The sequence below is a fragment of the Balaenoptera acutorostrata genome, chromosome 5, assembly GCF_949987535.1.
Source record: "Balaenoptera acutorostrata chromosome 5, mBalAcu1.1, whole genome shotgun sequence".
Classification (NCBI taxonomy): domain Eukaryota; kingdom Metazoa; phylum Chordata; class Mammalia; order Artiodactyla; family Balaenopteridae; genus Balaenoptera; species Balaenoptera acutorostrata.
The window spans coordinates 67,448,647-67,520,735 of NC_080068.1; the positions used below are offsets into that span (position 1 = coordinate 67,448,647).

Genomic DNA, 72,089 nt, shown 5'->3' on the forward strand with positions numbered 1-72,089 from the left:
CTAGAGAAAGCCCGTGCGCAGCAAGGAAGACTCAACGCAGCCAAAAATAAATAAATAAATAAATTTATTTATTTTAAAAAATTAGGTATGGTAAGACATGCAGACAGAAATGATTTTCATGCAGGAGGAAATTTATACTCATAGATGTCTGGAAACAGGAGGCACAACATTCCATGCAGGACTGCATAGGGAAGCACCAGGGTGGGTCAGGAGACAGAAGGAAGAGGAGAAAGCATGAGCACAAGCTTTACTGTGATCTCTTCAGGAAAGGCAAAGCAGGGCACATTAAACAGTTTAGGATTAAGTAGTTTGAATAATTTCTTCAGGTTCTGGGCTATAGTAGTGGTTCCTAGCTATCTAGTACCTGGCTCTGGAGTGATTTAGGGCAGGGGGAATATTGGCTTGGTGTGTGAGAGTTTGATAAAAGAGGTGGTTGGAGTATGGGCTCTGGACTGGTTGATTTGCATATAAAGGCATGCTCATGGCAAGTTGTTTCCATCTCTAGAAATTAGCCAACCCTGGGAGGGGCAGCCCTCCAGGGTCTGCAAGGCCCCTACAATGTCAAAGTATCATAAAATATAGAAAATAAAAACCATGATTAATAGAGCTGGGCTGGTGTTTCTAAGTTCCGAGGGCTGCGACCTGCTTTCCTAGGCCTTTCTTCCCATAAATTAAACCTCCTCCCTCCTTCAGGATCCGAGAGGGTAGCTAACATATACCTTTCAAAGGGAAGAGAGTTTCTGCCCAAATCATTGAACTTAATGGCAATTCAAAGAGCCTATACTAGAAGTGATTACCTAAGTATTCTAGATATCCTAGAAGAATATACACACCCATCTCCTCACCTCACTTGAAGACTTTCTCTTCTAGATTCTATGTTCATTACTAAACATCAAATATCTGCAGATAGCAGTGATGTTAAACTGCTTTTTAAACTGGAGACAAAAGTGGGGGCCTGTGATGAACATTATGTTACCTTCTATCTCTTCTGTGCTTCCTCCTGTGTGTCCCATCTCCCCATTACCAGGACTCAGGAGATCTCAGGGAAAAAAAAAATTTTTTTTTCTAAAATAATTGCCAGCTGAGTTTGTGAAAGGATATTTTTAATTTGTAAGAATTTTATTTCTCCAAAATTGACACTTTTATGGTATGAGTTGACTGAAAAACAGAGCCCAAGACAAAGCCTTCATGTGAATGTTTTATTGGGGGATGCAATCCCAGGACAGCAAGAGTGAGGAGGAAGGGAGTGTGAGGCAGAGAAGGGTGGACCATTCCTGCACTGGCCACAGCTTCAAAAGGAAATACAGCTGGAAATTTGCTCACACAAGATGTCTCCAGATAGGCCATAAGGAACCACTGCATGTTGAAGGAGTTCATTGCGGGAAAGAAACGAAATGAATTTACCTGTTGGTTCCCTCCTTATGACTCTCATCGGTCAAAATTTGCCCCATTTTTGTTGTGTTACTTGACACCTTTGGACATCTGATGGGAAATTCATATCCCATGCTTCGCAGCCCAGAGCCTCTGTGGGTCTGTAAGAGCTGCCATGGCTTCTGCTATGGTGGGCATGATGGAGGCCATGCCAGCCTCCAGTCCTCCCCCGGTAGAAGGAGACTTCAACAGTGTTCGGTGGAGCGGCAATGGTGGCAGTAGCCAGAGCTCTCAAGTTGCAAGTGGCAAAGAGTCCATGTGAGGATGCACATAAATTGCATCTAATATAGATAGTAATGGGTAAGGAGTAAATCGGAGGTTGGAAATATTTGTAAATACAAATGAAATTAATTGGAGAGATGAAAAGTCCCAGAACGATATGTCTGGAATATGGGTTTACAGAACATGGGAGCCAGAGGTCTCTATCAACGCATGGAACCAGCGCGTGTGTGGGGGTGGGGCAGCCCTGCCTCAGGAGGGCAGGAGACCTCGTCCCAGTTCCCTGTGTTCCCTTAGCTGTGGCAAGATCTTGAATTAGTTTCTTCTCTCTGAGCCTCTGCCGCCTTATTTAAGAAATGAAAGAGAATCAAATCTGACGGTTTTCCGTTCTAAGATACATGTTTCAGAGAAACAATTTTGCAGGAGTAATTTACATGTACAGTCTTTTCAAATTTCACTATATGAAAATGAGGAATTATAATCAAGAGCATCACCAGACGGAAACCCATTTTTTTTTAACATCTCTATTGGAGTATAATTGCTTTACAATGGTGTGTTAGTTTCTGCTTCATAACAAAGTGAATCAGTTGTACATATACATATATCCCCATAGCTCTTCCCTCTCGTGTCTCCCTCCGTCCCACCTTCCCTATCCCACCGCTCTAGGTGGTCACAAAGCACCGAGCTGATCACCCTGTGCTATGCGGCTGCTTCCCACTAGCTATCTATTTTACGTTTGGTATGTATATATGTCCATGCCACTCTCTCACTTTGTCACAGCTTACCCTTCCCCCTCCCCATATCCTCAAGTCCATTATCTAGTAGGTCTGTGTCTTTATTCCCGTCTTGTCCCTAGGTTCTTCATGACCATTTTTTTTAAGATTCCGTATATATGTGTTAGCATACGGTATTGTTTTTCTCTTTCTGACTTACCTCACTCTGTATGACAGACTCTAGGTCCGTCCACCTCACTACAAATAACTCAATTTCGTTTCTTTTTATGGCTGGGTAATATTCCATTGTATATATGTGCCACATCTTCTATATCAATTCATCTGTCAATGGACACTTAGGTTGCTTCCATGTCCTGGCTATTGTAAATAGAGCTGCAATGGGCATTGTGGTACATGACTCTTTTTGAATTATGATTTTCTCAGGGTATATGCCCAGTAATGGGATTGCTGGGTCGTATGGTAGTTCTAATTTTAGTTTTTTAAGGAACCTCCATACTATTCTCCATAGTGGCTGTATCAATTTACATTCCCACCAACAGTGCAAGAGGGTTCCCTTTTCTCCACACCCTCTCCAGCATGTATTGTTTGTAGATTGTTTGATGGTGGCCATTCTGACCGGTGTGAGATGATATCTCATTGTAGTTTTGATTTGCATTTCTCTAATGATTAATGATTTGAGCATTCTTTCATGTGTTTGTTGGCAATCTGTATATCTTCTCTGGAGAAATGTCTATTTAGGTCTTCTGCCCATTTTTGGATTGGGTTGTTTGTTTTTTTGATATTGAGCTGCATGAGCTGCTTGTAAATTTTGGCGATTAATCCTTTGTCAGTTGCTTCATTTGTAAATATTTTCTCCCATTCTGAGGGTTGTCTTTTTGTCTTGTTTATGGTTTCCTTTGCTGAGCAAAAGCTTTTAAGTTTCATTAGGTCCCATTTGTTTATTTTTGTTTTTATTTCCATTTCTCTAGGAGGTGGGGCAAAAAGGATCTTGCTGTGATTTATGTCATAGAGTATTCTGTCTATGTTTTCCTCTAAGAGTTTGATAGTGTCTGGCCTTACATTTAGGTCTTTAATCCATTTTAAGTTTATTTTTGTGTATGGTGTTAGGGAGTGTTCTAATTTCATTGTTTTATATGTAGCTGTCCAGTTTTCCCAGCACCACTTATTGAAGAGGCTGTCTTTTCTCCACTGTATATTCTTGCCTCCTTTATCAAAGATAAGGTGACCATATGTGCATGGGTTTATCTCTGGGGTTTCTATCCTGTTCCATTGATCTATATTTCTGTTTTGGTGCCAGTATCATACTGTCTTGATTACTGTAGCTTTGTAGTATAGTCTGAAGTCAGGGAGCCTGAATCCTCCAGCTCCATTTTTCTTTCTCAAGATTGCTTTGGCTATTTGGGGTCTTTTGTGTTTCCATACAAATTGTGAAATTTTTTGTTCTAGTTCTGTGAAAAATGCCAGTGGTCGTTTGATAGGGATTGCATTGAATCTGTAGATTGCTTTGGGTAGTATAGTCATTTTCACAATGTTGATTCTTCCCATCCAAGAATATGGTATATCTCTCCATCTATTTGTATCATCTTTAATTTCTTTCATCAGTGTCTTATATTTTTCTGCAGACAGGTCTTTTGTCTCCTTAGGTAGGTTTACTCCTAGGTATTTTATTCTTTTTGTTGCAGTGGTAAATGGGAGTGTTTTCTTAATTTCACTTTCAGATTTTTCATCATTAGTGTATAGGAACACAAGAGATTTCTGTGCATTAATTTTGTGTCCTGCTACTTTACTAAATTCATTGATTAGCTCTAGTAGTTTTCTGGTAGCATCTTTAGGATTCTCTATGTATAGCATCATGTCAGCTGCAAACAGTGACAGCTTAACTTCTTTTCCAATTTGTATTCCTTTTATTTCTTTTTCTTCTCTGACTGCTGTGGCTAAAACTTCCAAAACTATGTTGAATAATAGTGGTGAGAGTAGGCAACCTTGTCTTGTTCCTGATCTTAGTGGAAATGGTTTCAGTTTTTCACCATTGAGGAAGATGTTGGCTGTGGGTTTGTCATATATGGCCTTTATTATGTTGAGGTAAGTTCCCTCTATGCCTACTTTCTGGAGGGTTTTTATCATAAATGGGTGTTTACTTTTGTTGAAAGCTTTCTCTGCATCTACTGAAATGATCATATGGTTTTTCTCCTTCAATTTGTTAATATGGTGTATCACATTGATTGATTTGTGTATATTGAAGAATCCTTGCATTCCTGGGATAAACCCCACTTGATCATGGTGTATGATCCTTTTAATGTGCTGTTGGATTTTGTTTGCTAGTATTTTGTTGAGGATTTTTGCATCTATGTTCATCAGTGATATTGGCCTGTAGTTTTCTTTCCTTGTGACATCTTTGTCTGGTTTTGGTATCAGGGTGATAGTGGCCTCATAGAATGAGTTTGGGAGTGTTCCTCCCTCTGCTATATTTTGGAAGAGTTTGAGAAGGATAGGTGTTAGCTCTTCTCAAAATGTTTGAAAGAATTTGCCTGTGAAGCCATCTGGTCCTGGGCTTTTGTTTGTTGGAAGATTTTTAATCACAGTTTCAATTTCAGTGCTTGTGATTGGTCCGTAAAGATTTTAATTTCTCCATCAAATCTGAATGAGATCCTTACTGGGTAGAGTAATCTTGGTTGTAGGTTTTTTCTTTTCATCACTTTAAATATGTCCTGCCACTCCCTTCTGGCTTGCAGAGTTTCTGCTGAAAGATCAGCTGTTAACCTTATGGGGATTCCCTTGTATGTTATTTGTTGTTTTTCCCTTGCTGTTTTTAATAATTTTTCTTTGTATTTAATTTTTGATAGTTTGATTAATATGTGTCTTGGAGTGTTTCTCCTTGGATTTATCCTGTATGGGACTCTCTGCGCTTCCTGGACTTGATTATTTCCTTTCCCACATTAGGGAAGTTTTCAACTATAATCTCTTCAAATATTTTCTCAGTCCTTTTCTTTTTCTCTTCTTCTTCTGGGACCCCTATAATTTGAATGTTGGTGCATTTAATATTGTCCCAGAGGTCTCTGAGACTGTCCTCAATTCTTTTCATTCTTTTTTCTTTATTCTACTCTGCAGTACTTATTTCTACTATTTTATTTTCCAGGTCACTTATCCGTTCTTCTGCCTCAGTTATTCTGCTATTGATTCCTTCTAGAGAATTTTAAATTTCATTTATTGTGTTGTTCATCATTTTTTGTTTGCTCTTTAGTTCTTCTAGGTCCTTCTTAAACGTTTCTTGAATTTTCTCCATTGTATTTCAAAGATTTTGGATCATCTTTACTATCATTACTCTGAATTCTTTTTCAGGTAGACTGCCTATTTCTTCTTCAGTTGTTTGGTCTGGTAGGTTTTTACCTTGCTCCTTCATCTGCTGTGTGTTTCTCTGTCTTCTCATTTTGCTTAACTTACTGTGTTTGGGGTCTCCTTTTCACAGGCTGCAGGTTCGTAGTTTCTGTTGTTTTTGGTGTCTGCCCCGAGTGGCTAAGGTTGGTTCACTGGCTTGTGTAGGCTTCCTGGTAGAAGAGTGCCTGTGTTCTGGTGGATGAGGATGGATCTTGTCTTTCTGGTGGGCAGGTTCACATCTGGTGGTGTGTTTTGGGGTGTCTGTGACCTTATTATGATTTTAGGCAGCCTCTCTGCTAATGGATGGGGTTGTGTTCCTGTCTTGCTAGCTGTTTGGCATAGGGTGTCCAGCACTGTAGCTTGCTGGTCATTGAGTGGATCTGGGTCTTGGCGTTGAGATGGAGATCTCTGGGAGATTTTCACCATTTGATATTACCTGGAGCTTGGAGGTCTCTGGTGGACGAATGTCCTGAACTTGGGTCTCCCACCTCAGAGGCATAGCCCTGACTCCTGGCCGGAGCCCCAAGAGCCTGTTATCCACACGGCTCAGAATAAAAGGGAGAAAAAAAGAAAGAAAGAAAGAAGAAGATAAAATAAAAAAAAGAAATAAAATAGAATGAAATAATTAAAATAAATAATAATTATTAAAAAAATTTTTTTAAGTAATAAAAAGAAAAAGAAAGACAGAAAGAAGAGAGCAACCAAACCAAAAAACAAATCCACCAATGATAACAAGTGCTAAAAACTATACTAAAAAAAAGAAAAAGAAAAAAAACGGACAGACAGAACCTTAGGACTAATGGTAAAAGCAAAGCTATACAGACAAAATCACACACAGAAGCATACACATACACACTCACAAAAAGAGGAAAAGGGAAAAAATATATATATTCTTGCTCCCAAAGTCCACCTCCTCAATTCGGAATGATTCGTTGTCTATTCAGATATTCCACAGATGTAGGTGCATCAAGTTGATTGTGGAGCTTTAATCCGCTGCTCCTGAGGCTGCTGGGAGAGATTTCCCTTTCTCTTCTTTGTTCGCACAGTTCCCAGGGTTCAGCTTTGGATTTGGACCCGCCTCTGCATGTAGGTCGCCTGAGGGCACCTGTTCTTCACTCAGACAGAACGGGGTTAAAGGGTCAGCTGATTCGGGGGGTCTGGCTCACTCAGGTGGTGGGGAGCGAAGGGTACGGATATGGGGCGAGCCTGCGGCGGCAGAAGCCAGCGTGACGTTGCAGCAGCCTGAGGCGCACCGTGTGTTCTCCTGGGGAAGTTGTCCCTGGATCACGGGACCCTGGCAGTGGCGGGCTGCACCAGCTCCCAGGAGGGGATGTGTGGAGAGTGACCTGTGCTCGCACACAGGCTTCTTGGTGGCTGCAGCAGCAGCCTTAGCATCTCATGCCCGTCTCTGGGGTCCGTGCTGATAGCCGCGGCTGGCACCCATCTCTGGAGCTCCTTTAAGCGTGTTCTTAATCCCCTCTCCTCGCGCACCAGGAAACAAAGAGGCAAGAAGAAGTCTCTTGCCTCTTCGGCAGCTCCAGACCTTTTCCCGGACTCCCTCCCGGCTAGCTGTGGCACACTAGCCCCCTTCAGGCTGTGTTCATGCAGCCAACCCGAGTCCTCTCCCACTGAATAATATTGCATTGTCTGGATGTACCACAATTCGTTTATCTATTCACCTACTGAAGGATATTGCAGTTGCTTCCAAGTTTTAAATTATGAGTAAAGCTGCTATAAACACCTTATGCAGGTTATTGTGTGGGCATAAGTTTTCAATTCCTTTGGGTAAATACTAAGCAGCATTATTGCTGGATTGTATGGTTTGTAATGAATATGAATATGTTTAATTTTGTAAGAAGCCAAACTGTCTTCCAAAGTGGCTGTACCATTTTGCATTCCCACCAGCAGTATATGAGAGTTCCTGTTGTTCCACATTCTTGTTCGTAATTGGTGTTGTCAGTGTTCTAGATTTTGACCACAATAATAGATGCGTAATAGTATCTCATTGTTGTTTATTTGCAATTCCTTGATGACATATGATGTAGAGTATCTTTTCATACACTTATAGGTCACCTATATATCTTCTTCAGTGAGGTGTCTGTTAAGGTCTTTGGTCCATTTTTTAATTGAGTTGTTTTTTTCTTATTGTTGAACTTTAAGAGTTTTTGTATATTTTGCATAACAGTCCTTTATCAGATGTGTCTTTTGCAAATATTTTCTCCCATTCTGTGGCTTGTCTTCTCATTCTCTTGATATTGTCATACACAGAACAGAAGTTTTTAACTTTAAGGAAGTCCAGCTTATCAATTCTTTCTTTCATGGGTCATGTCTTTGGTGTCGTATCTAAAAGGGCATTGTTGGATCCAAGGTCATTTAGGTTTTCTCCTATGTTATCCTCTACTAGTTTATAGTTTTGTGTTTTACATTTAAGTTATGATCCATTTTGAGTTAATTTTTGTGCAGGGTGTAAGGTCTGTGCCTAGATTCTTTTTTTTTTTGCATCTGGGTGTCTAGTTGTTCCAGCACCATTTGTTGAAGAGACAAATTTTGCTCCATTATACCATCTTTACTTCTTTGTCAGAGATCAGTTGACTATATTTATGGGGGTCTATTTCTGGGCTCTCTATTCTGATCCAGTGATCTATTTGTTTATTCTTTCACCTATATCTTACTGTCTTGATTACTGTAACTTTATAGTAAGTCTTGAAGTCCATTGCCTTTTTCTTTTTCTATGGGTAAAATAGCTTTTCCTCTTTGAGCACTTTAATTACATTTATTTAAGGCATTATTTTGCCTATATGGTCTCCTTTTTTTCTAAGTTGGCTCCCCCAAACCCCCACCACCCATTCCTTTGTTTTAGTTTCTGTCTTTGTGCTACCGACTTTCCTTCAGATATCTGGTGATCTTTGGCCATCTGCTTATATTTAAGGGCTCTAAGCTTCTTGGAAGCTCTGGGCTTGTTGATGATAGGATTCACTGAAGGGTGATTTGGCCAGAAAATTTTGTCATATCTATAGATATTATTTTGGACTACTCATGTTCTCTAGAGAAATATTTTCCAATTTCCTGCTTCGAAGATATAGCCCTGGCTCCCTTCATCCCAGAGCTCATCAAGAAAAGACATTGAGGAGGTGTCTGTGTAGGGTCTTCTCAATGTTCACTATATAAATATTCTGCTAATACTTCTGGGTTCAGTACTCTCAACTGGGCCAAATGTCCAGAAACTGTTTTCTATCTCCAGAGAGTAAACTTCCAGTATTTGGATGGGGTGGTAGAGAGACATTTGATCTGCTGCATGGAGTGAGAGAGAGTGATCTGAGGGTCTAATTGCTTCTTAAACAGAAATTAACTCAATCCCTCAGTAGGCCTATATTGGCCCTATTTCAGAGGTACTTGGTGCTGCCAACCCCAGACCTTCCTGGGATTCTGTAGTGGAACTGGTTTGCTTCTTAGCTTTTCCTCTGCAGGTTTAGGATTTAAATCTAAGTCAGCTATCTGAGTCAATTACCACTCATTCACTATTTTCCAGCTTACAACATTTTGTTGCTATGCTTCCTCTCTCATTCTTTTTAGCTTGTGTGTTTTAACACAATCTTTTTACTGTCATTTTTGAAGAATTTGGAGGGAAGGAAATGAAATATATATGTGTTCAATCTTCTCTTTTTTTTCCAGAATGCTAATGTGTTTTTTAGTTCTAATAGCCTGTGAGTCTAAGATTGATGATAAATTGTAAAAAACTTAATCTCAATTATGCATGGCTGTGTTGCCCAGAATATAGCTTTTCCTGACTACTAGGGCTTCCTCTGCTAGCCGCTCACTTGCTTAGTTCCACTACTGTCATAATAGATGGGGACAGAAAGTGTGGTGAAATTCCCAGCAACCTGTTTTACAACTTGTCTTTTCTGGTAAAAAGAATACAGAGAGGAAAATGTTACGGGTCATGACTAAAAGTGAGGGTTTACTGTTTTACATTATTTATGGTCTTTTAGCTTCCAATTAGTTTCAATATATGTATATATTTTTGGTCTTTGATTAATTAATTAATTAATTAATTTTGGCTTCATTGGGTCTCCGTTGCTGCACGCAGGCTTTCTCTAGTTGTGGCGAGTGGGAGCTGCTCTTCTCTGCAGTGTGCGGGCTTCTCATTGCAGTGGCTTCTCTTGTTGTGGAGCACCGGCTCTAGGGCACACGGGCTTCAGTAGTTGTGGCACTCAGGCTCAGTAGTTGTGGCTCACGGGCTCAGTAGTTGTGGCTCGTGGGCTCTAGAGCGCAGGCTCAGTAGTTGTGGCACACGGGCTTAGTTACTCTGCGGCATGTGGGATCTCCCCAGACCAGGGCTCGAACCCATGTCCCCTGCATTGGCAGGTGGATTCTTAAACACTGAGCCACCAGGGAAGTCCCTAGTTTCAATATTTTAATGTTTTAAAATCACATTTCTTTTGGGGGAAATTCCCTGGTGGTCCAGTGGTTAGGACATGGAGCTTTCACTGAGGTTGCCTGGGTTCAATCCCTGGTCAGGGAACTAAGATCCTGCAAGCTGTGCAGTGTGGCCAAAGGAAAATCATATTCCTTCCAACAAATAATAAGCAAGGGGATGTATCATTTCAAGATGTTGTATTTGTTGATAAAGAAACTGAGGCATGAAAGACCAGTCAGATAACCTCCTTTACGTATATATAGCTAATGAGGATCTTTTGGAGGGGGTCAGAAAAATCAGTTTTTTCTTTCATCTCTCTCTACTTGGTAGTGATAAGAGGGTGTTCACTCTCTTGAGAGCAGTCCAGTCTATGGAGGAGATTTGGGGGGCAGAAATGTTACCATTTGTAACTACTATTTATTCAGCATCTACTAAGTGCCCAGCTGTGTGCAAATACTTTACACGTTGTCTCCTTAATCTTTATAATGGTCCTCTTTCTTTACAGATAGGAAACTGAGACCCAGGCTGATTACAAAACTTGCTGAAGCGCACACAACTTATGCCTGCAGGAACCGGTCTCTCTGATTTGAAAGCTCAGACTCTTTCCACATGTAGCTTCCTTCAGGGCACGGTTTAGTAGCTTAGTGGAACTGGAGGAAAATGGGTGATTACAGTACTGTGTGAGAAGGGCTGTGGTAGGGTTACAGTGTGGTGTTATGAGGGCCCGTGCGAGGGGAACCTGGGAGACTACTTGGAGGAAGTCATCTAATCAGAGACCTGATGGGACAGTAGGAGCTAGCCAGGGAAGAAAGGGCCAAAGAGCATTTCAGGCTGAGTGGGCCAAGAGACATTCCTGTACTTGGGGGAAATCAGAGTAACTGAGCAGGGCCATGGCAGAAGATGGAGAGGTGGGCTTGGCAGAAAGGGGGAGAGGGTAAAGAGGAAGGCGAGGGTTGGGGGGTGGGAGGGAGGCAACTATAAAGAGCCTTGGAAGTCTACTGAGGGGGTTAGGCGTTTATCCTCAGGCCAGTAGGGAACCACTTAAGGGTTTTTAGCAAGAGAGGGACACCTGTAAAAATCTGCATTTTATAAAGACCATTCTGGTAACTTCGGGGAGAATGGATTTGTGAGGGGCTGGAATGGGGGAGAAGTTGAGAGTGATTCTCAGCTCTCTTTCTTGAACAAGTGGACAGAGTGGTGCCATTCACTGAGACAGGGATCAGCCTCAGGAAGAAAGTCTATGACATTATCTAGGAGAGTGATCTGACTCGTCAGAACTGACTTCGCACAAAAATTCAGTGTATGTTTAGAGCTAACTGGATAGACCTATGTTCATAACCATCATCTACATCAGGTTCAGAATCAGGTTCAATCTGAAGAGATTTGGGTATCCTTGTACTCATCCCCGTATCCTCTGCCACTTCAAAAAATCTTGATGGTGTACATGGCTTTTTTAAAACATTAAGTTGAATTATACAAGCCACAGTGGCTTTCATACATTTACTGTTTCAGGCAAGATTCTTTATAAAAAGGAAATACCAACATGGGATTTAAAAAATATGTATTATAGCATCAGATTTGCAATTTTTCTAGGTACTGGTAATTACTAAAAATGCACACAATTGAAGGAGTAGTGGAATTATACAATACAACTTTTCAAAACGGGTATGGTTGCACGATAAGGAAAAGGTTGCCCAATGTACTATACTTGCTTATTGATTCCTTCCTCTAATATTTATGATCTTTAGAAAATGTTACTGTTGGTTGTTCTGGGCGTTCTGTAGAACATACAATATTAAAAATAATAAAATTATAGAGCTGGAAAGAAGTTTAGATAATTCAGTTCTCTCATTTTACAGTTGAGGATAATGGGCATCAGAAAGTTCCTACAGTTGAGGAATCTGGGCAAAAGAAAATCCACTTCTTTGGCGGTGGAATGAAATAACTCTGTATCCTTGGACACTCATACTGTTACAGGAAAGGAAACTGATAACTTCAATCTTCATGTTCTTTCATTGTAATGAAAAGTGGAAAAAAAATACAGTTTTGTGGAGAGGATTTGTATTGTTTCTTAAATACATCATTGGGTCTCAACATTTATTTTTAGATGGAATGAAACTTCTCCACAGCTGTTTTGGGAAAACAATAATACAGATCAACTTCACATTAAAGGTGCTAATAGCATATATGTATATAGGATATTGGCTTGTAAAATATGAAAATGGAAACCAACTAATAAAGGCTATAGTGTGCCAAAGAAATTGTTACCATTAAACATTTGTAGAGCTTAGAGTATTAGCAAAATATCTGTCATTTGCATAACCACAATTTCCCCACATTCTAACAATGAAATTTCTTCTTGAAAGTTAATAAAAATATAAAGCACTTTTAAGAGCTATGTATTTCATATACACGTAACAACATCGTACATTCTAAACAGTTCATACTACTGTTATGGCAAAAGAGAAGAAAAATTTATATTTCTATCAAGGACAAAATGAAGTAGGTGAAAAAGTTTATTGAAATAGACTTCTGACAGATAAAACATTGTTTCTAACATGCTCAGCAACTGATCTGAGGCAACATAAAACTACAAATTAAATATTTAATTCTTCACTATTGGAAATGATAAAGCATAGTAGAAATTCCTCAATAAATGCAATGTAATATTTAGTGTATCAGATGCATCAAATATGGTACAGTCTAGAGTCTGTGTGTGAGATAACAGAAAATATATATATTGGTCTATGTCCCTGGTTCCTGACACAGTGCTCTCTAAACCTTTGTAAATTCTCAAGTGGCAAGAGCACTAGAAGCATCTTTTGTTCTATTGCAGTGACTCCGAGTGGGCTCCTAGATGGCTCCTAGATGGGGACTGGTCACCAGAAAGACCACGCCATACTTAGAAGCTTGAAATTTTCAGGCCTGCTCCCCATTTCTCCAGAGAGGGCAGAGGGGATGGAAATGGAGTTAATAATTGATCGTGCCTACATGAGGAAGCCTCCGTAATCCCAGTGGTACCCTTTGGAGAGCTTCCAGCCCAATGAATACATTCACCTTTGGAGGGGTGATGTACCCCAGTTCCACGGGGATGGGGGTTTCTGCGGCGGCACCCTCTCAGACTATGTATGTTTTCATCTGGCTGTTCATCTGTATCCCTTACTTATCCTTTAACAAACTGGTAAGCATCAGTAAGTTTTTCCCTGAGTTCTGTAAGCTATTCTAGCAAATAATCAAATCAAAGGGGAAGGGGGTGGTGGGAAATCAGACCGAAGTTGTGGGTAACCTGGGGACCTGCTACTTGGGATTGGCATCTGAAGTAAGGTGGGAGCAGTCTTGTAGGACTGAGCCCTTAACCCCTGGGATCTGACACTGTCTCCAGGTAGGTAGTGTTAGATTTGAGTTAAATTGTAGGGTACCCAGCTGGTGCGGTAGGGAATTGCTTGGTGTGGGAAAAACCTCCATATACTTGGTGACCAGAGGTGAAGTGTTTTGTGTGAGTAGCAAAGGAGAAACACAGAAGAAAGACACAGCAGGAGAACTGTAGGTTAATTCCAATGCACTGTTTCTCTCCTAGGACCGTCCACTCTTGAGAGTCTCTGAAAAGACAACGTAAACTTGTTATTTTTTCTCTCCAAGAAAACATAAAAAGGCAACCTTCTTCTACATTTGTATTTTCTCCCAACTGAACATTGCTGTAGAGAGAGTCCATATATTACTGGCATAATTCCGTTTTGAGGCCTTTGTAATGGAAGGAACCTGTTACGTGGCAGGTGTTTGACGAAACTGCAGGTGTTTGACGAAACTGTAAGTACTTGAAAACAACCAAAGTGTATTTAACTTCGTTTCCCAGGAAACTTAAAGCAAACGGGGCTATTCTGTTGTTAAATTGCCCCACCCAAACGGGCAATCACATAAATCGGCCTAGTAAAAGACCTCCTAGGGCCCTTTAAGCCATCAGTACCATCTACACTACAGCCAGTCTCTTGGCTTTCACTGCAAAGTTCCCTCAAGTTCTGCTTGTGGCTGTTTAAACCCCGTCCTTACAGTTTTTGCCAAGAAGGCCCAGATGCAGCAGGTCTCACGATGTTTCAGTAAACGAGTTTGACCGGGGAGTGGGGAGGTGGATTTGCGGTCCTCTTCGCAGAGGGGCTTGCCGCGGGGAAGCTCCACGCCCAGCGCGGGACAGGGCGTCTCCTGGATCCGGGCTCAGGGCGCGCATCGAGAGGCAAGAACTCGTTTACAGAAAGAGCCATCCGGGTAGATGACAGCGTTTCTCAACCTGGCCCCCGAGGGCGGCTCCCTGCAGATCGCTACCCCGAGGGTCTCCCTCCCCTTAGCTAAATTAATTTTAAAGTCATGTATTATTCTAAGAACGCATGCATATGTTACATTTACTTCCACAGCTTAGCCTCATTCGTTTCAATATAAAAATACAAGTTCACTTTTCCCCACCTCCACGCACCCATTTCCGTTCCGGCCGCAGCGGAAGGTTTGCGTGGCCTCCCCGGACCCCGCCCCTCGCCCCTCGCCACCTCCCTGTAGGGAGCGGAGCCCACGGCGTCCAGGGGAAGGCGAGGCCGAAGGCTCTCTCGTGGCCAATGGCCGGGCTTCCGAGCCCCGCCGACTCCTCCCTACCGCGCCCGGCGGGGGCTAGGGGAAGGCTCCGGCGGGCGGCCATGATTCTGGCGCACGTCTGCGGATCGACCCAGTGCAAGAAAAGGTAACAGCCGCCCAGGGGCCTGCCCGCAGCGGCCAGGGCCGCCTCTCCCGCGAGGGCTTCCTTTGGTGTGCTCATTCCCAAAAGCCGCCAAGCCGAGGCGAACCAGCCACCTCAGCGAGGCCCGCCCCCTCCTCGAATTCGCTGGCATTCCTTCCCTCTCCTGGGAACCGAGTCTAGTCGCCACTGACCCATCCCACTTTCTTTAGTCAGCTGTAAGAGATGTCAATTTGGTTTCCAAAACTAGGAGAGAGAACCAGAGGAAGAGTCTAAATTTTCTATGTATTTGCTTCTGGAGAATGCAGGAACCAGAGAATTAGCCCCTGGGACTTTAAGTTATGCTCCAAGTATGGGGTGTACCTGTGGGAACTCTGCTGCTTGAGGAAGACTGGTTTCATGATTGGGGTCACGCAGCATAGGTGAGAGAGGGGTTTTGTTTTTGGTTTTGTTTTTCCTATCACACTCTAGATGAAGACCATTTATTGAGGATCTCCCACAGAAGTAAAAAGCAGCTGATGTGGGACTTCCCTGGTGGCACAGTGGTTAAGAATCCGCCTGCCAATGCAGGGGACACGGGTTGGAGCCCTGGTCTGGGAAGATCCCACGTGCCGCGGAGCAACTAAGCCCGTGCGCCACAACTACTGAGCCTGCGCTCTAGAGCCCACGTGCCACAACTACTGAGCCTGCGCTCTAGAGCCCATGTGCCACAACTACTGAAGCCCGCGTACCTAGAGCCCGTGCTCCGCAGCAAGAGAAGCCACCGCAATGAGAAACCACGCACCCCAAAGAAGAGTAGCCCCTGCTCACCACAACTAGAGAAAGCCCGCATGCGCCCAGCAATGAAGACCCAATGCAGCCAAAAATTAATGAATAAATAAATAAATAAATATTTTTAAAAAGCAGCTGATATTGAGATAGCACCATTCCCACTCTTTAAAGAGAAACAGAAAAGGTTATCCTTGCTTGATTTTGAACTTGGGGAAAATGTCAGATAAAATGGATATGTTTATCTAGGCAGTCACCTAAATGTGAAATCTTTAGATTGCCCTTAATTAAGTAACGATGGGGCAAAAATTTCTCCTGGGTGTGCAGCTGTGTAGGGCGTTTGGATTACACCTGGGCAGTGAGACGCCCAGTGTGGGCATCTCTGAAGACACAACAGCAGCAATAACATTTATTGAGCACGTGCTATGTGTGATTCTAAGCATATGAAGTAGCTGATGTTGTTAGTCCCATTTTACAGACGAGGAAACGGAAACACTGTGTTTTTCAGGGGGGTAGGTGCCCTCATTCTCCAGCTGCTATGAGTATAGGCTGCCAACAGCTCACAGTTGTACCTTCTCTCAAGAATTGCCCTTGCTGATGGAAGCTGCCTTTCCAGGACATGCTCAGGTGGTTACACCCCAGGGCCTTCAGGTGTGGTCTGTAGCTAAAGGATGATTGCTAGGAGGGCTCCTTCCTGCTCCAGGGGGAACCGGTTGGCAGTGTCATTCCTGCCCCATAGCTGCTTGTGGGATCAGGCTGGGGTGGACTACAGCGGCACCCACATCTTTGCTTTGCTTCTTCCCTTTCCCTGTCTTGCACGCCCCATTTCCTTATAGTTTTCACCTGAGAACCTCAAATCACTAGTACAAGAATCCCCATCTCAGGCTTCTGTGAAACCCAACCTAAGACAGCTACTGTGCTCTACAGGTATACTTAAGGTTCGGTTCCAGACCACCGCAATAAATCGAATATCACAATGAAGTGATTCACATGAATTTTTTTTTGTTTCCCAGTGCATGTAAGAGTTATGTTTACACTATACTGTTGTCTATTAAGTGTGCAATAACGTTATATCTAAAAAATGTACATACCTTAATTTAAAAGTACTTTATTGCTAAAAAATGCTAACCATCATCTGAGCCTTCAGTGAGTCGTGATCTTTTTGCTGATAGACTTGCTCAATGCAGGGTTGCCACAAGCCTTCAATTTATAAAAGCAAAACAAAATGCAGTGTCTGCGATGCACAATAAAATGAGGTATGCCTGTACTGGGTTGTGAAGTTTTCAGAGTTTTATTTTTAATTCCCTAGAGATAATTCTGTGGAAAGACAACTCACTAGTTTCGAACATATATCAGATGAGTTTTTCCTCTGGTTAACACAATGAAATACATTAAGGAAGCTATGCTGCTAAAATACTACTTTATTTGCGTAAAGGAAATAATAGAATGGCTTCTTTTAGATGCCGTTTGGCCAAGAAAACACTATTTCTACCAGGGATGGAGATAGCCAGAGTAGGTGATAGATAAGTATTTATTCATTAATTTCTTGATTGATGAAACTGATTATGAGAAGGAAACATGTTAATACTGTTTTTAACAGCTTTATGGAGGTATAATTGATAGCCTTTATGGAGGTATAATTGATAACAGCTTTATGGAGGTGCATATTTTGATAATATATGTGTATACCGATAAACCATCACCACAATCAAAATAGTGAAAATATGCATCACTCCCCAAAGTTTCTTCAGCCCCTTTCTGGCTCCAGGCAACTGCTGCTTTTTGTTTTAGTAACATAAGGTTGAAAAAGGTCCTGAGCTTCAGTTGTTCAGTAGTTGGGCATGCCTGAGCACAAGGCATGCAGGGATTTCCATGGGGTAAGAACGTGAGTGAAGTTGAAGTAACTGGGGCCAGGCTGCCATCTGCTTATTGGAAAGGAGATGGATACAAAGCTGGACGCTGATGACAACTTTGGCATCCAAGGCACAGATTCCGTAGCATGTGGCAAATTCTGGTGAGGTTCAGGCAAACTTTGGGATTGGGACAGCCTGGGGTTTTGTTACAGGTTAAAGGAGGCTCTGTGAGGGAGTGATACCATCTTTGAAATGCACAACCAAAATAAAAACATACAAACAAAACTCTCCACCCAGACTGAGAACTCCCAGGCTGACACTGGAAAAGGAATCTCCTGGGTTGTGGGACATGGGAGCGGGGGGGAGTTGGACAGCTGATTTCTGCCCTTCCAGTTCGTTGTCCTCTTGGTTCTCTTATTGGCAGCTCCTGGATACAGGAGACATACTTTCCCATTTTAACCCTTTGGCTCAAGCTTGCTACCTCGTAGTCCAGCTCAGACATGAGTAGAGTGTTCTGAGGCACTGCTGAAGGCTCTGGCAGAAGCAGCAGAGAGATAACACAGTGAGGGCCATAGTTCTAGAAAATCTGGCATTTAAAACCGAGTTTTCTCATCGTTGCTTTATGGTCCTTTCTCCCATGCCTGGTAATCCCCTTCTTCGACTCTACAAAGTCAAAACCAGCCAAACCCAGTTCACAGCTAGCTCCTTCCTCCTCTCACTTCTTTGCTCCTTTCTGGAATTCTTAGAGCATAACAACGGATGGTTAGCTTCATAATCTAGCCCTTGATCTCAGTGGTCTAGATCTCAATGGTGTAGGTCATTGCTGTCCAATAGAAATATAATGTGAGCCACACGTGTAATTTTAAATTTCCAGTGGCCACATTTTTTAAAAAAGGGGAGGGAACAAACAGGTGAAATTATTTTTTAATAATATATTTGCAACTCAGTATTTCCAAAATACGATCATTTCAACAAGTCATCTATATAAAAATTATAATGAGATATTTTACATCCTGTTTTATACTAAGTCTTTGAAGTCCAGTGAGTACTTACAGCACATCTCAATTTGTATGAGCCATATTTACGTATTGCACATTACAAGTCTAGATATAACATCATGGCCTAGATCCAAAATTAACTAAGTGTTCTGCGGGGAAGAGAGGAAGTATATGAGTTTTCTTTTGGACACGCTGAGTCTGGGGTACTGGTAGGCATTCTTGTGGACGGTGACAATAAGCTTTTGGAAATGCAGTTCTAGAACAGCAAGACAGCATCTTTCAGCTTCATTTGTCAGAGCAACATATACACCTCCACAGTAAGTTCCCAATTTCATCTTGTTTTTTGAGTCCATACCTTAAGAGTTTTTCCCCACATCCTAACTTGCACGTTAAACTGTGTATGTTCTACTCCAGTCAGTTCATCTCCACGTTAGCTGGTTTTCCTGCACGTTTTCTCTATCAAGTAAGTATTTATCATATACATTTTCTGTATATTTATATCGTCTCTCCTTCAGGTACCTTGAAAAGAGTTGAGCAGCAGGATGGGCACTGTTTTACTTGAACATAAAGAACCATTCAGCTAATGAACTTTTATTCAGCATGAGCAATTATCCTAAATATAACTTGGTTAGTATTTTTTAACTGCATCCTAATTAATAGCTATCTAGTTTTAAGAATAGCAAAACCTGTAATGTCTTAATTTTTTTTTCTAATTGTAAAAGCGACGAATGATAATATCACTCTGAAGGTTTAAAAAAGGGTGACAATACTCAGTATTTAAAAGATACAGGGCTTCCCTGGTGGCGCAGTGGTTGGGAGTCTGCCTGCCAATGCAGGGGACACGGGTTCGAGCCCTGGTCCGGGAGGATCCCACATGCCGCGGACCAACTGGGCCCGTGAGCCACAGCTACTGAGCCTGCGCGTCTGGAGCCTGTTCTCCGCAACAAGAGAGGCCGCGATAGTGAAAGGCCCGCGCACCGTGATGAAAGTGGCCCCCGCTCGCCGCAACTGGAGAAAGCCCTCGCACAGAAACGAAGACCCAACAGAGCCAAAAATAAATAAATAAATAAATAAATAATTTAAAAGATACAAAGAAACGGACACTTTTATCCATTGATGGTGGGAATGTAAATTTCTACAAGGATTTTGGAGGGCAATTTGGCAATATTTATTACAATTCAAAACGTGCATACCTCTGTCTCTGCAACTCCAGTTTTAGAAATTTATGCTGTGGGAATAATTGGACAAGTGCACAAATTTGTGTGTACAGGAATGTTGATTCTATTATTGTATTTTTATTTAAAAAAAGGAAACAACTTATATTTCAACAGCTATTTACTAGGCACTGTAGTAGGTATGGGGCTACAACATTTAATCAGACATAGACGGTCCCTTATGGTTTAGGAAAGAAGACAGTCAACTAGACATTCATTGATGCAGTGTTGACAGTATAGATTGTGGTTGAAATGCATCTGAGGGGAGCTGAACCCAGACTTGGGAGGAAGTGAAAGCTGCGTAAGTGATGTCTAAACTGGGTTCTAAGGGGTAATTGATAAATTACATAATGGAGTACAATGCAGCTATTAAAAGTAACTGTGTACATGTGGAAAGGATTCAATAGTATATCACTGAAGAAAAAAAAAAATCAAGCCAAAAAACAGAATAGTATAATTTTATGTTTATAAAATTATGTATGTTTCTTTAGTGTTCAGATATGTATATATGTGAATATATATTCATATACACACACAGAAACAGAGACACAGAGCTCTAGAATGCATCAAAATATAACTATGGTTGGTAGGATTTCAATAGATTTTCAGTTTTAAATGTAAATATATTATTTTCATAATCAGAAAAAAATTGAGCTATTTTTTGAAATAAAATTTGAAATAAAAGTAATACAGGTTAAGTGTAGGAAATTTGGGTTTTAGAAAGATGAAGAAGAAAATAAAAATGACTAAAAATTCTATACCCAGGGTGACAGATCATCAATTATGACATTCTGGTGTATTTCCCTCCATTCTTTATATGCATGTGAATGTATTAGCTCTTTTCATAATGATATGTGTTTTGTAGGCCAGTTTTAAATTTTAATATATTCAGTATTAAAAGTAATTTGAACTTATATGTATTCTATCACAGAGTAAAAGTTAATTCCCCAAATTACAGTTTATTATGCTTAATAGAGTTAAATTCTTATATATATTTGGGGAATGTATTGACATCAAATGAAACAACTCACTTGCCTCTGTTTCTTTTTTTAATTTGGCACAATTAAATTATTATATGTTAATCCTATCAGTAATTTCTTCTGGTTGCTGGCATTTGTATGAGTAGATTATGGGTAAAAATTCACTTTTCATGAGCACAGATGAATAATATTACTAGATCCCATTAGAACAGTGCCAGCCATGATGGGAGTGCGTCACACTGTGCCGTGTAGTTTCCAGCGTAGGCAGGAGGTGTAGTGAAGCACAGTTCCTTGATTTAAGGATTATGTGTTGCATCATCTCTGCTATATTGCTTGGGTAGACTGTGGTAGTGCTGTCATTCATTCCTTATTATGTATGTATGTATGTATGTATGTATGTATGTATGTATGTATGGCTGTGTTGGGTCTTCGTTTCTGTGCGAGGGTTTTCTCCAGTTGCGGCAAGCGGGGGCCACTCTTCATCGCGGTGCGCGGGCCTCTCGCTATCGCGGCCTCTCTTGTTGCGGAGCACAGGCTCCAGACGCGCGGGCTCAGTAATTGTGGCTCATGGGCCTAGTTGCTCCGTGGCATGTGGGATCTTCCCAGACCAGGGCTCGAACCCGTGTTCCCTGCATTGGCAGGCAGATTCTCAACAACTGCGCCACCAGGGAAGCCCCATTCATTCCTTTTTAAAAATAGCTACTACAAACCAGAAGAATTAAGTCAGCATATTCCCTGTGTCATTGACAGGCATGTTAAACAGCCAGAGAGTTTCTTCCTTATATAGGAAGTCAAAAAATATAAACTGCTTTTTGAGTTAATGGATGTAAAGTACTTGAAACAGTGCCTGATACATAATAAATGCTCAATAAATTGTTATTATTACTATTAATAAGAACAAACAAGCTATCAGAATACATCTAGGAGTATCTTAGATCTATATTCAGTTTCTCATCATTGGCTATGGGATATGAAGAGTAAATTGATATCAGGATTTGGCTGGAGGTCATGCTTTTTCATGTTGATGCCTAAGACCTGGAATAAAAAGTTAAGGAAAGACGCTGTATTGGGATAAATAAACTTAACTAAACTGAGTTGTATTTCACCTCAGAGTGTAGCCCTCAGTCAGTAACACTGTTTTGAAACTGAATTCCCTAGATAAAAAGGAAACAGTTACTCTTGATACTTTTGTATAGGTTCATGGAGTCTGTTTGGTGAATGTGATTATGATCTCATATGATCAACTGAGCTGACATGAGAGTAAGTTACATTCATGGGATGACTTATAACAAGAAATATCACTTCGTCAGGCAAACAACTCTCAATTTGCTATAATGGTCCTGTTAGAATCAAACTTGTCTATCTATAACATGACCAGTGAATTCCATGCTTGGTGCTTTAGTTGTTTTAAGTAATTCTGTTTCTTAAAGTTATTTCAACAAAGTTTACGTGCAAAGTTAGAAGTCACTATTACATAAATATAACACTCTATGTTACCCAGGCTATAAATGCTTTCCAAATTTTTAGAAGAAGTTGTATCCTTGGGGACAAGTGAGATGCATTCAATGTAAATACACTTTGTTTTACAGAGCAAAGAATTTGGAAAGCTGAAAACATTGTTGTTCGTTCAGCCTAAGCAAAGAAGCCAAGAAAATCTCAGAGAGGTAAAGAAATTTAAAAAGTTTGTTTTCTAATAATGATTATTCCAATGTTATTAATAGTGCTTTTCTTCTATAATTTTAAGCGAATACAGGTTAACACTATGAAAACATCATGCCAAATTATTTTTCTTACACTTCTACTCTCCTAATCCTTGCCTTAAGTTTAGGGTTTTAGAAAACAAAATGGGATTAAATAAAGATGGTTGTAATATTTATATTTTCTTTTGGTCTAGTGAAGCAATCTTTCATTTATATCATATATGAATTAAAGAAATACTGATCATTGAGTTCCTACTGTGTGTTATGTTTGAGGTATGTGTTTAAGATAAATCATTGATTTTGAATATAAATAAATTTATTTAAGCCTATTAAAATGTTTTCTGTAATTTTAATTTACTAATCTTTGAACAGACTTCACAGCAATCCATTATGTAGCTATGAATTTCTGTTCCTAAGATATTAGGTGGACCTTCTCTACTTCTATTAAAATTTTAATATACTTAGGTAAATTGGATTTACATTTGTTGTTTTTTAGCCTCTAAAGGATGTTTTGTAAACCAGCTCTAAAGTAAAAAGAGATATTGATTTTAAACATTTTAAGATATAAAGCATTTCAGAGTATCCTAAAAAATAAAGTGCTATATTACAAGTATTCATCATCTTTGGCATCAGACGTTTCTAAAAGTCTCTGTTTTCTGTGCTATGACATTGTCTTGAATCCACCTATACCATTTTAGTCCAGGAGATTCCAACACTGGTATCATAGCCATGTAAGTTCTTGTAATAACGAGCTGAAATTCTTATCTGGTTACAGACAGTCCTCGACTTAGTGAATTTACAATTTGGAAAAAGTAGTATAAACAAACATGATTTAAGTTCAATTTATCTTTCTTATAGAATCTAATTTAAATACAGAATTGTGTTCCTAAAGGTGTAAAAATAGATATTTACTCACTCTTTATGAGTCATAGGCATACTATGAGAGATTTTAGTTTGGAAAACTTGGACATTCAGATTGTATGGGTGAATAGTAATAACTGGATACAGCTGATTTGCTTTTATTTTGGGCTTCAGTTACCTGGGATTGAGACCCACTTATTTCAAATTACTGTGTTTAGCTGAAGCTAAAAAATTTTTAAACTTTTTATGTTGATAATTTTAGGCTTACAGAAGAATTGCAGTGATAGTACAGATAATTCTGGTATACTCTCTACCCAGTCTCCCCAGATGTTAACATCTCATGTAGCCATGGAACAATGACCAAAACTAAGAAATTAAGATTGGTTCAACAAATAACTGTAAATTAAACTACAGACTATTTAGATTTCCCCAGTGCTTCCACTGTCTTTTTTTCTGTTCCAGGATTCAAGTCAGGAGACCACAGTGCTTTTAGTTTTCATGTCTCCTTACTCTCCTTCAATCTGTGAAAGTTCCTCATTTTTTTCCTTGTCTTTCATTACATTGACAGTTTTGAGGTGTACTGGTTAGATGTTTTCTAGAATGTCCTTCAGTTTGGGTTTTTTTCTCATGATCAGACTGAAGTTATAGATTTTGGGTGCATGACATTAATGTCTTATTACTGGCGATGTTATCCTTGATCAGTTGGCTAAGGTGGTATCTGCCAGGATTCTCCATGGAAAGTTACCATTTCCTCTTTCCATAGTCTGTCCTTTGGAAGTGAGTTACTAAGTCCAGCCCAGTCCAGGGGAATTAAGGTACATCTTCTGGAGGGAGGAATATTTAAGAAATTGTAGACATATGTTAAACCTCCACAGTTATTAATAAATATTTTATGGGAGATACTTGGAGGCAATGTGGATACCCTGTTTCTGTCACTAATTTTAGCATTCATCAGTGGATCTTCCCTGCAGCAATTATTACTTTGGTACTCTAGTGGTGATGCTCGGTTTTCCTCATTCTGTTTGCATTAATAATTCTTCTGAAAGGAAGAATTGCCTCTTTTCATTTATTCATTCATTCATTTGCTTGTATATTTATATCAGTATGGTCTCATAGATATTTATTGCCATATGGATATTTATTCTATTCTTTGGGTTATAATTCTTTATTATCATTGTTTATTATATTGCTTAAATTATTCCAGCTCTGGGTATCAGGACCTCTTAAGGGTTGGCTCATGTGTCCATTTGACAGACCCATGTCTTTTATTTATTTTGTTTTTATTTCATTTATAATAATAATTATTTTCACCAACTTACTTTCTGGCACTGTAAGATTCTCCAGGCTTATCTTGTATTTTCTATGCCCTGGCCCAAGAACCAGCCATTCTTTAAGAAGTATAGTTCCTTTTATTGGAGAATGGTATTTAGAAACCAAAACCTGTCCACTAGGTGTTCTTGTTACAACTGGAGAGTCATTACTTCTAGGCCCTCTCAGTGCATAGAGCTGGCAAGTGTTGGTAGTATATTAACCCATTTATCTATATTCATTTCTGTATATATCCATCTGTATATATATTAAAATAAACATTAGTTCAAATGGATGTCTTCAACTTCAGCCTGTTACCGTAGGATTTATTCTAGCATTCCTCCTTTGCTTGTTTGAAACGTCTTTCTCGCACAGATACAAACTTGACTGTCATTATCTATTGTACAGTACCATTTGTTGGAGAGACTGTCCTTTCCCCATTGTGCATTCTTGACACCCTTGTTGAAGATCAGTTGACCATACATGTGTGGATTCATTTCTGGGCTCTCTATTTTGTTCAATTGATCTATATCTGTCTTTATGCCAGTACCATACTGTTTTAATTACTGTAACTTTGTAATATATGTTGAAATCAAGAAGTGTGATATTTCCAGCTTTGTTCTTCTTTCTCAAGATTGTTTTGGCAATTCGCTGTCCTTTGTGGTTCCATATGAATTTTAGAATGTTTTTTCTATTTCTGAAAAAAAAGCTGTTGGAATTTGATAGGGATTGATTGAATCTGTAGATTGCTTTGCGTAGTATGGACATTTAAACAATATTAAGTCTTCCAATCCATGAACGTGAGATGTCTTTCCATTTGTTTGTATCTTCTTTAATTCCTTTCATCAATGTTTTATAGTTTTTAGTGTACAGATCTTTTACCTCCCTAGTTAACTTTATTCCTAAATATTTTCTTTTTGATGCTATTGTGAAGGGGACATCCATTGTGACAGTGATCTTAGCAATTATTTCATTGATATGACAAAAGCTCAGGCAACAAAAGCAAAAATAGACAAGTGGGACTTGGAAATTCCCCGGCAGCCCAGTGGTTAAGACTCCGCGCTTCCATTGCAGGGGACACGGGTTATCCCTGGTTGGGGAACTAAGAGCCACATGTGGTGCAGTGCGGCCAAAAAAAAAAAAAAAAATAGACAAGTGGGACTACATCAAACTAAAAGGCTTCTGCACATCAAAGGAAAGGAAATAATCAACAAAATAAAAAGGCAACCAATGGAATGAGAGATAATATTTGCAAACCATTTATCTGATAAGGGCTTAATATCCAAAATATGTAAGAAATGCAACAGCACAATAGCAAAAAAACAAATAATCAGATTAAAAAATGGGCAAAGGAACTAAATAGACATTTCTCCAAAGAAGACATACAAAAACCCAACAGGCAAATGAAAAGATGCTTAAGGTCAGGAAAATGCAAATTAAACCTCAATAAGATATCACCTCACACCTGTTAGGATGGCTATTATCAAAAATTCAAAAGACAACAAGTGTTGGCAAGGATGTGGAAAAATTAGAATCCTTGTATACTGTTGGTGGGAATGTAAAACGGTGTAACCACTGTAGAAAACAGTATGGAGGTTCCTCAAAAAATTAAAAATAGAACTACTCTATGATCAAACAGTCTCACTTCTGATATTTTTCCAAAAGAATTAAAATCAAGACCTCGAAGAGATATCAACACTCCTGGGTTCATTGCAGCATTATTTACAATAGCCAAGATGTGGAAATAATCTAAATGTCCATCAACAAATGAGTGGATAAATAAGTTGTAGTATATCTGTCTAATGGAAAGTTATTTAGCCTTCAAAAGGAATGACAGTTCTGATACACATAACCGTATGGATGAGCTTGAGGACATTATGTTAAGTGAAATAAGCCAGTCACAGAATGACAAATACTATATGATTCCACTGACAGGAGGTATCTAGAGTAGTCAAACTCAGAAGCAGAGAGTACAACAGTGCTTGCTAGGGGCTGGGGTGAGTGGTTATGGAGAGTCATTACTTAATAGTTACAGAGTTTCTCTATGGGGTGATGGAAAAGATTTGGCAACAGTGGTGATGGTTGCACAACAGCGTGAATGTAATTAATGCCATTGAAATGCACACTTAAAAATGGTTAAAATGTCATTAAAAATTTAAAAGATATGGTCATAACATGTAGAAGTTGATACTTAAGATTTTAAGCACCCTAAAATTTCAAAATTTTTAATCAAATCGCCTTTGCAGAAAACTTACCTAGCAGGTCAGAAAATGAGGCCTTTTAGTTAGTCAAGTGTTTTTATAAATAGTAAATTAAGTCTGTACATCATAAACACCAAATTTCAAAAAATTAAAATAAAATAACACAAAACTATACTCATTTAGGAATTAAATGGAATTTTAATTATTTAGTAATGAAAAGGGAAATTTAAGGATCATCCTTATAAATGTCCTTCAAGAGGTGAATGGATAAACAAACTGATATAGCCATACAATGAAATACAACTGAACAATAAAAAGGAACAAACTGTTGATTCATACAAGACATGGATGATCTTAAATGCATTTTGCTAAGCCAGACACAAAAAGTAATGCATTGTATGATTCTATTTATATGATATTGTGGATGGTAAAACCGTAGGGAAAGAAAACAATTAGTGGTTGCCAGGAATTAGGTGTCAAGGAAGGGGTTACCTAAGAGTAGAATTTCTGGGTCGTATGATAATTCTGTAGCTTTTTGAGTAATTGCCATACTGTTTTCCACAGTAGCTGCACCAATTGCATTCCCACCAATAACGCCCAAGGGTTCCAATTTCTTCACATCCTCATCAATACTTGTTATTTTCTACTACTACTACTACTACTATTATTATTACTGCTGTGCTAGTAGGTGTGAAGTGGTATCTCATTCTGTGTTTGATTTGCATTTCCCAAGTGAGTAAGGTGTTTAAGCATCTTTTCATGTACCATTTCATGGCCATTTGTATATCTTCTTTGGAGAAAGACCTATTCAAGTCCACTGCCCATTTTTAAATTGGCCTGTTTGTCTTTTTGTTACCAAGTTGGGAGTTCTTTATATATTCTGGGTATTAAACCCTTGTCAAATATGTGACTTGCAAATATTTTCTCCCATTCTATAGGTTTTCTTTTCATTTTCTTTGATAATGTCCTTTGATGCAAAAAGTTTTAAGTTTGGATAAAGTCCAAAGTTTATTTTTTCTATTGCTGCTTGTGTGTTATATCTAAGAATCTATTACCAAATCCAAGGTCATGAAGGTTTACCCCTATATTTTCCGGTTTAATATTTTTGGATCTTATATTTACATCACTGATCCACTTTTTTTTTTTTTTTTTTTTAATTTTTGGCTGTGTTGGGTCTTCGTTTCTGTGCGAGGGCTTTCTCTCGTTGCGGCGAGCGGGGGCCACTCTTCATCGCGGTGCGCGGGCCTCTCACTATTGTGGCCTCTCTTGTTGCGGAGCATAGGCTCCAGACGCGCAGGCTCAGTAGTTGTGGCTCACGGGCCCAGTTGCTCCGTGGCATGTGGGATCTTCCCAGACCAGGGCTGGAACCCGTGTCCCCTGCATTGGCAGGCGGATTCTCAACCACTGCGCCACCAGGGAAGCCCCACTGATCCACTTTTGGAGTTAATCTTTGTATATGGTATGAGGTAGGGGTTGTGAACCTATCTTTGTTTTCAGACCTTTTAGAAATGCAAACATTTTAAAGATTTAGTAGCCACCTCACAGTTCTTTCTCAGTGATAGCAGGCAGATGCAATATTAATGTGTATTAAAACCTAATACTTTGGAAAAGGAAAAAAAAGGCATGCTTGAACTTTTTACCTCAAAGTCTTCCAGTAAAGGATTCCTGGACACCATCAGATTTTACTTTTCTGGTCCTCGGTTTGTGCTAACTGTTTTGCTGGGCAAGCTAGGTTCTGAAGGATTCCTTACCAACTTCTTCACAGAGGTTGAGGGCCTAACACCATGGGACTTCATGAGTACCGGGGAAGACCATCTCCTCACTGTCTCAATGTCTCCTTCCCTTCCATAGGAAAAGTTTTGCTCTGTGAGGATCATACCAAATTCTCATGAATCCAGATATGGAAGATTTTAATTACCAATATCTATCACATAAAAAGTGGCTGGACTTTGGGGAACACATAAAATCTACTCTTGTTTTGGTTATCAGAAACATTGAAGGGATCTGAGCTAATTGCAGAGCATCATAATCTTTTTCCTTTAGCTCTTTTCTACGCTATTATTTATTTATTTTCTTTCTTCTTCTTTTGTTAAAAGCTTCAACTATGTCTGAAGAATAGGTCATTTCACAGTTTGCCAAATGAAGTACAGCTTCAACTTTGCCAGACCACAATCTATCAAGAGTAAGTGACACGAAAATATTCCATTTGGGTCTTGGCAAACCCCTAAGAAAAGCAGTGGCAGATGGTGAATAGAGTTTAACAAAACTTTGAAGACAAAAGACATGTTACAAATTGAATATTGATCAAAAGAAATGTGTAATAATTTGGGGTTTGTGCTTTGAACTCTGTAATGTAATGATGAATTTTCCAACCAACCTGAAGGAAACTAGAATTGAAAATAGGATGAAGATCAAAACTTAAAAGCAAAATTCCAAAACAATTAAAAAAATGACTGGACTACTATAACAGTCTACTTACTTGTCTAGAAAGAGGAAAAACATGCCAAATATATTAGATAAGGTACCCTGAATTTTATGATAAAGTTGAAGTTGACATTTGCAATCTGGGGTTACCCAAACTCTTTGGAAAAAACTCTATATTTTTATATTTCCCCATAATGTAAACCCTGCCATCTCAGTGTAGAATATTAACCAAAACAAAACAACGAAACAAAAATCTGCCTTTTCCCCTCCTCACTTTCTTTTAGCGTATCAGTGCAAGGTTAAGATTCTGACAGATATATCTTCATGACATTTGATTTGCAGTTAATATATGGGGCGGGGAAGGGTAGGACATGGGACATCCGTTTTGCTGGTGCAGGAACTGGCAAAACCCACAGGATTCTTTGTTTAGGTGTGGCGGCCCCAGTTTCCTGACTGTGGTGGAGACAAAGTGGTTCTGGGATCTGCCCAGCATTTTCATCAAAGTTATTCCTGTAAGTTTGGCTTAGAAACTATTTCACTAACCTTTCCAAAGATTCTATAGGCTACCTAATACCTGTAGTAAATCCTTTCTTATTTTAAACCGATCAGAGTGGATTCTTTTGTCTGGAATCCAGAACCCTGCTTAATACAAGATCCATTGTGTATGTGAGTCTTTCTTGGAAAAAGTTAAATAATGTAGTATTAACGTGGTGTCATTTTTAAAATCATGGATATTTAGAAATTTTAATGGGGAGTTACTTTTATTAAGCACCAGGTCATTCAGTAAAGAGTGATATTAATATTTATTCAAATTTACCCTTTTAAATGGAGAATAAAACCAAAATGAATCAGTGTATCTATAAATAATAATATTCATAGGTTCTTCTTAGAGTTCAATATACAATATACATATATAGCCATATGTATATTAATGAGGACATTTTAGTTTTTGATTGTGAGGGTATTAAGTCTTTCTTTTTCTGTTCCTAGCAGAAGTACTCTGATTTCTATATTTGTCAGGTTGGAGCAGTTGTAGCTATCTACTAAACAAGAAAACAATGCTTGAGGAAAATGATGATTCCAATCAAACTGTAAATATTCACAAGTGTGTCTAATGCTCCGGAAGTATAAAATTAAATGTTTAAGCATGAGAAACCTATTTAGTATTGGCATTGCTTCACATCACTCATGTAGGCTATTGAAGAATCATTCCAGAGTTACAATATAATACAAAAGTAGAGTACAGGCCCATGTGAATATTTTATGGTTTACTGTATGTGTGGCATTCTTAAATTTTAATGCTGCAGAAGAAATAGGTAGCCCTGGAATCCTTGTGTCAACAAGATATAGAGGAAACTGGTGATCCAATTAGTATAATGGGCATCTGGCAGCCAAATGATGCACTTCAAAACCTGGCTGGGAATGACTGGCTCTCATCTGCACTTGCACAGTATAACAGAGAGAAAACAGAATGTGGAATCCTCCTGCCCTTTCTGTGATGCTTTAAATCCAATTGAGTGTTGAATTCCAGACTTTTTTTATTAAAGTGCTTGTCCTAAATTTATTAGTTTTCAATTCCACACACCTTCTCCTTCCTTTTCCATCACATACTTATTACTGGCCTCATTCTCATGATTCCTCGGTGTTCCTATTGACTATTCTCCTATTTTTGGTTCATAGAAACTAATCATTATCTTGAGGATATTTCTGTGACGTGGCAGTTACTTCAGGAATTTTTGATATTTTGTTCAAGTCTACAGAGTTTGAGTAGTGGTTTTTAAAAATTGCTAGTAACATAATCGAAAGTCAGGAGTCTTCACATTGTCATCTCGTGATCCTTTTCTCAAAGGCAGTGAAAATAGCACTGTAAAACTTCTCCTTGTATTTTTTTCCTTTTGGAATCATAATTCTTTAGGTAACCATCTAGCTTTATTTTAAAATTCCATTCATTTGTATTACTATGCCCTGTATGTTGAGATACAGTCTGCTTGGAGCTTCTTGTGTGCCTAAACTTCTTACTGAATGTGCCAAAATCCCAAGGCTTTGACTGTTCTTTTACCTGGGCCATTTCTCGGATTGTTTATGCAGCTGGCAGTCCTGAGAAAAGTAATGCATTGCTGTTCTTCATGGCACTTGGTTGCCTTCCAGACAAACCAGCTTGCTTACTGCCTGTTACAAAAGCAGCGGATTCCCTATGCACAGGATCCTCCCCTGTGATTCACCCCACTGCATATGCAGGCTCCATTGGGCGCTCCACATTGTCTTGAGGGATTTGGGGACTGGTGCAACAATACTGATACTCTTGTTACTCCTTTTGCTGCAACTAGTAAAGTCCTTTGTCTCTGACTCAAGAGTCCCATGCCTTCTGTCAGCATCTATGGAACTGTGACAGGCTTACTTATCAGCTTGTATGGTTGTTTTATTGGGAGTTTTCCTGCTTCTAACTCTCCTCACAACATCAGACTTATTGAAGTAGGGCAAAATCCCAATACTTTATAAAATATCTTCCTTTTGAATAATTAAAATCACTGCTATATATTCCATGTTTTTATGTCTATTAAAGTTTACCATGTATTATTACTAGGGGTAGGTTGTTTCTAGAAATTAAGGGTGGACAAACGGCTATTTCTGGCTAAAGAGCTATGAATAGGGGAGATAGCAGATTTGCAAAACTGATCTTGAATATAGTACTTAAAAAAAGTCTTGATAAAAGGAACGCAAATCAACACCAAATTTATGTCTCCCAGAAAGTGAAAAATCTGGCTTTACATCATGAATTCAGCAGTAGTAGTTTTAAAAAATACCTATATTTTGTGAAGTAGCAGGGCTCATCTAATGAATTAATTTGTAGGGAGACCTTCTGTTCTGTGGTTGTGTGACACCCCTATTTTGCCTATTCATAAATCTACTCAGTATATATTCATTGAGTGTCTACGTTCTGAGCCAAGCACCATTCTAGGCTCTGATGCTACAGCTGTGGACAAGTTGGCTAGGGTCCCTGCTTCAAGGTCTTTACCAGAAGAGGATGATAATTGCTTCTTAACAAAAAGTAAAATTCTTTACAGATGACGTTGACAGGATTTTGTTAGCCAATAATGACTTCAAACTTACCATTTTACAGAAGAGATGTTTTTAATATTCTTTCTGCTCAGATTTGAAGCTGAAAGTATGATTCTAAGACAAGGACACATACCCTTAGAACACTGCTTGGTTCTTGCTGGACATTTAAAGGTCATGTCAAGTAATACAAGCACAAACAAAAATACCAACTCTGAAATTTTAAGTGAGTTTGAAGAAGGTGACTTCATAGGGGTAACTACTATCTCAATTTCTCAGTCTCTCATCATCATTTTTTAGATTAAAATGTAAAATAATTATATGTGTCATTGCATTAAAATAATTAACATAGTATGCTATAGTATTGTCCTTGAGTATTAAATTATTTCAGTAATTGAAATGCTTAGAAAAAACATGTTTCCTTAACATTATAGAGCCAATGTATAGCCTGTTGTATAGTTTATCAATATACAGGACACACAACAAGATTCACAAATGATTGCTATATGAATGACTGACAAGTTAAATGAATGAGTTACAAACCATGTAGCTTGGGAGGAAGGGTGGTATTAAAAAATAGAGAAATTATACCAAAACATTTATTGATTCAAGGAGCTCTTTTTGATTCTTTAAAGAAATTTATGCTTCCAAAAGATTTTATGCAAAAGGGATAAGATATAGGCTAACAAAAGAAGCTTATATGTAATGGTAAAACTTGCTTCATTTCTATATTTGGTCAAGGGCAGATTGGATTTAGAGATCCTTGAATCCAAAAGTCCCTAAGTGTAGAGATCTTGGGAGGTGAGAGCAGTTGCTGGGATTGAGGTCAGATACCACATTGGAAACAATGCTCAAGAGTCTGGACTTAATTCTACAGGCAGTGGAGCTCACTGAGGGTTTTTAAGTAGGGAGGGAGATGGATCAGATTAACATTTAGATAGATGACTGGTGAGATGATGTGGGGCTGTATTATCAGAGAAGGGACAGCATGGAATTGGAGAACAGTTGGGAGATCAATGAGCAGACCCTGGACCAGGGCACTGATTGTGGGAATACTAATTAGGAGATGAATTCAAGATATTTTATTGGTAACAAATTCAATGAGAAGGGCAGAGAAGAAATAAATCAAACCTGATTTTTCCATGGCATTCCCACTGTTAAATTAATTATGAATCATCATCGTTGGGTAAGAAATTTCTTGATAGGTTGAGCAGTGGTTAAGGAGTTGGCCAGCCTGGGCCTGAGTGGACCTTCTAGTGCTGGAGGCTCTTTGGAGGCACTCTTAGAACCTGATGATCCTCCATGGACTCCAAGATCTTCCCCAGGATCAGCGACTGGTAGTGTTAGATGGAGCCTCACAAGTCAGCCACACAGAGCCTTTCACTTTACACCTTAGTGAATGGAGAACCAGGGTGGTTCACTGAATTGCTCACGTTGACACAGGTAGTGGCAGAAATGGGAGCAGAATCCTGAATTCAGTGCTCTGCTCACTCTGCCGTGCTGTCCCAACTGTGTGCAGATTAAGTAGAGCCATTGGTTTTTCAACTAAAGAGAGGAAACCTGGAGTTCATCTGTACTGGTGTTTCTCAGCCAAAATCTGTACTAGTCAGCATTTTCCAGAGAAACAGAACCAATAGGATATATTATATAGATATGTATAAGAGGAGATTTATTATAGGAATTGGCTCATACTTTCATGGAGGCCGAGAAGTCCTATAATCTGCCGTCTGCAAAGTGGAGGACTAGGAAAGCCAGTGGTGGAATATGGTCCGAGTCCAGAGGCCTGAGAACCAGGGGGACCAATGGTGTAAGTCCCAGCTGGATTCCAAAGGCCTGAGAATCAAAGGGCCAGTGGTGTGAGGCCCAGTCCAAGTCTGAAGGCCTGGGAACTAGGAATGCCAATGTCCAAGGCAGGAGAAGATGGATATTCCAGCTCAAGCAAAGAGATTTAAAATTTTGGGGGCTTCCCTGGTGGCGCAGTGGTTGAGAATCTGCCTGCCAATGCAGGGGACACGGGTTCGAGCCCTGGTCTGGGGAGATCCCACATGCCACGGAGCAACTAGGCCCATGAGCCACAACTACTGAGCCTGCGTGTCTGGAGCCTGTGCTCCGCAACAAGAGAGGCCGCGATAGTGAGAGGCCCGCGCACCGCGATGAAGAGTGGACCCTGCTTGCCACAACTAGAGAAAGCCCTCGCACAGAAACGAAGACCCAACACAGCCAAAAAATAAATAAATAAATAAATAATAAAAGTGTTTAAAAAAATAAATAAATAAAAATTAAAAAACATAAAAACAGAAGCCCGGCTGAATGAGTTCTTAGTTTGGAAGATTTATGTGCTAACACAGCAGCATGATCTACAAACATGCACAAGGCTATATCCTAGCTCCACTCAACACTTTATTACTAAGAAAGGAGGGTGCTTTGTTCTGAAGACAGCAAACTTGGGGTGGAGATGCTGACCTGGATCCATGATGCTCAGTTAGGGGGGTGATGTTAGTGTAACTGTATACAAAAACTGTAACACTTTAATGATTATAATATTGAAAAGATTTAGCAGTAAAGAATCAAGGTGGTATTATCCTAGAGAAAGGAGAGTGGCAAGAATTTTTTTTTTTTTAAACTATGGCCAGCTGCCTTTTTTTTTTTTTTTCTTAATTTTATTTTTATTTATTTATTTATTTATGGCTGTGTTGGGTCTTTGTTTCTGTGCGAGGGCTTTCTCTAGTTGCGGCAAGTGGGGGTCACTCTTCATCACGGTGCGCGGGCCTCTCACTATCGCGGCCTCTCTTGCTGCGGAGCACAGGCTCCAGACGCGCAGGCTCAGTAATTGTGGCTCACGGGCCTAGTTGCTCCGCGGCATGTGGGATCTCCCCAGACCAGGGCTCGAACCCGTGTCCCCTGCATTGGCAGGCAGATTCTCAACCACTGCGCCACCAGGAAAGCCCCGGGCTTCTGTTTTTATAATGTAGTTTGTGGGCTACAAATTAATCCTGCTGGGGCTGATAGATCATGTGAAAGTCCAGGCCAATGGTTATTTATTAATCCTATAAGCTCAAGTTTTATTTAAAAAATCATTTGCTTACAATGATGCATACTTATAATTTCACACGTTCCTAGAGTTTCATTGTAAGAATAATGTCAGAAATTATTCTACAAGATATGCATTTGTTTTTATTTTTCAGGAAATTTGCCTTTTAACGAATGCAAATTGACCTACTTCAATTTTATGTAGAACAGGTGTAAAACTTCTAGTAATAAGTAAAGAAGTAAGTATTTGATGATATTCATAAAAATGATTAATGTTTTTTTTTGAGTTTTTTTGTTTAACATCTTTATTGGAGTATAATTGCTTTACAATGGTGTGTTAGTTTCTGCTTTATAACAAAGTGAATCAGCTATACATATACATATATCCCTATATCTCCTCCCTCTTGCATCTCCCTCCCACCCTCCCTAGCCTACCCCTCTAGGTGGTCACAAAGCACTGAGCTGATCTCCTTGTGCTATGTGGCTGCTTCCCACTAGCTAGCTATTTTACATTTGGTAGTGTATATAAGTCAATGCCACTCTCTCACTTCGTCCCAGTTTACCCTTCCCCCTCCCCGTGTCCTCAAGTCCATTCTCTACATCTGCGTCTTTATTCCTGTCCTGCCCCTAGGTTCTTCATAACCTTTTTTTTTTTTTTTTGGATTCCATATATGTGTGTTAGCATACGGTATTTGTTTTTCTCTTTCTGACTTACTTCACTCTGTATGACAGACTCTAGGTCCATCCACCTCACTACAAATAACTCAATTTCATTTCTTTTTATGGCAGAGTAATATTCCACTGTATATATGTGCCACATCTCCTTTATCCATTCATCTGTCAGTGGACACTTAGGTTGCTTCCATGTCCTGGCTATTGTAAATAGAGCTGCAATGAACATTGTGGTACATGACTCTTTTTGACCTATGGTTTTCTCAGGGTATATGCCCAGTAGTGGGATTGCTGGGTCGTATGGTAGTTCTATTTTTAGTTTTTTAAGGAACCTCCATACTGTTCTCCATAGTGGCTGTATCAATCTACATTCCCACCAACAGTGCAAGAGGGTTCCCTTTTCTCCACACCCTCTCCAGCATTTATTGTTTCTAGATTTTTTGATGATGGCCATTCTGACCGGTGTGAGATGATGCCTCATTGTAGTTTTGATTTGCATTTCTCTCATGATTAAGGATGTTGAGCATTCTTTCATGTGTCTGTTGGCCATCTGTATATCTTCTTTGGAGAAATGTCTATTTAGGTCTTCTGCCCATTTTTGGATTGGGTTGTTTGTTTTTTTGTTATTGAGCTGCATGAGCTGCTTGTAAATCTTGGAGATTAATCCTTAGTCAGTTGCTTCATTTGCAAATATTTTCTCCCATTCTGAGGGTTGTCTTTTTGTCTTGTTTATGGTTTCCTTTGCTGTGCAAAAGCTTTTAAGTTTTATTAGGTCCCATTTGTTTATTTGTGTTTTTATTTCCATTTCTCTAGGAGCTGGGTCAAAAAGGATCTTACTGCGATTTATGTCATAGAGTGTTCTGCCTATGTTTTCCTCTAAGAGTTTGATAGTGTCTGGCTTAACATTTAGGTCTTTAATCCATTTTGAGTTTATTTTTGTGTATGGTGTCAGGGAGTGTTCTAGTTTCATACTTTTACATGTACCTGTCCAATTTTCCCAGCACCACTTATTGAAGAGACTGTCTTTTCTCCACAGTATATGCTTGCCTCCTTTATCAAAGATAAGGTGACCATATGTGCATGGGTTTATCTCTGGGCTTTCTATCCTGTTCCATTGATCTATATTTCTGTTTTTGTGCCAGTACCAAACTGTCTTGATTACTGTAGCTTTGTAATATAGTCTGAAGTCAGGGAGCCTGATTCCTCCAGCTCCATTTTTCGTTCTCAAGGTTGCTTTGGCTATTCGGGGTCTTTTGTGTCTCCATACAAATTGTGAAATTTTTTGTTCTAGTTCTGTGAAAAATGCCTGTGGTAGTTTGATAGGGATTGCATTGAATCTGTAGATTGCTTTGGGTAGTAAAGTCATTTTCACAATGTTGATTCTTCCAATCCAAGAACATGGTATATCTCTCCATCTATTTGTATCATCTTTAATTTCTTTCATCAGTGTCCTATAATTTTCTGCATACAGGTCTTTTGTCTCCTTAGGTAGGTTTATTCCTAGATATTTTATTCTTTTTGTTACAATGGTAAACGGGAGTGTTTTCTTAATTTCACTTTCAGATTTTTCATCATTAGTATATAGGAATGCAAGAGATTTCTGTGCATTAATTTTGTATCCTGCTACTTTACCAAATTCATTGATTAGCTCTAGTAGTTTTCTGGTAGCAGTTTTAGGATTCTCTATGTATAGTATCATGTCATCTGCAAACAGTGACAGCTTTACTTCTTCTTTTCCGATTTGTATTCCTTTTATTTCTTTTTCTTCTCTGATTGCTGTAGCTAACACTTCCAAAACTATGTTGAATAATAGTGGTGAGAGTGGGCAACCTTGTCTTGTTCCTGATCTTAGTGGAAATGGTTTCAGTTTTTCACCATTGAGGACAATGTTGGCTGTGGGTTTGTCATATATGGCCTTTATTATGTTGAGGAAAGTTCCCTCTATGCCTACTTTCTGCAGAGCTTTTATCATAAATGGGTGTTGAATTTTGTCGAAAGCTTTCTCTGCATCTATTGAGATGATCATATGGTTTTTCTCCTTCAGTTTGTTAATATCCTCTTAGGGTTTTTTGGCTAGGCCTGAAAATTAAACTAATATAAAACAGATTAACAGAAAAGCATACAAATTTCCATAAGGTTTACATGACACAGGAGCCCTCATAATGACATGAAAACCCAAAGAAGTGATAAAATCTAAATACTTTATACCAGGTTGAACAAAGAGAGGCAATTGTGGGAAAGTAACTAAAATACATGGGGAGGCTGAAGGAGGATAAGAATTATTTTAACAAGGTCTGTTTGTGCAGAATTCTCTTGGCTTTGACTGCCCATGGAAGAATGTTTCTTTTCTCTTGGTACAAGGAGGGCATCTTTCACATGGAAATTTTTAATATTCTATTTTCAGGAAGAAAAGGGAGATTAGAATGCCCTTCTTCGATGTTGTTTTTAAAGTGTCTTTAGCTCTAAATAATTCTTATGCCAAACTGGTGTATTTTGGGGTGGTATAATATGTCACCTATCACAGACCATAAAGATTTTTCAGGGATTAAAATAGATAATGCACGTAAAATAATAGACCGGTGCCTGGCAGAACAACACTCAGTAAGTGGTAGTTGCTACTTTTGTTGTTACTAATTATAATAACAACAATCATGTGCTATTGATAGATACATGCCCTTCAAATTAACTTTAAAACAGTGTGCTTATAACTGCTGCATTGTTAATGAAGATGGTTGGCTGGTTCATTGCTAGGTTTATAATTTGAACTTAAAGTGCTTATTCACAGGGACGTGCTGTGATGCTGCTGAAATTCTTGCTGAGGCAGGAGTTGTGTGTGATTCTCTTGGTTGGCAGTTGAAGTGCATTTTGTTATACAAGCCTGTGTCAAGCGCAAAGCAGAGTTTTTCATTTTCATTATTTTTGGAAAGTGACTTACAAGTGTTTAACAGTTCTTAGAGCAGGCTCAGGGGTGTACTATCATTCTCGTGTTATTTTAAAAATATTTCTCAGATAAATCTCCTGAGACGTTGCATTAGTTTCAGGGTGTTGGTAATCCAACAGCAGCTGCTATAAGTTGTGTGTTTTGTTCTTTTTTTATTCATTACTCAAGACAGATGACTTTCCGAAACTGTTTAGGCCGTGTGTTCCTAATCTGCCTATAAATCTTGATGTGCCCGGTACTGGAGCGATTGCTTAGTTGATCCCTTGGGAAGCCTGAAGTGAAAGCATTGATTAGGCTTTTTTGGGCTGAGAGCCCTATTCAGCTCTTTAGCTGGCAGGAAAGTCTTCATTTCTTCATTAGAGAAGCTAGTGGCAGGAGACTCTTGCCTAGAGCCATTTATTACTTTTAGCATGGTCACAAGCACTGGCTACTATCTACTCACAAGTTCTGTTGGTAAGCCGTCTGGAAGAAAAGGAATGCTCTTGAATCTGTGTTTCTTTAGAATGTTTTAAATGGATATCTTTGTCAATACTTAGCAGATAAAGCTCATGAGATTTTCTGTATATTTGCTAGGATAAATCATTCTGTGATACACTCCTCGCATTCAGAGTGGAATGTACTATAATCTGATTTGAAAATGTCCTAGGAAATTTCGTGAACATTTTAGGATTGATAAATATCAATTTAATAGACACATGCTGAGTACTTCTTTACTGAACCCGTGCTGTGGGAACTTGATGGGCTGTAACAATTATGGCCATAGTAAGTGCCGGTACTCAAATGTCCTATGAAGAAAAGCATCAGAAATACAATGATGCGCAGGATGTGGTTTTCTTTTTAAATATTATATTTGATTTATTATTTATGGACTAAAAAAGGAAGGTGAGCTCCATTAACCCAGTGACCTTTATTTTTTCCCATACAGGATAATTGCATTATAATGGAAATATAGGAACAGTAGGTATTGTAAATACAACTCCCTGTACAAGTGGGGCTGCTCACTTTAGCCTCTGAAAGCATCCAGTGGGTTTCAGCATAAATTTATAAGCAACTCAAATTCTTTACTACACAAAATAGAAAAATGATGCCAACGTGTTAGCATCAGGAAAATCTAATAATGTTCCTGGAGTTAATCTTATATTTTATTTAAGTGTATTATGTTCTCTTTAAAGTAATGGTCATCAGTTTCATTCAAGACTGAAATTACAGCCTTCAGTGTCACTGTGGCGTATCTCAAAGATTGCAGTCACGTGCTCTTATTTGGGAGTGCTATGCACATCTTGTGTGAAAACCACAAATTTAGGGCTCCTATTCTGGCCACTCCTCACAGACTTTCTGTATTTTTTGATCTGATCACATCTTCTGAATCTTAAGGGACTTAATTTTGAGAACTTCCTGGAATCCAGCCAGGAGAAGGATGGAGTCTCAGTTCTGCTTTTGGGTCCTTGGTGTTCTGGGGTCACAGAGAGATGCCCAGGGGAGGCTGTCAGTGGTTCTTAAATGCTAGTTCATGCATCATTGATATTCTCTGATATTTCTTCACCTGCCAGAGAGCAAGTGAGAAAGATATGGACAAGGTATGCTTTTCAGAAAGCTGAATTTATTCAAAATTTAAAAACAAGGTCCTGTTTTAGATTTTCTTTCTTTCTTTCCTTCTTCTTTCTTTTTCTCTTTCTTTCCTTTTCTTTCTCTTCCTTTCTTTCTTTCTTTCTTCCTTCCTTCCTTTCTTTCTTTCTTTCTTTCTTTCTTTCTTTCCTTCCTTCCTTCCTTCCTTCCTTTCTCTTTCTTTCTCTTTCGTGCTTAAGTATCATTTATTTCATGAAATAATGTTGACAGTTCTTGGTAGTTGTTTTAATGTCCTTACTTGACACACACAAGCAAAATAGAGGTTGCCAGCTGTACATCATATTTTTCCACTGCCAAAATTTAAAAAAAAAATTTTTTTTTAAAAACTGAACTGAACTGGGAAATCCCCAAATCTGGATGCTAGTGTACTTTGTTAAACTGTTTTGTCTTTATGAGGGCTCAGAGCTCAGTGTTGGGAAATGCATCCTCTAAACTGCTGGTTTGCTATTACTAGTTTTATGTTATCTATCAAAACAGCATTGCTTAGTCTTGAAGAGCCTGGGCTGTGAGCCCAGGCAATTATGGTTCCAATTTCAGTGCTGCCTCTGTGAGCACTGGGCCACTTATTTCATCTTTCAGAGCCTCAGGTTCTCGTCTGTGTAAACAGTGACAACAGACTCCTAATTCATAGAGGGTTGTGACCACTAAGTGAGTTAATACATGTAAAATGTTTAGAATAGTGGCTGGCATATATTAACATATATGAATTTTGCAACTGATTGTATTTTCCTTCTTTGTTTTGGTAACAGAACATTTATAGCCAGACTTGTCCCTATTTAGCCCAAGATTGTCTGGGACACGATCAAGTGAAATCATATAGCTGGCCTTGGTTTTTCCCTAGCTGTATTCTCTCCACCCTCTGATTCCCTCAACTGTTTATTTCCACCATTGATTATGTACATTTTAAAAACACCCCACCAATATTGGGATTGGGGTAAGATATAAATAAATTAAATAATTAACTTAAGGGACTTCCCTGGTGGTCCAGTGGTAAAGAATCTGCCTTGCAATGCAGGGGACACAGGTTCCATCTCTGGTCAGGGAACTAAGATCCCACATGCCCCGGGGCAACTAAACCCATGCGCCACAACTACTGAGCTCGCGCGCCGCAAACTACAGAGCCCGTGTGCCCTGGAGCCTGCACGCCACAACTAGAGAGAGAAAACCCGCACACCACAACTAGAGAGAAATCTGAGTGCCACGACAAAAGATCCCGCATGCCTCAACGAAGGTCCAGTGTGCCGCAACTAAGACCTGACACAGCCAAAAATAAATTAATTAAATAAATAAATAATAAATAAATCTTTAAAAAAAGTAATTAACTTAAAAGTCCCATTTCCTACACCAAGCCTTCACATGCCTCTTCAGGCTGGAGTGATTTCACCATCCTCTGACTTTAGAGCTGCTTTGATTATACAACTCACTTGGCCATCCATGGACTCTTAGAATATTAGAGCAGGAAATGTGAGTGAGTTGGCTATGGCCATGAGGCTCTGTGGGACCCCAGAGAGCCAGCTGCCAAGAAGAGGCCATTGATAGAGCCAAGCCCAAGTAGGAGAGGATCAGAGGAACTGACACAACTGTAACTCACAGTATCAAACACTACCATTTATTGGACACCTTTTAAAAAAACTGGATTTGTGATAAGTATATTACTTGCAGTAATATTTAATTCATTTAAGTCTCATGATAACTCTATTAGCTGTTATTCTTATTCCCTTTCACAGATTAAGGAAAAAAGCTAAAAGATCTTTTAAAAGTTGTTCCAGGGTCCAAGACTAATAAGCTGTAGGACTTATTAGCCTCACACTCAGAGTCCCTGACTCTAAAACTCTGCTCCTAACCCCTGTAGTTAGTCCATTAAGTTATTTCTAGGGAGTGAAGCAGTGAAAGATATAGGTCTCCCAGAAAGTTCCAAAAGATTGCCCTGGCAAGCTTGGAGAGATAGTTGTGAAACTTCCTGATTTCCAGGATAATTAAAAAGGCCTTTTACAGAAATATAGATCAATGGAACATGATAGAAAACCCAGAGATAAACCCATGCACATATGGTCACCTTATCTTTGATAAAGGAGGCAAGAGTACGCAATGGAGAAAAGACAGCCTCTTCAATAAGTGGTGCTGGGAAAACTGGACAGCTACATGTAAAAGAATGAAATTAGAACACTCCCTAACACCATACACAAAAATAAACTCAAAATGGATTAAAGACGTAAATGTAAGGCCAGATACTATAAAAACTCTTAGAGGAAAACGTAGGCAGAACACTCTATGACATAAATCACAGCAAGCCCCTTTTTGACTCACTTCCTAGAGAAATGGAAATAAAAACAAAAATAAACAAATGGGACCTAATGAAACTTAAAAGCTTTTGCTCAGCAGAGGAAACCATAAACAAGAGGAAAAGACAGCCCTCAGAATGGGAGAAGATATTTGCAAACGAAGCAACTGACAAAGGATTAATCTCCAAAATCTACAAGCAGCTCATGCAGCTCAATATTAAAAAAACAAACAACCCAATCCAAAAATGGGCAGAAGACCTAAATAGACATTTCTCCAGAGAAGATATACAGATTGCCAACAAACACATGAAAAGCTGCTCAATATCACTAATCATTAGAGAAATGCAAATCAAAACTACAATGAGGTATCACCTCACACTGTTCAGAATGGCCATCATCAAAAAATCTACAAACGATAAATGCTGGAGAGGGTGTGGAGAAAAGAGAACCCTCTTGCACTGTTGGTGGGAATGTAAACTGATACAGCCACTATGCAGAACAGTATGGAGGTTCCTTAAAAAACTGAAAATAGAACTACCATATGACCCAGCAATCCTGCTACTGGGCATATACTCTGAGAAAACCATAGTTCAAAAAGACACATGCACCCCAGTGTTCATTGCAGCACTATTTACAATAGCCAGGACATGGAAGCAACCTAAGTGTCCACTGACAGATGAATGGATAAAGAAGATGTGGTACATATACAAAATTGAGTTATTTGTAGTGAGATGGATGGACCTAGAGTCTGTCATACAGAGTGAAGTAAGTCAGAAAGAGAGAAACAAATACCATATACTAACACATATATATGGAATCTAAAAAAAAAAAAAACGTTCTGAAGAACCTAGGGGCAGGACAGGAATAAAGATGCAGGTGTAGAGCATGGACTTGAGGACACGGGGAGGGGGAAGGGTAAGCTGGGACGAAGTGAGAGAGTGGCATGGACATATATACACTACCAAACGTAAAATAGCTAGCTAGTGGGAAGCAGCTGCATAGCACAGGGAGATCAGCTCAGTGCTTTGTGACCACCTAGAGGGGTGGGCTAGGGAGGGTGGGAAGGAGATGCAAGAGGGAGGGGATATGGGGATATATGTATAATATAACTTATTCACTTTGTTATACAGCGGAAACTAACATAACAATGTAAAGCAATTATACTCCAATAAAGATGTTAAAAAAATAAATGGCCTTTTTATTCATTTGTGTCAAAATTTATTGTATAGCAGTCCATCCCATAACATGCCAGAACATTTGTACGAACCTAGCTTTGTGGCCTGACTCACTGTCTTAATCACAGACTTGTACATTCTATGCTTACGGTCTGGTTGAATCATGGGTAGAAATGTTTACTTACTATTGTATATACTTCCAATTTTCCCTAATTAAAGGTGGTGCTGGGTACTGAGCAGTAAGCAGTTGGCACTCCTAGGCCACTTTGCACTTGGCAGCCAAGCAGTCAGGGAAACCTGAGCAATGGAAGTTCATCTCAGAACGTAAGCATGTCCCAGAAGTCAATGACTGCCCTGTATTTGGATAAGAGTTTCATGCAGGTACATCTAGTACCATGCAGGTATTCTTTTCTTGTCAGGCAGTGGGGTAGTCTCAGTGGTGTTTGCCTTTTGGGGAAAACAAATACTGTGCCGGAGACTGAGTAACCACAGGAAACATGGAAGCCCTCATTTTATATTTTGAACACGTGCATTACAGGTTGTACCTAAAATTGAGTGGGTGGTTATCAGCAGTACCTGGTGTGGTTGCCTAAGAAAGTTGTAGTGGACATTACAGTCTCACAGTTTTCTTTTACTAGTTTTGGTTTGTTTGTTGTTTGCTCAGAAACTCAATACATCAAAACTGTTTCAGGTTTTATGGGATCTGGAGTCCTAGAAAAGAGAGTTCTAATTATTGAGAAGTGAATATTCCTTTGGGAATGGCAATGATTGTTCAGCCAAAGTCCAGATTATGTAAAAGCTTGTCCCCAACAACTTTAGGAAATTGAGTGATTTTTGCATGTATTTTACCCAGTTATTCACAGCACACTTAGAGTTTCCAGTCTTGACTTTATTTCTAATTCAGTTGGAACAACTCATTTAATATGAGCAACTTATTCAAGAAGTCTGAAAGCACTGTAGTGTAGTGAACAGAGTTTTGCAGTCAGAGAGGGCAAAGTTCTAATCTTGGCTCTGTCACTCACTTGCTATGTGACTTTGGGTAAATGACTTACCCTCTCTGAGCCTCAGAGAACTCATTTTTAAATTGGGGATGATAAGGCCTGTCATGCAGAGTGGGTGCAAAATGAATTCAAGAAAGCAACTCAAAGTAGTTACTGAGTCCTTACTATGTGTCAGGGGCTGTTCCAGGCTTATGAATACAATGGTGAACTTGAACTTGCCTTCAAGGAGCTTGTGTTCAAAGAAGAGGGCCAAGCTAACGAGTGATTACAATAAAGCAAGATGCAGGCTAAGATAGTTTGAAGCATGAGGGGCCTCAGGTGCTCAGGGAAAATAAGTAACTCAGTTTAGCTCAGTGGTTCTCTGCCTTGACTATTGATTAGAATTCCCTGGAGAGTTAAAAAAAAATACCAATACCCTGGACACAGCATTGACCAGCTAAATCAGATTTCTAGGCTGTATCTTGGGGACCAATAGTTTTCAAGTCCCCCCAGTGATTCTGATGTGGAGCCAGGTGTGAGAAACACTGGTTTAGGCTGTGATCCAGGGGGTTATCAGAGGAAGCTGAACTCTTGAGGCTGAAGCCTGCAGGATGATCCAAATGTAGAGGGTTGTGAACCATATGTAAAACAAGAAAAGCTGTGTGTGTGTGTGTGTGTGTGTGTGTGTGTGTGTGTGTGTGTGTGTGTATGTGTGTGTTTATAGAGCTGCAGGGGAAAGGCAAACGATTCTGTCTGGGTTGAGCACGGAGTCAGAGAAGAGTGGGGTGGGAGAGTTAAACTGGGGTTGGAACCCAAGGGTCTTGAATTACATTCTAATGAAATGCCTTGTGTAGAGGGATTAGCGCTGGCTCATGGCAGGTCATCAGTAAATGATAATGATGGCTATTAAGTTCTTAGACTCATTTACATCTGGGGTGGGAGGGACATTCTAACTATGTCTGCTCAGGGGTCTTAATGGAAATTTAATTCTCAGAACATTTCAATATCCCAGCCCTGTGAGCGGGAAGAAGAGGTTACACTGTCTGGGTTGCTGGTTTCACTCCATTCAAATTGTGCCTTCTGAGTCTAGTGAGTGACTAATTCCTCACTAGATTTTTTTTTGTTTTTATTGTGGTAGGATATACTTAATACAAAGCTTACCATTTTAACTATTTTTAAGTGTACAGCTCAGTGGCATTAAGTACGTTCACATTGTAATGCAACCATCACCACCATCCATCTCCAGAACTTTTTCATCATTCCCCAATGAAGCTCTGTACCCATTAAACAAGAACTCTCATTCCTCCTTCCCCTGGGCCCTTGTAACCTCTCTTCTGCTTTCTGTCTCTATGATTTGACTATTCTAGGTACCTTATATAAGTGGAATCATACAATATTAGTTCTTTTGTGTTTGGTGCTTTTCGCTTAACACAATGTCCTCACTAGATTTTAATAGGTCTTTTGCTTGGACCTTTTTTTTTTTTTTGCAAATTTATTTATTTATTTATTTATTTTTGGCTGCATTGGGTCTTCGTTTCTGCATGCGGACTTTCTCTAGTTGCGGGTGAGGGGGGCTACTCTTCGTTGCGGTGCACGGGCTTCTCATTGCGGTGCCTTCTACTGTTGCGGAGCACGGGCTCTAGGGCACGCGGGCTTCCATAGTTGTGGCACGTGGGCTCAGTAGTTGTGGCTTGCAGGCTCTAGAGCACTGGCTCAGTAGTTGTGACACATGGGCTTAGTTGCTCCACGACATGTGGGATCTTCCCGGACCAGGGCTTGAACCCGTGTCCCTTGCATTGGCAGGCAGATTCTTAACCACTGCGCCACCAGGGAAGTCCCTGCTTAGACCTTAAACTCCAACCTTTTAACAGTGTAGGAGTAGCTTCAATGTTAGGGAGTTCATAACGTTTCAATCCAGCATAATATGACAAAGCAGTGTCTAGAGTGTGTGCAAAGTCCTGCTGAGTCTCCATGACAAACATATGAGCGTCCTGAATTACCTGCTATGGCTTATCTCTCTCTGTTTCCTCACATAAGGACAACGTACGGGTTGTTATTCTCTCTTTATTTTTCTGTCAATCATATTTTTTGGTTGTAACTCGTCACTGTAGGCTGTTTATACCTGAGTCAAGTACTAGACAAATACAGTGGACTTTCAGATGTCTCTTTTCTTCAAGCTGGATAATACGTAGGAAATGGTTTTTAAATAATCTCAGTTTGTGTTTATATTAAAGCAGGAACAACTTGCATCTTCACAGCCTTGTGTTGTAATGAGTAGTCCAGTTGCATGACTGATCTGTTTTCACAGTTTTCTCTGTCCTCCGAAAATATTTGTGAATAACTACTCAAAAGGATGGAAAGCACTTGACCTAACAGTCAGCTTAATCTTCTGGAAAGAACCTGAATTCTTTCTCTTTTTTTCCTTATCTTACTTTTTCCTTTCTTAAAATTTTATTTATTCAAAAATATTTCTCGGGCCCTAATATATGTCAAGCACTGCATTAGGGCCCAAAACAAACAGAATAGATATGGTGTCTATTCTTGTACAATCTAATGGGGTTGATATCGGTTATTGATTTGTAGAGTTGATTTCTGATTCACCATCATCTAGTGCTAAGTTCACAGGATATTAAATGGATTATGTATTCTTACATGTTTCTTTTTTTGTAACATGAGAGGGTAAAGCCACTTAAGGGGCTGCTAAGATGCCCCACAGGGTGGTGAAATTCCTGTCGTGTGGGTCTGATGTTAGATTTGTAGTTCCAGAAGTTTATATGCCAGTGCCTTGTGAAATACCTCCTGATATAAGAGGAGAAGACAGACTCATGTTAATGTATAAGAGAATGGTGTAAATCCAAATGTTGATTTATTAATTTTGAGAATATCTGTTTCCAGCCACAAAAATATTCATTTTTATCATTCTATGAATCCTTTCTGCATCAGGGTACCTGAGGGGCTGAATTCATAGTCAAAGGGATACTAAAGTGAAGACAAAATTGAAGTGAAGTTATGTAGGTGGTCTCGAGGGATGTTTTATCCAGACCAGGGAGATGCCTGGTATAATCCAAACCCCGTAGCTGAGAGCACATGGAGAGTGAACCGATTTATCCCCCCAAGTCGTGTCTGGCCAGTGATGGGTCCTTACCACACTTTCCTTTCTATGCCCTCTTTCCTTCTGGTTCTAGGCTGATTACTGTTCTGAGTGACACATTCCCTCATCACATATGCTAACATCATCAAGACTGAGCTATAGTCAGATCAGACTCTTAATTTATTCCATCTCTTATCTTTGCTTAACTCTGATCTCATCCGTAATGGGTTATGATTGCCAGCCAAACTCTAAGAGTTGTAGGACTCTTCTTGTATCTCTGTCTAATCATATTGTTCTCTCCCTCCACTTATCACTGCATTCAAAAAAGTGCTGGATTTCTTTAGGACAGAAACATTATCCTTACATAATCCATGAGGTTTTTTTAAAAAAATTAATTAATTAATTATATTTTTGGCTGCATTCGGTCCCCGTTGCTGCACATGGGCTTTCTCCAGTTGTGGCGAGCGGGGGGCCACTCCCCATTGCGGTGCACGGGCTTCCCATTGCGGTGGCCCCCCTTGCTGTGGAGCATGGGCCCTGGGCGCGTGTGCTCAGTAGTTGTGGCGCACGGGCCTAGCCACTCCACAGCACGTGGGATCCTCCTGGACCAGGGCTCGAACCTGTGTCCCCTGCATTGGCAGGCAGACTCCTAACCACTGCACCACCAGGGAAGCCCTGGTTAGGCCTTTCTATTCCTTCATCCATTGAATCCATTTCTACTGTGTTTGCCTACTGACTAAATTTTAAGGAAGTGCTTTGAACTGAATTCAGACCCAAGCTTTCAGGGAAAGAAGATTTGGTTCTTCATCATGACCTAGACTGCAAGGGTTTGGTTTGAAAATATCAGAAATACCCATTTTTCACTCTTTCATCACTTTCTCAGGGATCCCACTTTGCCCTGAGACTGGGTCAGTTTCCCTGCTTCTGGATGCCAGTCTCTTCCTTTTTCCTGTGGGTCCTTTCTAGACGGTAATGTCTTGACTGGACCTACTTGAGTTATAACCATCTTGGATTTATGTGCCATTTTTATGAGAGTCTTTGAAATGTGATGGGGTAAGCAGCCGCCTTATGTAGTAAGTCTGGGCCTTTGTCCAGATGTCTTTATATTTTCAAAATAATGCCTACTTAAATTTTATACTTCTATATTATATTCCTGACAATTTTACATTATCTTTCATAGCTGGAGAGAACTGAATTTCTTTTGTTCATGGACTTCTAACAGTGACTTCACGCCCCTGGACTTCATCATCCGTTTGCAACCATCTGTTGGTAAATGCAAACTATAGAGTTTAACCCTTCACACTTCCCGCGTGGGAATCTAGTGCATTGATATCATCTTTGTCATCACTTATGATATTGCTTACCTCTGGAAAATTAATGTGCTGGCTAGTGGCATTTTCACTTCCCATTTTAGGACTTTTGGGTGTGATGCGTTTTTATGAACTGTCCAGTATATTAATAATGGACGAGCAATGGAGTCATACAGGCACACGGGGCCTTGGCGATTAAGGTCCCTGGGGATTCAGAAGAGCAAATTATAGAGCACATTTTACGTCTTGGAAAGGGAGCAGATACTATAATGAATTTTTAAGTTAGCATTTTGTTTAGTCTTCTGAGGCCCTGGCAGCTTGCTGAGTTTACAGGGGTAAAAAGCACCTGCAGAGAGGAATTTCTCAGTCAGAACTGACATTTAAAGTAGTGCTGTGTTAACGCCGAGAAAGAAATCCTGCATGCATTTTTTAGAACTTCGAGCTTTTGCAGCTGGATCTAACGAAGGATGCTCCAAGAGTTTGAGCCAGCTTGCCATTTTCCAGGCTCCAGTTCCATTATTTATGTCCTTTCCAATAAAGCCTATGGCACAGACTTAAAGACTTAGCTTTGCTAAAAGTACAGCCCAGTACCTGAATGGAGGCCTGTGTAAATGCACTGGACCTCCATGGTTTTCTTCTTAACCCTGCTATTCTTATTTAGGTATACTCAGCGATTTAACTTAAAATCAAGTACGTTTTCAAAGATTCTGAGTTCATGGGGCTCTTCTTTGAAGAACGAATCTTATGTGATTAGTGTTTGATTAAGTGTTCAAAGAGGACAGTTTTCATCACAATGTCAAGTGGAGATGTGTCCTAAAAAATCAGATCAGAACTCAAAGGTAAATTGAAGAGTCCATGAATTTTTATGATATTAGCACAGAGGAATTTGAGATTAAAAAGAGAAACCAAGTATTTTGGCAGTCTTCAGCAACAGGCTAAAAAAGTTATGACCTAAATTCAAATGTAATCCTATAGGCCACAGTATTTTTAAGGGACCAGAACCATGGAAGTAAGGAATATATAATCTACTCCCCTGTCCACCCCCCATCAGAGCAGAAGCTATGGACCCTGACTCTTGGACAGGCTGACTAACTTCTGATACCGTGTTTGATAGTGCACACGTGAGCCCCATGTAGGCCTTGAGTGCACATGTAGTCCTATTGTTGTTATCCAGATCATAGTAAGTCTTGGCCACCATTTTATCCTTTCCTTAAATGTCCCTCCATATTTCAGGCATCCCCAAGGTGGTATCTGCTTGTGTTCCGGAACTTATGCACTCAAGTTCTTTTGCTCTTGCCTCCTCACTGAGCTGCTTCTGCTGCCCTGGGAATGTTTCTGGTCACAGAGCCAATGCTATACTATAATCTTTTGGTCTGTTTCTGGATGGGGTGGGCTTCTTCTCCAGGGCCTTCAGTTTCATGGTTAAACCTTCTCTCCATCACGGTTCAGACCAAGGCCTTGGACGGTGAAGGGGAAGACTCCATCCTATTCCATCCACCCATCTCCTTGTCTTCCTTCCTCCAGGCACCCCTGCTAACCTGGAAAAGAACTGATTCTTCAGTCAAAGAATGATCCCCTTTGATTACCAACTCAGGCTGATAGATTTCTGCAAGGATCACTAGGTCGTCAGTTCTGTAGACCACAATCAGTTTGGACACAGGACACCCTGCTGCAAATGCAGTTTACTTGAACAGCAGGAAATGAAGGGCTGTAGAGATACACTAGTCAGTGCAACAGTGAGTTTTCAGACGAGCTTAAAGGACAAACAGGATTCATCCAAGGAATGTTAATACCTTTTGATTGATCTTTGAGATTCTCTGCTGGCCATGATAAATAGAACCTTATTTATTTATCCCTCATTCCTCTGTGCTACAACTGGACACTAAAAACGATGTAAAAACTATAGAAGCTTCAAAATGGAAATCCAGTGTTTCTACGCTCAAGAAGTAACCCCTAAAAATGATCCATCATATATAACTCTCTTTTTCATGTGTGCATGCTCTCTTTCTCCACACACACACATACATTCTGTATGTTATATGATATATCTTCCTTTTTTCTCCTTTATTGGCATATATAGATGTACTTCATTTTTATAAATTTATTTTTTTATTTATTTTTGGCTGCATTGGGTCTTTGTTGCTGTGCACGGGCTTTCTCTAGTTGTGGTGAGCGGGGGCTACTCTTTGTTGTGGTGCGCGGACTTCTCATTGCAGTGGCTTCTCTTGTTGCAGAGCGTGGGCACTAGGTGCACGGGCTTTAGTAGTTGTGGCACACAGGCTCAGTAGTTGTGGCTCTCGGGTTCTAGAGCACTGGCTCAGTAGTTGTGGCACATGGGCTTAGTTGCTCCATGACATGTGGGATCTTCCCAGACCAGGGCTCGAACCCTTGTCCCCTGCATTGGCAGGCAGATTCTTAACCCCTGCGCCACCAGGGAAGCCCAAGATGTACTCCGTTTTTAATAGGTATATTGTATGGTATATTATGTAGAAAATTAGAATTTTATCAACTAGCCATTCATTCATGGACATTTGAATTATGAAATATTGTATTTAGAAACAAAGCAATATAGCAAGATTATCTGTCATAAATAACAATTGAATGCCTGCCAGTGTCACAATGCATTTTTCAGCAGAATCAAGTCTGAATACTTTCTGTTCTGATGATTCTAATCAATGTTCACAGCAGCAAAGAACTCTGAAGAAGGATCTTGTTTGTGCTTATTCCATCTAAGTAAATCAGTTGTGTGTTTTAATTATAGGTTTGCCAAATCATTAGTGTTACAAGTGTGGTTGAGACCATAAGTTTATTTCAAAAGCATGCTTGGAATTTTGTAGTTTCACAATTCACAGCAAGAACCAAACTGATTCAATTCTTTCTAATAAATAATACCTTTAATAACTGTCCTACTTAAGCAGGTAAATGATTATTCTTTGTTGAACAATAGAACCAGAACTGTGATTAATTTATTTTCTGGTTCTTTCTTTCTGTTCTGTTGTGCCTGCGCTGCCAGTCCCTCCTTGTGTACAGACAGGTGAAGGAGGCCCTCACCCCCTGGCTTCTTGCACAGGCCACCACACTGTCAAGGTCAGCAGGAGAGGACTGTTGCCCAGTGGCCCCGCGTTGTTCAGCTTGGCCTGGACGCCCAGCCTCCCCAAGGGCTCATCAGAACTGGTCCCCTCAGCCTCACATCCCACCTGAAGCCCACACCCCTCCAAGGCTTCCACATTGTCTGTGCCCTCTGCTTCCGCTCACCACCTCCACTCATCTGACCCAACTTCCCGCTGTTCTCCAACCTCCCAAAACTCCTCCCTGTGCCATTTGAATTGATGGACTGCCAGGGCAAACTGGTGCTCTGAAGGCCCTTACCATCTGCCTGACCTAATCGAAGCCCGGGTGCTTCCTATGGACATCACTTCCCCTGCAGCCCTCTTCAGTGGATGCGGCTTATTATCATTGTTCTATTATGATTATGTTATTATTATTATTAATAGTCCCAGTGCAAGTACCACAGGCCCTTGAGCTTGAGGTGAGTGTCCTCCTAGCACCCCATTGCAGCTTCCAGACCGTATCTCTTCTATCTTCCTTAGAACACCCAGCTCCTGTGAATTTTGTGCCTTCAGACTTTACTTCCCATCTCTGTTGCTGTTATCTACAGCCCCTAGGTCCTCCCCGTTCACTGCTGACCAGACTGCTTCACTGTCTTCCTGTCACTAGTGCCTGGCATTGTTCTTGGAGATTTGCATCCAGCACCTCGCTTCTTTGATCCTCTCCCCCTCTGTCACTCCTGCAGTCCTAACTTTGACCTTTCTGTTGCCAGTAACTGGACTACCTCCCAGCCCTTTACTGCGGGCATTCGTCTCTTGACCACTGTCTTCTGTGCTTCCAGCTTGCCTCTTCTGGTCCTCACATTTCAGGTCATTTGGACCTTTACTCCATTGACCTTTCTTTCACTTTGTTTTTCTCTTACTATCATTCTTCTGCTCCTATTGTTGGTTCCCTCCATGTCCAGCTTAGATTCTTTGTTCTGTCGCTGTGATCACACCCCAGCAAATATCTGTACCCTTTCTTGTCTCCCTCCCTCTCTTAAACCTGAAACTAAATAAGTAATGTTAGCCAGCCTCTCTTTAAATTCTTGGCCACTGCACCGTAATTCTACTTTATTTCCTTGATATATGAGCTTTCACTTTCCCTAAAGTGACTATTTCAATTATTTCCTGCTCCTGAATTCTGCTCCCCACTTGCATTGATCCGATGATTTGCCTTTTATACTGCTTCATCAGATAAATAATAAAGCAGGAACCCCCTTATCGTTCTGTCATGGTTCCATCAAACAGCTTCTCTCTACCTGTAACCACAGTCTTCAGTTCACACCTGTTACTGTGGATGGAGCTCTCCTGAGCGTATTTTTTATTAAAAAATTTTTTTAATTGAAGTCTAATTGGCTTACAATATTATATTAGTTTCAGGTATACAACATAGTAATTCAATATTTTTATACATTACAAAATGATCACCATGATAAGTCTAGTTACCATCTGTCACCATACAAGGTTATTATAATATTATTGATTATATTCCCCATGTTGGACATTCCTGAGCATATTGAACACCAGCCTCCTGTTGTGCCCTGGTCCTGTCGTAGTGAGAGCTATGAGTTTCAGTTTTATTTGGGAACTTGCTGAGGACTATAGCCCGGGACACAGCCTCTCAGTAGCTCTGAGAAACTGCTCTGAAGAGGTAGGGGAGGAACCAGGATGTATATATGAATTTTCCAGGCTGGGAAATACATGTAGTCAAGCATACATCTTGGCGAAAGGTTATTGCTAGCCACGAGGATCAGATATCTTAGTTAATGAATTTAGTGCTTTTCTGTGTATGGGAAATGCAAGAGTCTGGGCTCATTGAAATTCTCCCTTAGATATGCATTTTAACTATCGAGGGGCCCATATATCCAAAACACAGAATGCTTCATCCTGAATTCCTCTCAGGGTGTCCTTGTAGGTCAGCGACTGCAGTGGCCAATGACTTGACCCTTGTAGGACTGGAAAGGCGGGCAATATTCTTTGTTGACAGTCCCATATCCCCTCTCATTCATGTCTTGGGGTCTGGACTCCAGTGGTAATCGCTTGCCTTGGTGGCTAAGTATGCAGGCAAATCTCGTCTCTGCCACATCCTAGGTGCATTTAGGAAAATTACGTAACTTCCCTGTGCCTCAGTTGCCCCATCTGTGAGATGCAGTGTTAGTGATATCTACTTTGCAGAGTTTTTATGCAGATGAAAGGTGAATTTAGTGATGTGCATAGGACAGGCTATGTCTGCCTTAGCTGTTCTTCACATGTCAGCCCTTCCCTTCAGCAGGCGGACTTGCTCTAGTAATTTCATCTTGAACCAATAGACCCTTCCCTTCTCTTTACATTTCCCTAGACCCTCAACTCCCACTTTGTTTCTCTGTTCCTCCAAACCACAAAGCTTCTTGTTTCCATCTGCTTCTCTTCACCTTCAATCTTCTCGCTTTAGTCCAAGCTTCTCTTGCCTGGATTGCTGCAGTGGTTTTATGATACCTTCATTGTTAATCAGATAATGTGACCGACTTTAAAAACCTCTCCCAGGAATAAAACCAGCACTCTTATTCTGGCATACAGAGCCCCACAAGATCGGGACTGGTTAGATATTGCCTCAGTGATACTGAGAAGCAAACCACCCTAAAAACTCTGGCTTAAAACAACTCTTGTTCTCCTGGATTTGCTGATGTCAGCTAGTTTGCCCATGTGCCTGCAGGTTGGCGGGGAGAGCTGGGGGTGCTGGCTGACCTGGGCTCTGCAGACTGGGCAGCCCTGCTTCACACTGCAGGTTTGCTCGGGGCCAGTCTGCTCCAGGTGTCTCTCATTCTCGTCTTGGCATCAGTCACCAGTGGGCAGTAGCAGAGCGCAAAAGGGCTGCCTACATACCCGAGCACAATTCTTGTGTCCTATCTGCTGACATCCCATCGACCAAAGAAAATGTCATGGCAAACCTGAAGTCCAGGGGTAGGGAAATACTTCCTCTTTTGTGAGAGGAGTTGCAAAGTGACATGGCAAAAGGCATGGACACGTGTGTGTGTGTTTGTGTGTGCGTGCACATGAGAGAGAGAGGGAGAGAGAGATAGATTGGGTCTAATATTTCAGTTTACCACACCATCCTCTGACATCTCACACCAGTTACCTCCTCGCCCACAATGCTCCAGCCATACGGGGCCTTTTCCCTGTTCCTTGAACACAACTGATTCCTTCCCGTTCTAGGGCTGTTTGTACTACATTACACTATGCTATAAATTTACACGTAGATTTAGCACTAGTTTTTTTCCAGAGGATTCCAGTGACACGACAGCTATTCCTTTTCTTTCTTCACTGTTTTTAGCCCTTAAATTTTATTTTATTTTTGATGATCTATTCCCTTAGAGCCTTCATTGACTTGAGAATAAATCTGAAAGCCTTTCAGATTCACCATCAAATCAACAGAACACTTTTATTTTCCTTTAATACTGTGAAACCTGCCAAAAGATGAAAAACAAATTAATTTGCTCTACATTTGCTCAATAGGAATAATGGATAACAGGCAGAACACTATGAGGAAAAACCAAATTTAATGGAACTTTAGAATTTGGGAGTTGAGATGATTTGGATTTTGTGAACTTCTGCATTTAATAGATGTCATTTTCTAAGCATTTGTGAGCTCGTTTATTTTCTTTATTCACATTACAACATATTCAGTGGTCAGTTGGGTGTTAATTTGCCAAGTGCATCCCAGGCAGCTTGTGGGGTATCCTGTGACTCTGGGGGAGCAGGGTTTGCAAAGATGGAAGGACCCAATATAAAGTGCAGGTTGGGGTCGGGGGTTGACCCAGGAGGCACTTCAGCAACAGGTTCATGGATGAAAGGGACCAGTGGAGGGGGAATTCAAGGCATGGTACTTTTTGCTTCCAAGAGAGGAGTTTGGGACCTGGGACACAAGGCATGCTGTTTTCTTATTCAGCAGGCGTAGGGAGAGCAGGCAGGAACCACTTTCCTGGTGGAGAAAAAGGGCAGCTTTACAGCAGTGCTTGGTGGCCCCAGGCCCAAAGTGGGGGAGGTGTGTGTGTGCGTGTGTGCGTGTGTCCTTCTGCACAGCTGAAAGGCACATGTTTATCACGATCGTGATTAACATAACAGCAGTAGCTAACATAAGTGAGGGTTTTCTGCAGGTCAGCTATTATGACAAATGCTTTACAACTGAACTCATTTAACCCCTGTAATAACCCTCAGCAGCTCTATTAGTGTCATTTCCATTTTAAAGATGAGTTAATAGAGGAGCAAAGAGTCTTCAGAGGGCATTCAAGTGACAGAATCAGATTTGAGCTCAGGTCTGTCTGATGGTAGCACCGTGTGCTTAACCGCTGTGTGACTCTGCCCCAAGCAGGGGGCTGCAGAGTCCAGGTGAGAAGCACCAGGACCCACTACAGCCTACAAACCCCTCTTACTACACCCCCTCCAGGGAATGCAGTACATACAGCACCTGGGGCTCCAGGAGTGGCAGCAGCCCAACAGGGAACAAAGGGACTCAGTCTGCAAGCTGCTACTGCCTGCATTTCAGCCACTCTGGGAGGGAAATGTGCTGTGACGGCGGTGACCAGAGGTGACGATTGTGGCAGAAACAGTGAGCTTGTTGACATCTGGGTCAGGAACAATCTGTGGGGCACCCTGGGCCCCTTCTGGACACCAAAGGGCCTAACACCCCTAAGAGCCCTGGCTGAGTTGTATCAACTGGGAATTCACCTACCTTATTACCTATCCCATCATGTTATTTATTAACATTAATCCAACAAGGTACACCTGGAGCAGACACCCTGCCTTCTCATGAATATTTCTATCGCTCTTCAGGGACGCAGCTGCACTCTGGCACAGCTCCATGTCCTCAGATCTGATGACCAGGCTTCACTACCCTGGGGCAGGGGCGGGGGGTTCCTTGGGTCCCACTACAGCCCTGTCCTGTCACTCACCTCCCCTCTGGCCCCACCCACTCCACTCCTGGGATTATTCGCGAGGACAAGGAATTGGGAGCACTCAGAAGGCGGGAACTGGAATGGATGAAGCTGGTGGGCATGAGAGCAGCTTGAAAGGGGCCTTGGTCTGGCTTGGTCCCTCCCCTTGTGCCAGTCTGATTGGCTGACGCGGAAGACCAGAAATTGCAGAAGCAGTGCACACTGTTGAGTTCGTTCAGCTGAAATGCTCTGCAGCATATTCCCACTTTCCTGTACCTTGTATCACCAGGGGCTGTTATCAGGATCAGATGAGATGATGTAGATAGCCTATTTCATGAACTATAATCCTAGGTATAGGGTACTTTTTGAGCTTGCAGAAGACTGTATTATTTATAAACATTCAATGTCTCTCTGTGGAAGGACTGTTCATCCCCACCCTGTTGCTATCAGGCTTGGTCATGTGACTTGCTTTGGCCGATAACCTGTGACTGGAAGTGATATATATGTCATTTCTGGGCAGAAGCTTAAAGACCCAGCCCATGGTTCTCCATGTCCTCTCTTCCCTGCCTCTGTCTTCGTTAGGATGGAGCCTCTGTCAGCTTGGGTACCCTTGTGATTCACTGAGCAAGCAAAGCCCATTGCTGACCCAGGATGGATATGCACATGAGTGAGAAATAAAGGTTGTTTTAAATTGCTGAGAGTTTTCAGGTTGTTTGATCCTGCAGAATAGCCTAGCCTAGCCTGAATGATTCACAGATAAACCCTGAACATCTTCAGATATTTCTGGAAATTAGTGCTCAGTTGTGAAATGCAAATGCTGCTATCAATAACTAAGTTTGAAACACTTAGGAAAAAAGCAGAGGAACAATCCTATCCTTGGTTTCAGTTTGAACAGAATAGAAAGATGCCTTTTTATTCATTGTTGTATTTTTTTATTTTTCTCCATATCTTGTGCTTTGGTCTTTAGTGGGAGTTTGGTTTTTAACTGGCATGTACACATTCCAGTGTGCAGAAAATGCAATACAGTGTATTTCTTTACCTTCACTGCACAAATTTTATATATTTTTTATATTAGTGCTAGGAGATATGATAAAACTGATTATTGTCTTAAAAATTATTTTATACATTTGTACTCCATTATCTTTTTATGTAGTATTATGCACTTTGTGGAAAAATATCATCTATGACATAGATTAGCTTGTTTGAAGCAATTAATAATGTCACTACAATTTATATCATAAAAACTATGCAATTTAAAAATTAAGAAGTTTATTTTAACAAATTTATTTTATAAAAATTAAGGCTACCTGAAACTGTCGTGCATTTATTTTTAAGTGAAAGTGGAAATACTTTAAAAATATTACTGCCATTGAAATTTATTTCATGAAATAAATGATGTATTTTTTTTTTTTAACAAATCTGCACCCCGGGGGAGGTATATGAGATTTAAAAAAATTCAAGTCATGTGGCTTGACTGGAGGAAGAGAGAGCAGATGACTTTACAAGGTTGCTTCATATGTGTGTGTGTGTGTATAGTTTTGTGTGTGTTTGTATATGTGTGTGTGTGTAGTATGTGTGTGCGGAGAGAAGGAGAAAGACTTATTCTTTTTTATTTTGTTTTTTAGGATTTTTATTGTATTCTTGCACAGAGAGTACAAGAACAATATCAAGAAACTTGCAGCTTTTTAAGGCATGCATTTCCTGTAGACAATTCTCACAATTTTAAAGGAAAGTCATTAACACATTCGTCTGATATTTTTGACTTGAAATTCAGGGCAATCTCCTATAAATGTTTACTGTGGTGGAAGGCAGCAAGGGGTATTGAAAAATACATGGGCCTTGAAGACACACAGACCTGGATTTGAATCCCAATGTTATCACTTCTTAGTTATGTGCCTTTGGGCAAGTAAATATAACTTTTACCCTCAGTTTTTTTCATATATAAAACGGACATAATGGTACAGTTCTCTATGCTATAGATTAAAAAAATAAGACAGAATTCTTTTTTTGGATCTTTGTTTTAATCAGGATACCTATAACAGTGCTTGACACATGTTCAATAAATATTTGTTGAATGAATGAATGATTGAATGAATGAATAGCATAGGTAAAAATACTAAAACAAACCATATGAGTTTGTATGTATTTCTGGATCCCTTATTCTCTTCTACTGCTTTGTCTATTCCTGGAACACCACCAAATCAGGCAGTGCAGTCATCTGTCAGAAACCAGTAGCGTATTTGTGTGTGTGTGTTCTTTAGAATACTGTTCATTTTAAGATTTCATGACACCAGTGCACCCAATGAGGTAAATACATTTTCATGCTTTTAATTTACGTATGATTTATGCATTTCCCACAACTGATATCATACCAGCTGTATGTTACATTACCTATGAATAAGTGCATGAATTAAGACAAGACGAGTAGTGGAAACATTTTTAAAATCAACAATAATAATCACCAAGCAACTGAGAGCCACGAAGCTTAAAAGCAGCTCAATTGGTTTCTTATTTCATTTATTTTTGGTTTTGTTACAGCAGTATTCTTATAGCTCATTTATGCTCATGCCTCCTTCTTACAGCCTGGACTTTTACATGGGAATAATGGCTCAGAGAAAGGAAAGAACAAGAGACACAGGATACTTTTGTCAATAGGAAGTTTGTAATCTAAAAAGAGACAAGCCGCAAAAATGTGTCATTCAATCAGTGCACCAATAAGGTACTATGTAAAGTCGCAAAATGTGTAGCACAGACAATGGGAAAATGAGAGTAGATAGTAAGGAACAAAATGTGTCTAACTACACCAAATTCAGAAGTCAAGGTAGGGAGAATCAAGGTGAATGGGCATTTTCAAGAGAGGCTTCACCTATCAATCTTGAGGTAAGGGCTACTGATCCCACAGTTGCATATTCAGATCAGAGTCTTAATAGCATCTTAGAAATAGGAAAACTGCTATGTATCTTTGCAAAAGATTAACCATACCATGATATGTAATATCAATTCTAAATGACAGGTAAGTGAAAAATTAGCCATTGATATTCTGGGTAGGTGTGAATTCTCTGTGTTATTGCTTGAAGGAACAGCACTATTGTAGCTTGAGAGTTTGCTTCCAAAAGTGATATTTTCCCTTCCAAGAAGGATCAAAAAAATCCTTTTCATGGGGTTTTGCTTTTGCTATTGTGGAGTCTGAGTCCTACGCCCCATATTATCCTACAAAGAGACTGGAGTCCCCGGACCAGCGGGAGGTTTGTGGAGGTACAATAGAACTAGTGTGGCATGTTAGCAAGGAACTGGGCTTTTTAGTCCTGGTGTTGCCTCTAATTAGCTCTACAACTTTGGACAAGTTCCTGAACCTATTTTAGAGTATGTTTGGATATAAGTGTGTTAACCATGCTTCTAGCTTCTATAAATTTGATGCTTTAACATCTGCCTTACATGCATATGCTGGACATCCCTCGTTCTGGGCAACCCAATAATATGCCTCAGTCATTTTTCTTGGCCTCCTGCCTCTCTCATTCCCTCCCTGGCCCCCTCAGGAGGCGCCCTCTCACCAGGGGCACACTTCTGCAATGCAGACCAACCAATCCAGAGTCCACGCCACCAACCATCTCCTTTCTCAGGCTCTTACACTCTGGACCATTGCACACTTGTTCTAATGACCCCAGGGCCAGGCACCAAACAACTAGGGACAGCTCCTGTGCCCCAGAGCTTGCTGAAATTCTTCAAACTTGTCAATCCTAAACCTACTGACTCTGTCTCCCCTGTCCCTTTCAGTGGGAACCACATTAAAGGCTCTTGATTACTGTTTCCCTCTCCTTCCTCTTAATGAGCAACCCTGGTGCTTCCTCCTGTGGCCCACTGCTCTTGGGAACTGTCTTTCCATGGCAGTCATCTCCTGATCTGTTGGCCTAACTAGACCTCAACTTTTCTATTAATATACTCTATTTTAAGACCGTAAGGAACTGACTCCACTCTAAGTCCACTTAACTATAGTGGAGGCTCAGAAGGATGAGAACTGGGAACTGTGGAGAAAGTGTTTCTAGGTTGCCAGGGCTGCTTCTCTTTGCTTTGCTCTGTGCACCTGCTTCATTCCTCTTGCTTTCTGAGAGCTGGCTTCCTTTGCTGTCCTGGGCGTGACTCATCTGCATTGCTCTCAAATGGTGCCCTTGGCTGACAAGTCTGTTCAAATCCAGAGTTCATATCTTACTGCCTTAGGCTTTCTCTGTCCTTCTTCCAAATTCCTGTGAGAAAAAAAAAAACCCGATCAGGCCAGTCCAGCCTTGGGTCAGTTGTCCATTAATCAGCTGCTGCCAGGGGGTAGGCGGGACATGGCTTACAGAGGGGAAATGGGAGGAGCAAGACCTTTGACTAATGTCTAGCACCTGAGGGCATTTTGCAGTAATTTTTCAAAAAAGTATTCAAAGGGATTCTATTTTAAAAAATCGTAAATAACTGAAAATATGACAAGTTATTATTTCTTCAAAACCAGATTTGCTTGGTCAGGTAGCTCATTTCCCAAAGAACAAAGATAAAATTGAGAGGTCTAGAATGTTATTAAGTCCAATCTCCTGATAGGAATTATAAATTGAAGCCTTCCCAGAGTTCTAAAGCAAATTCTGAAAAAAAGTCGTACCTATTGTTTACATTATAAGTAACAATAAAGTTTAATTTTTGAAGTCCCAGGAAAGCTAAAACTAGAAATTATTTAGCAATAAAGGAAGGATTATTTCAGAGACCAAGTTGAAACATTATGAAAGGCTAGCAAATATCTGAAGGTAACAGCAAATACACCTATTAGAGTTTGAAAAGATTGTAGGTCAGGGTAAAGAGATTTGAAAGTAATTTGGCTAAAATAAAGAATCCAGCATTAGAACTTATAATTTTAAAAAAGGAGATGATTTAATTATCAATATTTTAGTTTCAAGAGGAGTTCTGCAAATGATAAAGAAGTACGGTGCAGCTCCTTTGTTATGGGCTGAATGTTTGTGTCCCTCCCCCTCCCCAAATTTGTATGTTGAAGCCCTAACATCCAGCACGGCTGTGTTTTGAGATGGGGTTCCTTAGGAAGTAAAGTTAAATGAGGTCATAAGTGTGGTGCCCTGATCTGACAGGAATAGTGTCTTATAAGAAAAGACACCAGAGGGCGCTCTCTCCATGTACATACAATGAGGAAAGGCCACGTGAGGACACAGCAAGAAGGTGGCTGTCTGCAAGCCAGGAAGAGGGTCCTCATCAGGAACGGAATCAGCCAACACCTTGATCTTGGACTTCTAGCCTCCAGAACTATGAAGAAATAAGTTTCTGTTGTTTATGTCACCCAGTCTATGGTATTTGTCATGGCAGCCCAAGCAGACAGACATCCTTTTGTCTTTTTTGCCATGCTACTTGTTTTTAAAATATCATGGTTGTGTCCTCTATGAGTTATTTCCATGCCAAAACAAAGAACAAAAAATGCTGCACTGTTTCCCGGAGAACTCTGAGGAAGGAAGCTAATTTAAAATGTGTAAATGGTGTCAGCATCTTTCCTATATCAATTAGCGATTGGTTGCCTCTTATTGCCCCAGTAGAATGTATGGATGGGGAAGCTTAGTTGTAAGGCAAGATGGCCCAAATTTGAGTTAAGGTATTTTTTGCTTAAATATATTTTAAAACTTGAATATTAATTTGTTTGGAAATGCAGTGCAAACTTCAAGCCCATGAGCGCCACAGCTGCTTTTCCCAGCTCTGCTAAACTGTTTCTAGTTGGAGCTGAAATCTGAACCTTGGATTATTTCAAGGCACATGGATAGTCACAGAGATAAAAGGCCACTGCCAGGACATCTTAACTCTCCATTATCCTGTATTAAGACTTTGTTAAGGAACAGGGGGTAATGACACAGACTTGCTGATTGTGAAGTGGTAGAGGTTCTTGGGCATGGTAAAAGTGATCTGTTTAGGGATTGGATTGGGTTTTAGCTGCAGACTGCTTACTCATTCATAGTCTGTCATCCAGTGAATGAAGTCCAAATTCCCACAACTTCAAATCAGAGGTTGGCCTATGGCCCACTTCTGGCCTGCAGGCATTTTTTGGGTAAATTCTCTCATAAAAATCAAGCTTTTCGGCTTCCCTTTATTTTTCTGTTAATTTTTATTATTTATTTATTTAATTATTTTTGGCTGCATCGGGTCTTAGTTGTAGAATGCAGGATCTTTGTTGAGGCATGCAGGATCTTTTGTTGATGTGCACAGGCTTCTCTCTAGTTGTGGTGTGTGGGGTTTTCTCTCTCTACTTGAGGCACGCAGGCTCCAGGGCGCGTGGGCTCTGTAGTTGTGGCGTGTGAGCTCCAGAGCACGTGGGCTCTGTAGTTGGCAGCACGCAGGCTCTCTAGGTGAGGCGTGCGAGCTCAGTAGTTGTGGTGCGCCGGCTTAGTTGCCCCATGGCATGTGGGATCCTAGTTCCCTGTCCAGGGATTGAACCTGCATCCCCTGCACTGGAAGGTGAATTCTTTACCACTGGGCCACCAGGGAAGTCCCTTGGCTTCCCTTTAAAAACAGGAAGAGCTGGCACGATCAGAATAATGTATACCCCTGTGGACAAGTCATGAGGTCTCTAGGTCCCCAGTCTCCACCACTCCCTAATGTCTTTGCTTGTCCCCTTCCACTCATTCATATTACTAGTGGGTCATTTGGGATCAGAGACATTTAAGACGTTTGCTCCAAACCAGCCTTCACTTTCTCAAAAGTCAGTGGGCAGCTAGATCAGGACAACTGGCTAAAACACTATAAGTTAGTCAACTTTAGTCATTATTTACAAATAAAATATGAAAGAGGGGTTCTAACAGGATGACAGTTTCTATGTAAAACAGATGAACAAAAACTCCTCCTTGGAAAACACAAACCTATCCTTGAGCAGAAAGATTCAGTCTCTGGAAGAAGACTGAATTTTGCAACTTCAAATATATTTGCCTTTATACTTGAAATTTACAAACCCCTTAGATTTTATGAAATTAGGCATAAGCGAGCTCCTTAGCGGCTCTGAGGACTCAGCAGTACTCATAGAGGCAGGACAAGCTTAAAGTGTAAACAGAGGCAGGAGAGATTGGATAGGAAACGAAAAGAGGGAGAGGAGGAGAGAGGAAAAGAATGAGAGCCAAAGAGAGGAAAAAGAGAAGGGATGAGCCTCGCAGGGTTCCATCACCCGTTGTTTCAGAGCCTTTTTTTTTTTTCAATAAAGACAGTGAAATAGAAAGTCTTTATTTATTTATTTATTTATTTATTTATTTATTTATTTATTTATTTATTTATGGCTGTGTTGGGGCTCCGTTTCTGTGCGAGGGCTTTCTCTAGTTGTGGCGAGCGGGGGCCAGTCTTCATCGCGGTGCGCGGGCCTCTCACTATCGCGGCCTCTCTTGTTACGGAGCACAGGCTCAGTAATTGTGGCTCACGGGCCTAGTTGCTCCGCGGCATGTGGGTTCTTCCCAGACCAGGGCTTGAACCCGTGTGCCCTGCATTGGCAGGCAGACTCTCAACCACTGCGCTACCAGGGAAGCCCTCAGAGCCATTTTGATTCACTTTTGCTCTGGGCTGTTATTGTTAACTAATCCATCAGGTGGTGCTCTGAAATACCAAATAAATTTTGGTCCTTAATTTTAAAAAATTACATTGCTTGGACTTTCCCGTGCGGACTGTTATCAAAACTGGAAAGGATACATGTCTGATTATTCTTTATTTGAAAATATTCATATTATAAAAATACATGAAGTATTTTTATAGAAGGATGAAATTTAGGAGGAAAATTTGAAATCCATTTACATTATGTTATTTTCAGCACTCTTAAAAATGTCGTTATAAATTGCAATGAATATTTGTGCCCCCCAAATCAATATGTTTACATATCCTCTTCCCAGTGTCTTAGGGCTGAAGCCAGCCCCCTTTTAGAGCCATCTGTCCCCACTGTGTGCCTGTGGAGTGCTGAGAAAAGTTCACTGGAGGAGTCTAATTTTCTGTATTCAGCCTAGGCTCACCAGTCACACCCCAGCTCCATTCTTCATGTTCTGGTCTCTGCTTTTGGAATAGCTGTATCCTCTGGGGACCCTCAGAAGCCTAGGTCTGGCTTGTTCATCCAGCATCCTGCTTTCCTCTTGGCCATTTCCAAGCACCATTCCAGGATAGGTCTGACTCTACTCCCCATCCCAGAGCCACTGGAAGTGAATTCAGATTATTTTAAAAGTCTCTAATTTGTGGTACAATATAATTTAAGGAGGAAAAAACAAATGACATGAGGAGAAATATGCTTTGGGCAAATATGCATTGGGGGCTGTGTTTGCAAAGATTTAGCATTAAATAATCATAAATATGATAAATGAGAATGTGAATTTAGCAACAATATCTTTGGAGTTAGACTGTCCTGAGTTCAAATTCTGCTACCCCACATGTTACCTCTGTGATTATGGCAAAACTAGATAGCCTCTTTGAACCTCAGTTTTCTCTCCTGTGTAATGAGGATAATGATTCCTGTTTTGCATGGTGGTTGCAGGGATTAAATGAGATCATGTGCTTAAAGCACCTAGGTTAGTCGGCTGCCTATCAATTTCAGTGCCCTTTCCTTTCCCTTCCTTACTTTATACCTGTGCTACAACTCTAAATTTGTACTCCAGTGCCAGTAACAAGGACAATTCTGTGCTCCCTGAAGCCTTACCCCTGCCGCGGTAATCTGCTTCCAAACTTTCCCGACCCTGCCCACTAGCTGCATCTCCACCATCTTGCTTCTTCCAGCTCCTCATTGCCCTGTGCTCTGTCCTGCTGGGATGACCACCTGATGTGGTTTGTTGTACCTCTTTGTGGCCTGTTGTCTGCCTGCCTTCTGGAATGGCTACTATCCCTAACACCATGCCCTCTGGGTACATCTTCCACTCCCCTTCCCCCAATGAGATCCTCATTCCCGCTGCTGGGTTAACCCCCTAACTAGTTAACCCACTGTGAAGACCTCTTCTAAATCACTGGGCCTGATGCTTTAGGAAGAGAGCTGTCCAGCTGCACTGCGCATAGCATCTCTTGCACACCTGGACGTGTGCAGAAAAGTTATGATTTTTAAGTTGGACTTGGAATCGGGTGGTCTGTATGTCCTGACAGAGACTGCTGGCCTCTGGTAGTACAGCTTGAGGATCTGCAAAGGGACCCCCTGGGTCCCTCATAGAACCTGGCTCCTCCCTCATAAAACCTGAATCCTTTCAAGGCAGGAGTCCACCTAGGGGAGCCCAAGGCAGCATTGCCAAGGTTGTAATAGGAAGTCTGAAAGGTGAGGGGAGGCTATCAACAGAAGACTGAATGAAGAGCTCAGAAGCTCTGTGTCCTCAGAGCAGGTGGTTCAAGCTCAAGGCCAAATACACTGACAGAAGTAGTTATAGGAGCCTGTGGGAATGGAAAGCTGCCAGCCGGGAATAGCCATTAGGGACGTGTGACTGTTACTGTAGTGGTTTAGCTGGGCATTCCCATTTACATATATTTAAAAACCAATTTAATAGCTCCTGGATACAACTTTCTACCATATTTCTGAAACAGTTTTTATGCTACAAAGAGCCCTTTAGGAAGTCCACTTTTCTGAATTATTTTGTATTCTCCACAAATGCTTTTTCTGCCATGAAGGATTGACTCAACTTATTAAAATTTAGCCTCATGCAGATTTTACGTTAAAGTCTTAAAATCCAAGCATTTAAAATTCTGAGAGAAGTAACAAACATATTTTAATAGACTCTTTGCAAATGTGCCACTTTGTTTATGATAGAAATGGTTGTGAAAATCTGCTCCTTTTCCTAGATAGTATTCCTAATTACAGATACAGAAATAGTGCAGTAATTGGCATTTGATCAAGTTCAAGGTTCTGTTAAACTCGTTCTTTTTTTTCTTTTTTTTTGTGGCTGCGTTGGGTCTTCATTGCTGCACGCGGGGCTTTCTCTCGTTGCAGCCAGTGGTGGCTACTCTTTGTTGCGGTGTGCAGGCTTCTCATTGCGGTGGCTTCTCTTGTTGTGGAGCATGGGCCCTAGAGCGCATGACCTTCGGTAGTTGTGGCACGTGGGCTCCGTAGTTGTGGCACGCGGGCTCTGTAGTTGTGGCTCGCAGGCTCTAGAGCGCAGGCTCGGTAGTTGTGGCGCATGGGCTTAGTTGCTCCACGACATGTGGGATCTTCCCAGACCAGGGATCAAACCCGTGTCCCCTGCATTGGCAGGCGGATTCTTAACCACTGCGCCACCAGGGAAGTCCCTAAACTTGTTCTTAATGCAGATTTTATCTTCAAAACTTTAGTCTGCTCTCCACAAACAGTAACAACTATTTGAGCAATAAACCAAAATGCTGGTGGTTCCAGTGATCCCAATGTCATAGTTTTAGGGAGGCCAAAATAAGATGCTTCAACTTGCCAAAGCCGTTTCTTCTTAACCTCCTCCAAAGAGTAATGCCATTAGCAGCTCTGCAGTTCATTCCAAATTGCACATGCAATCATTCTCTCTCTTTTAAAAAACAAAACACTAATTATTCTGAATTTTTTTTCCCTGAATAGTGCAAGTGGAAAAAACTTAGATAAGTTCTGATCACAAGGTGTTTTGGGTTTTATTTTAAGTTTTGCTTAAGTGAACTTAAAAATCAATGTAAAGGTTGGATCTTAAGGGCAAACGCAAAAAGCCAATCTCAAAAGCTTATGTACTGAATGATTATATATTATAACAGCCTCCAAATGACAAAGTTACAGTAATGGAGAATGGATGGGTGTTTGCCCGGGCCAGTGCTGGGGGAAGGGTGTGACAATTAAGGAATAACACTGGGGAGTTTCTTTGTGGTTATAGAACAGTTCTATATCCTGATTGAGGTGTTGGTTACTTGAATCTACACCTGTGGTAAAACTTCATATAACAATAGACCAGAAAAAGAAAAGAAAAAAATGTATGTAAAATTTGTGAGATACGAATAAGGACTACACGTTAATAATAAGGTGAGTTAATAATATTGAAAAACATCAATGTCCTGTCTTTGGCTATGTGCTAAGGCTGTGTAACATGTTATTATTGGGGAAGCTGGGTGAAGGGTACGTCGGAACTCTACTATTTTTATAATTTCTTGTGTGCCTTAAATTACTTCAGAGATAAAGTTTATTTTTAAAAAAATATTTTTAAAAAATCAATGGAAGGAAATAATTAGATATATGAAAGGTTTCTTTTTTCTTTTTTTTTTTTTTTAAAGATTTATTTATTTATTGATTGATTGATTGTTATGTTGGGTCTTCGTTTCTGTGCTAGGGCTTTCTCTAGTTGCGGCAAGTGGGGGCCACTCTTCATTGCGGTGCGCGGGCCTCTCACTATCGTGGCCTCTCTTGTTGCGGAGCACAGGCTCCAGACGCGCAGGCTCAGTAGTTGTGGCTCACGGGCCTAGTCGCTCCGCGGCATGTGGGATCCTCCCAGACCAGGGCCCGAACCCGTGTCCCCTGCATTGGCAGGCAGATTCTCAACCACTGCGCCACCAGGGAAGCCCTCTTTTTTCTTTTTAATGCCAGGGTGTAAGTTCTTTGAGTACCTATGGAAATGATATTAAATGTTTTAGGAAAAAAGGAAGGTTTGCAATAATCCGTAGCAATTTTCCAGTAATGATTTCCTAAATAATGTTTCCTTTTAGTCATAGTTTCTTTTTCCCTCAGTAATTTCCATTTATAGTTATGAATTTGGTCCCTAGTCTGTGTGCATTTCTGTGTATTTCTGGAGAGAGGATGCGGTATTGGAAGAACCTTGACCAGTAGGTATAGGTGAGGCAGAGAAGAGAAATTCTTATTTTTTATACTTTACTAAGGGTAAGAGCCTCAGCTTTTAAAGCTCTGAATTATTCCTTTGCATGGCAAGAATGCATTTAGATTGAAAAAAAAAAAAGCTACAAATGAATAAAGGTACCTCCAGTTGCCCTCAATCCCTAGATGGCTCACTTTTATGAGTGTTCTTTAGGAGACATTTGGGAAGGGACTGGAATAAACAAGAATAAGATGGTAATATTTTCTGCAGTATTGGCCTTGGTCAAAGTGTTGGCAATATAAGATCATGCTCAAAATTGCTAATTTTCTCATTCCAATGCAAGACCTCTTCGTACTACAGAGGTCAAAGTAAATTTTCCCAAAATTGTTTTAAGGTTGATGCTTACCCTGAATCTTTAGGTCAATATGGTACCAAATCTCAAGGCAATAATCCTGAGTTGATTTTTAGTCTATCCTTAAAAGGAAAAAAAAAATATCGATGCAGAGGAAGATTTCTGTTTGATATTCAAGAATGATTCTACATTGCTCAGTAATATAAACAAACTTTCGAGATTCTTGGAAATGGCTTGCTAAGTTTAATTTCCTTTGTAGTTTTGGCCACTTTAAACTCTTCTCCAAAGCCTTTGGACGTTTTGAGGTCAAGGGAGGCCACAATAGGAATTACAGTTGCAGCTACATGGAGTGTCTGTGTGGAATGGAGACTATGACTTCTTTTATTAAATATGACACAAATAATTACCAAAGTGGACCCTGGCACCTACGGCTATATAATACGGTTTGGTGCTGTAGAGTAGTAGTAGTTGCAGATGAATCATGAAATTAACATTTATGAGACATTAATTAGGCCCTTTCTAATATCATTCAGTACCTGTATGTCTTCTCTGCCTTTCATTGATTTTGAAATAAAGAAAAAATTGCCCTGGTTCTAGTGAGCGTTATAGAAATGATGGCAGAATATCTCTGGATGGGGTTCTTGTTGATTTAGGACCCAGATAGCATCGTCATTCCTTTCTCAGTGTCTCTCCAGACATTTTAAAGATATCTTAAATATCCCGAATGATGACTTGAGAATCCCTAAAATATAGATTCCTTGAAGGCAGGGAATCTGTGTTCCATGCAATACCCCTGATGTCAGAACAGGTCCCGACACAAGTCCTCAATAGCTTTTTTGTTGACTTGAATTGGTCACTTGATGTTGGGAAAAGAACTTTATCTCTGGAGTCAGACCAACCTTGGTTAGTATCTTAACTCTGCCACTGGATGACCTGGGACAAGTTACTTCACTTCCCAGGAGCTTCGGTTTTCTCATGTATAAGCTGCTGTCCAGACTGAAATAGCATGACCAAAGCACCATGCACAGAGTTTGGGAGGTACTGAAGGGCTTAGTGAGTGACCGACCATTCCCTCATTAACTCCCATCAATCCCATCCTTTTCCTGTTAGAGCTTTCTATTTTTCAGAATGCCACTGATTTAAACGGAAGCATTTCAGAGAAGGCTGTCATGATATCTAAGAATTCCTGGGCAGTAGAACTAACTCCTTCTTGTATTCCTCAGCTTTACCAACCCTAAGTCAACTTCCACACTGGATCTATGCCAACATATACATGGAAAGCACCACTTTCTAGATTTCCACCAATGTTCACATTCATTATTTTCAGGTAGGAGGGGAAGTCTGGGTTTTGTTGTGTTTTTGTTTGTTCTATTTTATTTTCCACTTATCCAGTACATTCATATTTGGCCCTCTTGGATGTCTAGGGTGGCCCAAAGAGCTAAAAATGCAGACCTTTCTTCTTCCTTGACATTCATGGTTGATACATGAAATTCCTCTAACAAATGATTTTCAGGCATTCTAGTCTTTGCGGTTGATGAACGTTCTCACTATCACTCAGTTGTGATATAACTTAAGTCTCTCATTTATTTGATTAGTTAATGTGGTAGTCAGTTGTTGATTGCTTACTGTGTATCTGTGCATTCTAGTGCTCTGAAGGATAAGTAGGAGTAAGAAAGAAGTTGAGGGTATGGGCTCTATTCTCAGGGAGATAATAAGTATAAAGAAAAATTTGAATATATTATTGTATTTATAAAATGGCTTGCATAAATAAAGGTGTTAAATAAGTGGTTAGTATAATTGCTGGGTTTATGGTTAAACTCTATAGACTAATTTTGTATGCATTAGACAACAAGGAAAAATTATTTGGGAATATAGGCATATGCATGACAGTGTGGTTTATGCCATATTTATATGTTGTTTTAAAGAGCAAGAATGGTCATAAATAGGCTGCTTACATCATAGGCTGTCCAGCAAAGAGGAAGCTGCCAATAAGGGCCAAAAGAAACTAATGGGTATAAAGAGCTGGTGCCCTTTCAGGAAGACCCAGAGATTAAAATCACCATGTCCATGGAATGTAGAAAATTCCATTCTGGTATGGGCCTGCAATTCTGTTCGAGGGAATGAATCCAAGAGGCTCAGCAGGTGGGGGTAGGAACTCTTAGGTAGAGATGGTTCTCTGTGAGGCAAGTGACAAAATCATGGGTCAGGGAGGTCCTTCTGGGTAAAAGAAGTGTCATGGTCTGGGTGACCCTGTCTGTAAGACATGCTGCGAATGTGGAAGAAAGAAGAGCTGGATTAAGAGCTGGCCGGGGTTGGAACCAGGGGGAATTCACTGGGACAAAAGCGTTGACCTCCCCTTTAGACAGGGACTAAAAGTCCAAATCACTAGGTCTAAGAAGGTATAGCAAACTCTAATTCACATCTTCCCTAAGTGGCAAAAAGTCCTAGGGATGGATCATCTAGGGTACTTGTTAAAAATACGTTGTCAGACCCTCCTCGGATGTCCTGAACCAGCACCTCTAGGAGAAGGGCTTGGGATTCTGTATTTTTCATGAGTGCACCTGACTTTTTATGGCAGTAAGTTTGGAAAATGCTGCTTTAGTCCAATGCAGTCTGGCATCAGAATT

The 72,089-nt window shown here is 40.3% G+C and overlaps 1 protein-coding gene across 1 annotated transcript; it reads left to right on the top strand.

Moving 5' to 3' along the window:
- Positions 1-1,546: 1,546 nt before the first annotated feature.
- On the top strand, positions 1,547-30,247 carry LOC114236131 (uncharacterized). The gene is made up of 8 exons (XM_057546309.1): positions 1,547-1,689; positions 14,663-14,899; positions 18,767-18,829; positions 18,927-18,975; positions 22,296-22,370; positions 28,873-28,958; positions 29,631-29,712; positions 30,191-30,247. The coding sequence occupies exons 1-8, from the start codon at positions 1,547-1,549 to the stop codon at positions 30,245-30,247; spliced, it is 792 nt and encodes a 263-aa protein (XP_057402292.1).
- The last annotated feature ends 41,842 nt before the right edge of the window (positions 30,248-72,089 follow it).

What these genes read in the sequence shown, in the direction of transcription:
- LOC114236131 (XM_057546309.1), top strand. Translation starts at nt 1,547, where the DNA reads ATGGCTTCTGCTATGGTGGGCATGATGGAGGCCATGCCAGCCTCCAGT. An exon ending in GCAAGTGGCAAAGAGTCCAT is followed by an intron (nt 1,690 to 14,662) that starts GTGAGGATGCAC and finishes TTCCGGCCGCAG; the next exon opens with CGGAAGGTTTGCGTGGCCTC. An exon ending in TTTTCATCAAAGTTATTCCT is followed by an intron (nt 29,713 to 30,190) that starts GTAAGTTTGGCT and finishes TTCTGTTCCTAG; the next exon opens with CAGAAGTACTCTGATTTCTA.